Source organism: Berghia stephanieae, chromosome 3 (assembly GCF_034508935.2).
Source record: "Berghia stephanieae isolate SIO BIC M18660-M18661 chromosome 3, UCSD_Bste_1.3, whole genome shotgun sequence".
NCBI classification, from domain to species: domain Eukaryota; kingdom Metazoa; phylum Mollusca; class Gastropoda; order Nudibranchia; family Aeolidiidae; genus Berghia; species Berghia stephanieae.
In genome coordinates, this window is record NC_088362.1 from 57,026,279 (window position 1) to 57,098,367 (window position 72,089).

General features: G+C 34.9%; 5 protein-coding genes across 6 annotated transcripts in view; 2 read left to right on the forward strand and 3 right to left on the reverse strand.

The window, feature by feature from the left end:
• Positions 1 to 1,538, reverse strand: part of LOC144968054 (uncharacterized) — a 6,758-nt gene extending 5,220 nt beyond the window's left edge. Inside the window, exon 1 of the mRNA XM_078906024.1 lies at positions 1,419 to 1,538. The gene's annotated coding sequence lies outside the window, so the exon portion shown is untranslated. The remainder of the gene's footprint in view (positions 1 to 1,418) is intronic.
• A 3,183-nt stretch (positions 1,539 to 4,721) lies between these two features.
• Positions 4,722 to 13,954, reverse strand: LOC144968056 (zinc finger C4H2 domain-containing protein-like). The gene is made up of 5 exons (XM_078906025.1): positions 13,844 to 13,954; positions 9,047 to 9,218; positions 7,968 to 8,140; positions 6,606 to 6,786; positions 4,722 to 4,984 (listed from the first exon to the last, which is right to left on the reverse strand). The coding sequence occupies exons 1-5, from the start codon at positions 13,900 to 13,902 to the stop codon at positions 4,871 to 4,873; spliced, it is 699 nt and encodes a 232-aa protein (XP_078762151.1). The 5' UTR covers positions 13,903 to 13,954; the 3' UTR covers positions 4,722 to 4,870.
• A 1,039-nt stretch (positions 13,955 to 14,993) lies between these two features.
• LOC144968057 (cleavage stimulation factor subunit 3-like) lies at positions 14,994 to 44,866 on the forward strand. The gene is made up of 20 exons (XM_078906026.1): positions 14,994 to 15,193; positions 15,685 to 15,789; positions 19,216 to 19,311; positions 29,811 to 29,843; positions 30,949 to 31,046; positions 31,428 to 31,529; positions 31,909 to 32,035; positions 32,548 to 32,706; positions 33,373 to 33,454; positions 33,778 to 33,887; positions 34,626 to 34,742; positions 35,870 to 35,944; positions 36,887 to 37,030; positions 37,699 to 37,801; positions 38,153 to 38,222; positions 38,923 to 39,019; positions 39,492 to 39,596; positions 40,377 to 40,533; positions 41,460 to 41,615; positions 42,912 to 44,866. The coding sequence occupies exons 1-20, from the start codon at positions 15,122 to 15,124 to the stop codon at positions 43,106 to 43,108; spliced, it is 2,205 nt and encodes a 734-aa protein (XP_078762152.1). The 5' UTR covers positions 14,994 to 15,121; the 3' UTR covers positions 43,109 to 44,866.
• A 3,537-nt stretch (positions 44,867 to 48,403) lies between these two features.
• Positions 48,404 to 53,656, forward strand: LOC144968059 (transcription initiation factor TFIID subunit 13-like). The gene is made up of 4 exons (XM_078906027.1): positions 48,404 to 48,564; positions 49,456 to 49,522; positions 51,399 to 51,496; positions 52,937 to 53,656. The coding sequence occupies exons 1-4, from the start codon at positions 48,529 to 48,531 to the stop codon at positions 53,111 to 53,113; spliced, it is 378 nt and encodes a 125-aa protein (XP_078762153.1). The 5' UTR covers positions 48,404 to 48,528; the 3' UTR covers positions 53,114 to 53,656.
• A 3,643-nt stretch (positions 53,657 to 57,299) lies between these two features.
• On the reverse strand, positions 57,300 to 67,340 carry LOC144968060 (spermatogenesis-associated serine-rich protein 1-like). Of its 2 annotated transcripts, XM_078906028.1 has the most exons (7): positions 67,195 to 67,340; positions 64,884 to 65,034; positions 63,625 to 63,737; positions 63,158 to 63,307; positions 62,322 to 62,445; positions 61,550 to 61,630; positions 57,300 to 59,138 (listed from the first exon to the last, which is right to left on the reverse strand). In XM_078906028.1, exons 1-7 carry the CDS (start codon positions 67,235 to 67,237, stop codon positions 58,997 to 58,999), a joined length of 804 nt encoding a protein of 267 aa, XP_078762154.1. In that variant the 5' UTR covers positions 67,238 to 67,340; the 3' UTR covers positions 57,300 to 58,996. The 2 variants fall into 2 exon arrangements, with proteins under 2 accessions (XP_078762154.1, XP_078762155.1); XM_078906029.1 differs by lacking the exon at positions 61,550 to 61,630.
• Between the last annotated feature and the right edge of the window lie 4,749 nt (positions 67,341 to 72,089).

A 72,089-nucleotide genomic window follows, 5' to 3' on the forward strand; every position in this document is an offset into this window, starting at 1 on the left:
ACCACACATATGATTTCATTACCCGGAGTTTTGTTGCCATCTCAATGTTGTGGTTGTTCATGATTTGCTTTAATTGATTATATGTGTTCTTTGCTAAAGCAATTCTTCTTTTAATTTCATGGGTGGATCTACCATCAGATGTATTAATGTATCCCAAATATGTAAAACTTTCAACTCTCCTGATGATAAATTAATAGGACACAATAAAAGTCAGTTCAGGTAAACATCAACATTATCATAGGTAGGTCAATTTGACATTGGGACCTCCGAATGGGTCAGCGTCGCCCAGCGGTACGGTCTTTGCTTCATACCCACAAGGTACAGAGTTCGAATGCCCTCTGCTCTGTATGGCCTTGAGCAAGCCACCTCACCCTAATTCAGTTTGCGGCGCTGCACTGCGACTGGTGCCTGGGTCATTCCAGTCTTCTTTAGGAATAGACGCTAGAGACAAATTTCCCCTATGGATTGAATAAAGGGCATTTGGACTGGGATGGCCCTGGATTTACTTAACCACACGTATCTTTCCTGATTCAGTGCCATGGACATTTTTATTTAAACAGCAGTCAATGTGGCAGATCAGAGAAAAGCAAACAATAATAATAATAATAATAATAATAATAATAATAGATCTTTATTGTCCATAAATATGGCAATTTGTCATTTTGTTACACTTGTCATAACGTTATATGATAACTATAACATTGAACAGACACCTCACTCCTACCCATTCTCTCTCTCTCTCTCTCTCTCTCTCTCTCTCTCTCTCTCTCTCTCTCTCTCTTCTCTCTCTCTCTCTCTTTCTTCAGCATGCGACATACACAACATTAACATTTTCATTTCATTTTCAATTCGTTACATTCTTGGCAATTCAACACCAAATATTATCATCATTATCAATTGGTCACTTTCTAACATTAAACAAATTAATCAGTCAATCAGTCAACGCATCAATCCTTGGTTTTGCTGTACCATATGAAATATTCAACATTTTTATTGCTGATGGAACGAACGTTGATTTATACTTGTTAGTTCCACATTTAATCTGACAAAAACTTCTCCAGATGGCAAAAGATCAAATTCATGGTATAAAATATGTTTTTTTATTGTTGGTAATTGAGAATGCTTTCCTTTCTATTGCTTTTCCATGAATTCTTTCTACTTCATCAACAGGATGATTTATTATTTTTGATGCCTCTTTGTAATTCTAAATCATCATACAACGCTTTATATAATATTAAGCGAAGGATAGGTCTTCAATCAACAAATCGCGAAATAAGATAAAATTAGTGGTGCACTTTTGTGTCGGAAGTAAACAAGGCCGCCGCCATTTCGATTTCCTTGAGACAAAAACATTGATACGAACGATTTTTCCGAGGATTTGAAGCAGAACTCTAAACGTTAAAGTTTGAAGTACATACCATTCATTAATACGAACAATCATACAACGTTTAATACGTAAATGAGTGAAATGTTGTCATGAAACAAATAAATATCAAAAGAATTCATCACATAGGTGTAACTGTGCGTCGCTATTCAGCGCCGCCATTTTGAAAAAAAAAAAAAAAAAAAAAAATGGGAACATTCAAAGCGTATCTTAAAACATTCTTATTCGAAAAATATTTTTTAATCATGTAATAAAATATGTGTCGCGCTTATTAAGCTGTGTTTTACTTTATAATTTTATTCAATGAATTATATTTATTATTGTAAAGCGCTTTGAGATGCAATCGTATATAAAGCGCTATAAATGCACTTTATTATTATTTTCATCATCATCATTTTATTATTATCATTATGGTTACGTAGTAAAATGTTCCTTGTTAACAGTAGGAAAGAAAAGTCATGGGGTGAATCGATGTGTACATATATGCAGGTCTGACATCCGAACCCACTTATGGGCCTAGTTTAACATTGTTGTAATGGGCAATGTTTTGCGTCATTTTAAATTATTTTTTTTTTGGGGGGGGGGGGGGATTTCAATTACAACAATGAGCCCATAAGGAATTGGGTAATCAGAGCTGCAAATAAGTGCACGTCGGATGTAGTGCATCCTGCCTCTTTAACTGTAACAACCTAAATATTATAATTATAACTTTTTAAAATTCAAATCTTGCACTACGAGACTTAACCTACTCACTATTAAAAAATGAGTAGTTTTTTTTATAGGGCAATATCCACTTGAAGTCTCAGAGCGCTTGAGGACTCCCGGGTACTTAACATGTAGTACGAGACAATGACGCCCGTTAGGTGATATTACATTTTTTTTTAAAAACAGAACAACGCTGTTAACAGCCTGGTACTCATTTTACACACGAGTACTGTGACAGAATGTGAGTGAAGAACCTTTTCCAAGGACTCAACTATGCGCCGAGCGAGGCTCGATACAAGGACCTTCCGATCCGAAAGCGAGTGTCATAACAATGGATCACATAGCCGCACATTTAAAAATCTGCAATTGTGGTTGAAGTAAAGATTTTTTAAAACGTAGGTTTGAGTTATTCTACAATAAAATAAACCTCCAGAAAACATCCAATGCATGTGTTGACCCACATCTGCAGATTAACAAACATATCACTTGTGCTTAAAACTGCGCAAGTGAATCACAGCCGGGAGGTGCACACATAAATAACCACGCATCCATTGGCAGTTGAACAGATGGATATATGTATGCAACAATTATGATTACTTATCGTGAAGTGTTCCCTGATGCCAAATTGACAACTCTGTACAACGGATTCATTGGCTTTATAGATAGAAGCTGTTTTTATGTTTTTAAGGGTTTAAAGTCGCTTAAGACACATATGGGTCTTTTCAGCGCCAGAAAATAGGAAGAAAATGGGATAGTCAGAAATTTTAGATGAATATTCCAAGAGCAAACTATTAGTGTACTTAGTTTGAGACCACTTAAACGGCTCATCAAGACATAAGCACAGGATCCCACAAGGAGGAATAGACTCAAATGTTTACAAACCATTAATATATTCAAGACAAAAAAAAAAAAACAACATAACAATACATAATAGATTTGAAAGGCAAAAAATATCATCTCCTAAAACTAAACTAATACTATACATCTATTTCCCTCTCACTCAGCCAAAGACTCCAGCTAGGGTCAGGACAAAACCAAGGGATCCCATTCCTAAACAAAGACAGCAAGAAACTCAGAAAACAGATAAAGGGGGAGAGAAGAGACACAGCAAGCGACCCCCTGTCCACAATGGGAGGTCAAAAGACCCCACCCAGCATTATAGAAAGGGGCAACAGATATGTGAGATATGGAGATAAAGAAGACCCCATCAGTAGGTAGCCCCAATACTCATCCACAGGGATAGAGGAGACAACAAGAATTCACGGGAAGACAACATGTTTTTAAAAATAAAAAATATTCTTTTATTTCTGGTCACATAAAATTGTAAATTATCAGTAAATGTTAAAGGTAAAAATATATATACATATATAAAGAGACAATACAATCACTCAATAAACAAATGCTGATTAATAAAAGAAACAAATCTTGAAACAAACGTTAATTTTTTTTTCCTTTGTGGCTTGTCCTATTGTAAAAATAAAAGAAGAAAAAATATGGATGATGACTAATGGCTTTAGCGGAGGTAACATCGTTTAGGTGCCTGAGAGCACGACCTTCTAAATTACCAAAGATATTTTAAAAAATAAAAATTAACATGGCATGTGAGATTCGGCAAATCTGTCCATCTGTTACCAGTTAATGTTTACATCAGGGAAAAGTGACATGAGGAATGTCAACAATGCAAAGTGCAACATAGCTTGTGAAGATTGATATATCACAGACAGATTGGAGTTGAAAACATGGACCTTGTGTGTGTGTGTGTGTGTGTTTTTGTTTTTACTACGCATTAATTCTATGAATTCACGTCAGTGTTTACTATAGTTCTTTTTATTTACATGTGGGAATATCAACCCTTTTTATTCCCTATGTATGATTAGGGGGAAGCACCTTAAAACATAATGACAAAAAAAAATAATGATAATAATAATAATAACAACAAACAACAACAACAACAACAACAACAACAACAACAACAACAACAACAACAACAATAATAATAATAATAATAATAATAATAATAATAATAATAATAATAATAATAATAATAATAATAATAATAATAATAATAATAATAATAATAATAATTATAATAATAATAATCAGTGGACCTCAGATCCAACGAGGAAAATTTAAAACCTTATTTTATATTGTCACCTTGCATTCAACGAAGTCTCTGTTATAAACTGAAAATGTACCCACAATTCCACTGACCTTGTTGTATCCGAGATACATTTCATTGCATTTTAAAAGCACCAGTCAAATCAGAAGTAATGAGAAACATATTTAAGGAGGATGACAATGTTTCCTCTCAAACCCAATATTCAAATATGTGAAGCACGAGAGTTTAATTACTTATAAAAGTACAATAGAGGTTCTGTTTTACAAAAACTCCGGAAATTGGTATATAAAACAAAGAAAACTAGAAAACTATGTTCTCTATCTTGCCTTTGGCAACTACTTTCATGTCAATATTTCTCTCAAAGTAATAGCCAGAGATCAGAGACTATACTATAAAATTGATAAATAATAAATAAGCAATTTAAAAAAACTTTAAACCAAAATTCTTCTCACATTCACATTAAAAAAAAAAAAAGAAAAAAAAAAGAAAAATTTTCACAGTTATGTATGACTAGTCTACGTTGATGGATATAAGAAGGTCTATCTACAATATATGTATTCAAATGAGAATAGGATATGATGGATTGAAGAAAATGAATTTCAAGGGACTTCACTTGAAAATACCATGGAATGCAAATTAAAAAGGGTGATTTAAAAAATTCTTCATTCATCAGCCTTGCGCTTGGGTCGTTTTGGATTCCTTGATCTACTTTTGGCCTTGCAAAGAGGGCAGATTGGAGCATTGCGATGGATTTGTTGATGACAAGATAGACAGGCCTGGAAGAAAAAACAATATAGGTATATAAAACCTAATTTAATAAAATAAATACGCTATTATTCTGTCAAGCCTAGAGCTTTTACTACATGTTATATAGACTTAAAATTGTGTATAGAGATTTGTTTCACTGTATTCCTTTTGTATTGTGAACAATATAACGAGAAAAAATAAAATGATACAAATTTGTCTTTTTTTAAATGTTATTTCTATCATAAAAATGGCATAAGCCTCGATATTGTGAATCAGCACTTTTGTTATGGAAGGAATGTCAATTCGTAATTTTAAAGGTTCATATCTATAAATGTATTTAATCTATGAAGAATATGTATCTAAAATAAAAATTTGATTTCAGAAAAACCTTATCTAATATTGTTTTATTGCTGACAAATCTGTTATTTGAATTTAACCGCAATATGCAAGTACGGAGCTTTCTATATAAATATCTGGCAATAGTTAGAATGTGAAGGTGGAAATAGGCTTCGAACTTCAAACCACTGCGAAATCACAAAGGTCACTGTCTTGTACCCTATATATCCAGAAACTGATTGGTTTCACACATTTTCTATTAGAATTACCTATTTCGCGAAACCGGAAATCCAGCATAAACCAGGGAATTGGACCCATGCGAAGTATGGGCATTTTACTTGTAAATAAATTAAAATCATATCATTGATAAGCACAAAATTACAAGGCGAGGGGGGGGGGGGAGGAGTGAAGAGGGAAAAGAAAAAAAAAAAAAAAAGAGAGAGAGAGAGAGAGAGAGAGAGAGAGAGAGAGAGAGAGAGAGAGAGAGAGAGAGAGAGAGAGAGAGAGAGAGATAGAGAGAGAGAGAGAGAGAGAGAGAGAGAGATAAAGCACCCAAACGAAAGATTTTCGTACTACTCAAAAGCAGAAATATAACCATAAACCTGTAAATTCTAGGTTAATGGATTTAAAAAGCCAGAAGGAATTTCTTGAATTCAACAATTTAAGGACCATAGTGATGACAAGATTTTTTTTTTTTTAATGCACCAAAACACGATTCAAATACAAATAGGATAATTTTTAAAGATATAATCACAAAGAGTCTATTAACAAAGAAGTTTATCAATGAGAAGAATCATATACATTGGATAACTTAACATTAAAAATCAAGCGCCTGATAGGACATAAATATAGATGCTACTACACCGCCAAGTGATAACAGTGAAAAAGATTGGCAAAATTACTGTGAAATTTGCAGTACCCTCTCATCCACAAAAAGCTGAAGAAAGAGCAATTCAACTATACCAATAAATTCTTAATAGAAAGAGAAGAAGATCGAGGTGAAAGAAAAAAGGACTAACAAAACGCTTCTGGAAATGCATAAAATCAAAACAAAGAGACCACACGAGAACGAGTCTTTTTCAAAACCTTGATGGTAAACAAACTGACAATGTCATGGAAAAATCAAAGCTTTCAAACAAACAATATGAAAATGTGTTAACCAAAGAGGATCTAAATTTGTCAACTTTCGATGGCAATGACTTATCGACAGCACGGAGAATTATCACAACAAGAGAATCATTCTTAACTTAACCGAAGATTGATGTTTGAAGTCTCGATTTCAATAATAAAAAGAATATCAAAGGTGACAAATACCTTCATAGGAGGTGGCTGTTGACGAAAAGGTTGGCGTTCATTCTTGTTGGGAATGTTGGGAGCATTGGTGCGTGGCACTTGTATTTGGTGAGCAGCAGCTGCAGCAGCCACCAACGTCTGTGGAATGGGAGGCTCTTGGGGCTCAGGGTTCCATTCAGCAGTTGATGGTTTATCAAAATAGCTGTTTGATGGAACCAATAGGATTAAAAAATTGTGAAATATTTCCAATCAACAATGATTCTCAGAACAACAAAACTGGAAGGTCTAAGAAGGATACAGTACAGACCATTACAACAATATCTTCTCTACAGCAACATGGTCTCCAACTCCCGATTTTATCCTTACATAATATCAATAATAAAAATATTGTCATATTGACGTAAAATTGAGCTTTTATATAGCACAATATCCACTAAACATGCTCAAAGCGCTTTACAAGGGGTCCTTGGCTAACAGCAACACTTAACATGTAGGACAAGACATGATGCCTATTAGCGATATTACATTTTCTTCGGACAGAGACAATGTTGTTAACAGCCAGGTACTCATTTTACACCTGAGTACGGTGAGAGAATGTGCGTGAAGAGTCTTTTCCAAGGACTCAACTATGCGCTGAGCAAGGCTCGAAACCAGCACCTTCCGATCCAAAAGCGAGTGTCTTACCACAAGGCCACATAGCCGCACCAAGACGTACATTTTAATAAAAACAGTGTATAGTAACATCCATATGGCAATAAAAGGAGCTACAAATCAATAGTCAAAATTCCTGGTTCAGGGAAATCATTTGCTTTCTGACCAATGAAACCCAGTACTCGTAGCCAATGAAAACATTTTTCAAGTCAACTAACCCTAGGCCTGCAGTCGGATCATCAAGAATTGAGAGAAAATTGAATAGTATGGGTTTGAATCATGGAGGAAAAAAACAGGGACTGCCAACAAATGCTGATGTTGATACAACATTCTGATGTAGCTCAAGTAGAGTCGAGTGCAACGCACCAACATTGTACCAGGTCATTTTCATTATAAAGTAGGGGAAAATAATTATAGACGGTCTTTGCTTCGTACCCAAAAGCTACAGAGTTATTAAAATGTCTGTACTGTGTGGCCTTGAGCAAGTCACCTCTCCCTAGCTCAGTTTGAGGCTGATGCCTGGGTTATTCCAGTCTTCCCTTGGAATAGACCCGAAAGACGAATTTTCCCAAAGGGGTGAATAATGGGAATTTTATTTTTAATTTTATTTTAACAACATGCAATCAATCTTGAACTTTAAATTCTTATATTTACAAGAGGACCATAGCAATGAAATTTTGCAGTTTTGTAAAGGAAAAGTGGACAATAACTCCAGGTACAGTCGTTACTTACTCCAATTTGAGTCTTTCTGCCTCTTCTGTAAATTCTGGCTGTAAATGAAGACCTGCTCTCATCCTCATAATATTTATCTCGTCTTTGATCGGTCTGCAGTCCTCATAGAGACGCTTGGCATTCTCATGTGCCTTTTGCCTGTCTTCTTCTGCTTGTTTTATGGTGGTCTCCATCTTGTAGAAAAAAAAAGAAGATACACATATATAAGCCGTAGAAGCATAGAAATCACATTATGTATGTGGTGTTATTGTTAAGCAGTATGGTATCATAATATGAAACTAAATCAAGCAACATTGAATATGAAAAGATACTGAATGAGTGACAATGATGACAAACTTCTGGTCCCTCAAGTGTATCACAGGGCAATGCATTACAACACAGATTACTCACTGAGATGTGATGAGCATCTGATTATAAGCATTAGTGCTAGTAGAGAAATAATGCCAAACGCGTAATTAGAATTATTATGAAAAATTTGGTTCTGAGATGACCTGCTGAGGGAATACAGTTATACCAGTCTACCGAGGAAAGCGTATTCTATGGCCCTAAAAAGTGTATTTTTAAGCAAAAAAGTGTAGTTTGTCCACCTGAATGACAAAAAAATAATTATACATATGTACATTACAAACATTTCTTTTCCTATTATCTCTTTTGAGCACATTTACCCAAATAAGCACACCCCCTCCCCTACAGGCGAAGTGAGCATGATATAATTTCAAATGCGCTATACAAGTGTCATCTTAATAATATTATTATAGTACAGACGAGATGATGCAACATTTGTATTGTTTGTAAAAACTCAGCATAGGGTCTCCCAAGTATGACCCATTAATAAAATATGTATACATCACCTGATGCCATTTGATGTACACCAAAGTTATTATCAGATGTGCATTGTACCCTTCCGTTTATTTTCTTTAAACTCCCCTCTCCAGGTTGTTTATAGGGTCAAGGCCATAGGCTTGACTCAGTTCATCGACCACATTTCTTTAGTCATTCTACTTTTATGAATTATATTTCTATCATATGTTCTTGGATACACAATTGACACACCATATTCTTTCATAAATAACACTTACTAAATTGATGTCTGCATGGATAAGCCGAAGTTCTTCCACATGAGCCATTTTTTCTTGGAGCAAAAGCTCCATTTCTCTCTTGTATTCTTCCAAGCATTTTTCTTCTGTTTCTGTGACCTCAATTTCTTGTCGCAAGCGTGACCGAAGTTTTTCAAGAGATAAAGACTTCTGTCTGAAAGTAAAATGGGGGAATTAAGTCTTATTTTTTCTAAAAATAAAAAGTTATTTTTAAAAAAAGCATAGTCTTGTCTTATAGTATAAAAAAAAACTTATAAAAAATCAGAGCTCAGCTTAAACATTCTGAATGCGACAAGCACAATTCAATTCATCTTCAATTCTTACAAATCTGTCAAAGGTGATAATTCTCCCTCTCACTTTATGGCTAGTTTGTCGAACAATTATTTCATTTTTCAATCATTATTCTGACCCAATCTCGAACCTTGTGTTCCAAGAAAGAGAAAAAAAATCCTATAAAAGCCTGCTTGAGAACCAGTTACATACTTAAAATAATTGAGCATCTTTCCATTTTTGAAAGATTGTTTCGCAAGCCCAAATGGGATTGAATCAAAAAGCAAAACCCACATTCCCACCCACATGACATGTTACAAACACTTCCAGCTGTACTGAACATTTCTCTCATATCTGCCAACCCACCATATCAATAACAGCCATCAGAATCATAATTGTGTACATTTTATGGGCTATGAACAAAGCAAATCTATACCTGTTTTTTTTAACAAATAAATTGTAATAAAGTAATATTTTGACAGAAAACAGCAGCTAATTTCCCCAAGAGTAGTAATGGAGGCAAATTTCCCTAACAGCAGAGATATCCTTAGGGCTCCAAATAAAAAAAAAAAAATAACATGTTTAATTTTAAATATTGCAAATGATGGAATTGTCAAAAATAATGTTTGAGAATTTCAAAATTACAATTTGTAGAGTAAGGACATAAACTAAAATAACGATTGAAATGACAACGTGTGAGAAAACAAAATTTGGAATGGTAGACATTGGATTTCAGACATATCAGACGAAATGGTAAGACAGACACGCTGTGATGTTGAATGACACAATAGTGCCGTGATACTGATTGGTGGAATAAAAACAATAGATGAAAAGAACATGAAGGTGAGGTAGAATGGTTTAATAAATAGTCTTTACACATTTCATTTGAACTGGAGAGATGCAAAAAGTGGTGAATGTCCCCCGACTTTAACCACCACGGTGACGTTGAGTACATTTTTATTTTCTAATAAGACAATGTAGGGCCAAGAAATAAGATTTCAGTATCTCTTATTTGTTGAATCAATCCGAAATGAAGAAAATGGTAAACATCCGATTGGCACTCCAACAGTGAACTGATAAATGGCCAAGGCCTAGCTAGGCACTTTGATAACTCCAGTCCAGGGTCGCCAATAGGCTCATTGTCTGTAAGGTGAAAGTGAAGCTCATTTTGTTTTAAAACTTTATTTTTGGTCTTGTACTTTTTCTGCTCTGGTCACTATAGTGTTATTTTGGTAGCATTTTAAAGGACACATAACAAACTTTCTAATGATATATTTCATTCTTAATTCCTAACCGTATTTCTCAGAAGCAAATGAAGTAAAAATTAATCATCTTTTAAATTATAAGAACTTTTAAAACTACGGATACATTTTAATCATACTCTTGATCCACAGGTGGAGATTTAATTGAAAAATATCTCTGCCAAATTTAATCAATATTGATTAAAGCGCACACTATTTTAGTTTACCCACCATCAACCTTACTTTTCAGGACAAAAACATAACATTAAAAAATTTTTTCGTTTAACCCTAATTTTTTACATACTTACCAACATAAAATTTATTTCTATGAAAATAAGGCTTATTTTCTGACCTTTAAAATGAAACCCACCCTTGCCATTTATTTTTTTATTGAAACAAAAGTGCTGAATAAAATCAGTGGGCCAATTCTACTGCAAAACCAAAAGTTTCCTGATCGACATGAGATTCTGGTTTTGAGGTAGATTCTCTCTGTAAAAGAAAAATATCAATCACTCTGGAATTGTTTGTCGTAGCGAAACGAATCAAATTAAACGTTATTTCATGTCTCATCCATCTGATTGGGTCAAATTAAAATATTTTTAGTTTGGAAATTTTATCAAAGTACCTAGCCTGACTTTGACACTATTTATTAGGACATTGGCTGCGGCTATACAGACTTGATTCTGAATAGTCTCCTCTGGCTATTCAGACTAAAACCTCAATGCGCATGTGCAATCAACAAGTTTTTCGGACTAGAGTCTGAATATCTCCCGTGACAGCAGGATAGTTTTAAAAATTTCCATTGTTGTTAATTTCAATTTATTTTAATTATTGACAATTAGATAAAATTGATGCAATTGAAAATAACAATAATGGTATAGTAACTGAACAGATAGTCTAAACCTGCTGCTTTATTTGATGAGAAAGACAAAATCATTGATCGTTTGGAAGTCCAGTTAGATATTAAGAGTTAAAACCAATTCAAAAGGAACATAGGTCAGTCAAAAGCTTTTCCTACAACTTTACACAATGTCCAAATAAAATCAGGACAAAATAATACATCCCTATTCTGATACTGATAGTGTTAGACTTAGACAGGCAACAATCCTACAGTCCGAAGAGGAGGTATCAGTATTGGAATAGTCAATTATCAAGGAGTGAGTCCTTAGTAGTTGACGGGTCATCAATTATCAAAGAGTCAAATTGGAACTCTTCAAGTGCACGTGTCATGTGGTGATTTCAATTGAACATCGATTTGCGTGCAAAAGGATCCTGAATCTCGTCGGCATTTGTTCTAAATCTTTATAAGTCTTTTCATGAATTCCAAGACCAGTTAAAATTTCTTTCTGAACTCTCCTTGTGCTTCTAGCATTCTAGCAGTGTCAGTGGTGGCAGTTCAAGTTCAATTCTCTGCACGCACTGTGTTCCCACTGTGCTTGGGCACACACATTGGATGGAATTTGGGTCCGAATAGACACGGGTGACTATTCAGACAAGTCCGATTTGCCACTTTTGTGAGTGTGAGTGAGGAGTTTAAGAAATATATTATGAAGTGAAGCTGCAACTATCTTAGATTTGGCTGTCATTATTCGTTATTGGCAGACCCTGTCTGGGAATAACCGATTTTTGTAATTGGCAGACACATGTAACAAGTTGGCAGAAAGATTTTATGCAAAATGCCAAACTAGGCGTGAAAGATACCAAATATTCTGAAAAAAATGCCAGTGGTTATTTGTGTCTCAAAACAGTTAATATCGAGTGATATTTAACACAAGATGAAAGTAAATGGTGATCAAATGTCAAATCTAGTTTTTTTGAGTTTTTTTTTGGATCAATGAAATCACTGGCAATTTTTTCCCTCTATGTGATCATTTGGTCGCTTGCTGAATATTTCTGTTTGTTTGCTTTTTAATTATTTATTCTTTTTAGAATATAACTTTTGAGATCGGAGTGGGGACGAATATAACAATTTGCTAGAAAGGAACTAAAAGAGAAAGAGAGAGAAATCTTTTTTTAAAAAAGATATGGGGGAAGGGATGGGACATTTATAATTTGCAACGCTCTGTAAAAAAAAAAAAAAGTGGCGGTATCAGGATTCGAACCCACAACGTTGATTCTGACAAGCCTCCCATTCGGCCATGAACCCACATGGAAGTCGACGCATATTGTGCATATGTAGTAACGTATTATCCATCAACTGATTTATTGTTGGTTAATTTTATATTTTTATTGATATTTTATTAACTTTACTTATTTCTATGTGCATTTCGAAACATTCCATATTCTGGAATGTGGATAATTGTTTAAAAGAGCGGAGTTTAAAAAACAGTGTCTGGATACCTGGATACCTCTTCTTCGGGTTGAAGGCTATGCCTGTCCTCGCTTTAATTACATCTTCTGGAAGGCTGTTCTAGTTATCTGTCTGGGTCCAAGTCCAAAGGAGCATTTTCTTACATTTAATCTAGCCTGTCTTTTTAAAATTTTATCACAATGTTCTCTCGTTCTATTAAATGTGCTCGCTGGTGGTAGTATTTGCTCTCTATCTAACTCCATCTTTCTCGTTTATTATCTTATATACTTGTGTCACGTCTCCTCTTTGTCTCCTTTAGTACAGTGATGGTAGGTTGAGATGCCTCAGTCTATCTTCATATGGTAGATGCTTCAAGTCTGAACAAAGCTTCGTCGCTCTCCTTTGTACTTGTACCCTTTCAATTTTATCAATATCATCGACATGCTGTGATATCCTCAGTGCATTACCATATTCAGGTGTTGGTCGTACCAGAGCAGTGTAGAGCCGCCTAATAATCTCATTATTTCTGGGAATAAGAAAATTTCGTATTCCCAGACAGGTGTCTGGGAACAACCAATTTTCGTTATTGGCAGACCCTGTCTGGGAATAATCACCACAGTCACAGCGTTTTGATTTTGGGGATTGGATTGGTGGAAATCCATCCATAAACAAAAAAAAATCTCTCCTTTTTATCTGAGACTCCTAACTCGAAAGTCCCAATAATAGGGCCAGAGTCATTGGGGCATTGATCCGCTCATTGCTGGAATGCCAAATGGACGTTTACACCAAAGTATCAAGCCGGCACGGCAAGGGATGTTTTTTCTTTGTTTTAGTTTTGGCTTTGGCCTAGTCAGATTTCCATCATTCTGTGAAAATAAACCACCCAACCAATTGGTCACATTTCTCAAAGTACAATCGAGCCGAAAAAAGGAACAATTGAAAAAAATACAGACCGGTTCACATTAAATAACGGTTTACCTAATTTCTTTTATTTTCTCAAGCCGACTAAGAACAATAGTCTGATTTTCGTCAGCCATTCTGCTAAAACTACGTGGAACTCTGTATCTTTCGAGTAGCCCTAATCTATAAATCAAGTCATTAAATAATCTTGTTTTATCAAAAGTTTCCTCTTACTGAAAATATAGTAAATAATTTGAAAGAATTTTAACCGTAATCTAGTGACATTGAAATATAAATTTTAATTAATGAGAATTATTTTAAGAGATATATTTAAATTAAATAGTCAAATCGATCACTAGACATTTCTCTATTGACTACTATATTATATCTTTAGTTTGCATCATTTCAAATCAGTAGATTACCAGATTGGCTCAAAAGTTAGAGATCATACATAAATGAGCCAGTAAAGTGGAGAAAATAAAATAAAGCGAGTAAATGTGACTCGTATAAAAATGACAAGACAAAACAAACAACGTTTCAGCCTTTGGTCTTTGTTAGGAGACAAACAGGACATATTTTGAGTCTTGTATTTCACCTGACGAAGGTCAAAGGCCGAAACGTTATTTTTTTTGTGTTGTCCCCTTTCAGACGCATCACATTTACTCACTTTATTTTTCCATCCAAAAACCCAAAGCCTACCACAGCAAATATTTATCTGATCACTGTGATGTGTAGCCCTACAAATCACAGAGTTCTACTATTATAGTGTTACGGTAGACTTCTGTGGTACAAATACAAAGCAGCGTGCGAGAGATCAATGGTACAAAGTCATCACTTTGGAGGACTAGAATCCCCCCCCCCCCAACAAAAACAAAAAAGAAGAATGATAACCACCCAAAACCAGTAACGACGCGTAGTGAATAAATGTAAAAGATAATAAACATGGAATTAAAAAAAAAAAATTATTCATCTTTCTCAATTCTCCCAACTCGACGTGTACATAGAATGTAGGTCTGACATCGAACCCACTTATGGGCTGAGTCATTGTGCAATTGACAATATCTTGTGTCATTTTTTGAGATTTCCATTACAACAATAAGCCCATAAGTAATTAAATTACAAGACCTGCAAATAAATGCACGTCGTCCCAACTGTATAAAAATTTCATTTACTCAAATTTTGTCTATTACTATTAGAATATTGTCTAATGTAATTTTTTAAAATATCTGGCCACAATGATCTTCGCGACTTCACCTCTCCATCTGTGACTGGACGCCATTATTACTGATTTTCCTTTTCTTTTCTTAGTTAAATGTTGACTTTTACCACGAAGTCGTTGGACTTTTAGAATAAAAAATGAGTAAACTGAATATTGGCTCGGACAAAAGCATTACGACGTCCGCGAATTCTAAAATATTGGGCCCGGAGGTAAGTCAAAATCAACTAAAACTTAAATCTTAGGACTTAGGATTAGGAATCATAGGAAGTCCTGCCCCTGCTGACCGGACACCCCCTCATTTGTTTAATATAAGCCAGTCAGAATTATGAACTTGAACTACACAGCCTTCACTTTAAATATAAATATTGTTTTCAAAGTCATACCTCTATTTCAATTGCTTACATGCTCTGGTACTTTGGCATTGTTGGAGTAAAGGTAAAAGAGCGAGGTCCCTGCATCAGCCATGTTCATCATGTTGCTTCGACTTTGTTTTGTTATTGTTAACTTCTTTTACACTTTGCAGTACAGTACTGGCATTGGCCGGACTTGTAAACAACAACCGACTCAGCAAATTGCTTTAGAATCTAGAACAATCACAACACGTTTAAAAACTTATATTAAATAGTAATATTTATTGGTCATTGCATTGCAACGAATTAAGAAGTTTAATTTTTTAAAAAATAATTCATGTTTTTCACAGGAAAAGGGAGGTTATATTCCAGACAAGACTGTGAAAGCTGAGAAGAGGATAGTAGCTTATCCCTATGACACCGAGGCTTGGAGTATTTTGATTCGTGATGCACAGGTAGGAATAAGATGAATTTATCCCAACGCCGGTTTTTCATATCTTTTGCCTCACTGACTAGCTCAAGGATATGACCTCATATCATTTTATTTTTTATTTTTTTAAAAGTGAAAGAAATTTTTGAGGACTGCTACTGCAGTTCTCATTTTAAGATTTAAGTTCTATCGGAGTAAATATTAGTCTTTTTATGTTAAAGATTCAAGGGTCTTGGCTATGAATTTTGGGGAGGCATTCCGAAAGCTCATACATCCCCCAGTATTCTTGTTTTTTATAATTATAATGTTCAGGGGGTTTGGGAGGGGGGAAACTTTTTTTTTTTTTTTTATAAAGTCTCCCCCCTCCCAAACCCCCTACTAGAACAAGAATACTGGGGATGTAGGAGCCTTCGGAAGGCCTCCCGAATGTTGCTTTAGATATACAGTGCAGCAGGGTGCCAACTCTGAAATCTGAAGCAAACTGGACATTCACTTGAGCTTTGGTAGTATAATTCTTTTGTCTAATGTTTGTACCAAGAACAAAGACGCAAGGGAAGTAAATGAGTTGTAGGGCAGGGTGTATGTAATGTCAAATGCAAATTTATTTGTTGTTTTTTTTTTTCTTTTCTAATTTTAAGCCATGTGGGTCAATTATGAGAAAAGTTAAAAAATATTTTTAAGCCTCTCTTCACACGTGAAAAGTATGTAATGCATATATTGAGTTTGTGCATTTTAGAGACAATCTCAGCAAAATAGATGGAAGTTTGCAGCTCATAATATCACTATTTGCTGGGTCGAATATATTATATCAGTTTAATTTACTTTTCAATATGATGTGTAATTAATCTCCAATTAGGCTATGGAAATAAGACAAACTTTAGCTATGAACTTTTATCCATGGTTCCAATGCTTGACATCCAAGATAGACATGTTTCTTATTTGCCATTTGATAGCTTGGCTTACCTGAAAGGCACCAAGCAAGTTACCTCACCTGAGCTCGAATTTGCGGTGCTGACCCTAAAGACAAATTTTCTCACTGGGCTGAATAAAGGGGATTTAAAAAATTTTTAAATTCTAGATCAATAGAATTTTTATTTCTATCATCTTTCTTTCCTCTGATGCAGCCAGACTTTTGTTGTAGCTGATTTTAGAAATTAAATTTTTTTTAATGGAATTTCTAGCCAGAAGTGATACCTGGATACCTGGATACCTCTGTATAGAGCTTTTAGACTTGGTGTAGTCTCCTTCGCTCCTCCTCATCTATTAATGATTGGACCAATTTTTATAATTGAACTTGTTTCCTAGGGTGTTGCTTATCTCCAACTCTGCTTTGAATTTATTCAAATTTTTTGCTGATACTGTGGTTTCTTGTAGTTTATTCCAGTTATTTACAATTCTAGATGAAAAAAAGTTCCTTCTTTCATTTGTTTAAAACGTTCTTTTTTCAGTTTCTTGCTGTTTCCTCGTGTCTGAATGTTCTTGTTTGGTTTAAGGAATCCTGCCTCTACCCTGTCTATTCCCTTTACTATTTTATATGTTTGGATCATATCTCCCCTTCTTCTCCTGTAATCTAAGGTCGGGAGATTTAATTCTTTCAATCTCTCACAGTATGTTTTGTCTTTCAGGTGTGTGATAAGTTTTGTTGCTCTCCTTTGCACTCTTTCCAAACAGTCTTTGTCTCCCTCAAACTTCGGATACCATATGCAGTTAGCATATTCCAGCTTTGATCTAACCATAGTCTTGTAGATGGTAGTCATGTGTTTTGTTTTCAGATTCTTGAAATTTCTTTTCACTATTCCGAGTGTTTTACTAGCCTTAGATTGAACATCTTTAATTTGCTTCTTGAAGTTTAGCTTCCTATCAATAAATACTCCTAGGTCTTTTTCCCATTGGATTTCTGCAGGGGTTTTTCTTTCATTATATAGTTTGCTTCTCTGTTGTTTTTTCCTAGGTGAAGAACTGCACATTTATCTACATTGAACTCCATCTGCCATATTTCGGACCATTCTTCAAGCTTTTTCAAATCTTGTTGTAAGGTGTTTCTTTCTTCTTCTGTATTAGCTACTCCATAGAGCTTAGTATCATCGGCAAAGATTTTACATTTAGATGATAGATTGTCTGGCAAGTCATTGATATAAATCAGGAAGAGAACTGGTCCCAGTACACTTCCTTGTGGAACTCCACTTGTTACCAGTCTCTCTGTTGATGCTGTTCCATTCACTATCACTTTTTGTCTTCTATCTTTGAGGAAATCTCGGACCCATTTGACTGTCTGATCATTAATTTGATACTGTTCCAATTTCCTGATTAGGCGCCAGTGTGGAACTTTGTCAAATGCCTTTCTGAAGTCGAGGTATATGACATCTAAATTGTTGCCTAATTCCAGGTCTCTCGTCCAGTCATCCATTGTTTCAAGTAGGTTTGTTACTGTAGACCTTCCCGCCATGAAACCATGTTGATCTTTGCTGAATAGTTTGTTCTTGGTCATATGATCAACCATTTCTTCTCTAATCAGCTGTTCCATGAGCTTGCAGACGACAGATGTCAGGCTCACTGGTCTGTAGTTTTCTGGATTTTTTCTGTCTCCCTTCTTGAATATGGCTGTGATGTTAGCTTCTTTCCATTCCCTTGGTAGTCTTCCTTCTTTCATCGACTGGTTAAATATCTTGGTTAGGGGTTCTACTAGCTGCTCTGCTAAGTTTTTTAGGATGTAAGGATGAAGTTTGTCAGGTCCAGGTGATTTACTCTCCTTTAGGTTTTGTAGTCTCTTCATTACTCTCTCTTCAGTAATCGGCCATTGTGTAGTATCTATATTACTTGTTTTAGCAATATCTGGCAAGTTTTTCTGGTTCTCCACTGTAAAGACACTTGCAAAGAAGAGATTTAGCACCTCTGCCTTGTCTTCATCTTCAGATGCCCAAGTGCCATCTTCTTTTTTTATGTCACAGGTTCCCTGTCTTGTCTTCATTTTACTGTTTACATAACTCCAGAATACTTTAGGATTTTCTTTCGTTTCCTCTGCTATCTTGTTCTCATACTTTTGATGCGCTTGTCGGACTATTTTAGTAGTTGCGTTTCTCACTCTTTTGTATTTGTCCCAATCCTCTTCCTTTTTGCTTCTAGAGTATCTTCTATTTACTGCCATATTTCGGACCATTCTTCAAGCTTTTTAGTAAAAGATAGTAAATATTGCAAACACTTAACCTTGTTATAAATGCATTTTCCCATTTTGTTTTCTTTTTTTCTTTTTTTGACCATATGACATCTATTCAACCATTCACAATGTGAGTTACGTAATTAACTTCTCACATTATCCCTCACACAAAGAATAATAATCCTGATAATATTTAGTTTAAATGTTGCCATAGTGATATCTGTCCTCTCCCTCTGTTTGTAATTTATTTTGTGTCATTTTCAAATTATAAAATGATCTATTTTATTTCTTCACCAGGTAAAGCTAATTGACACTGCCAGACAGACCTATGAGAGATTGGTGGAACAGTTTCCGACTGCTGGGAAGTACTGGAAGATCTATATCGAACATGAGGTTTACCACATTATTTATAGCTTTTTGTCTTATTTAAAAAAATGGAGCTGACATGCCAAGTATATATGATATACCAGTTCTGACTTTCCTGTTGGAAGGTGATAATGCGATTACATTCCAGTCTTATCTTGGATGTAGGATACACGCCATATGTTATATCCTGCTTCTAACGTATGACATTTGTTCCAAAACCATTGCTTGACAATCTGGTTCACAAATGTATCTTTAGAGCACAGTTATTGATGTTTACACGTTATTGGCAGATCTTGATTTAATAACAGAACAGATCCATCCAGAAAAGATGACAAACGTTCAATCTTTTTCAGGCTGAAAAGCTTTCTCGACAAGGTAAGGTGTACATGAGAAATATTGACACGTTTATTGAATACCATAGAGGTTTGTTGTTTTCTTTTTTTTTTTTGGTCCATTTTAGTCCCTTTAAATTGGTCATAGTCATTGATTTGAAATGAATATACTTGGTGTGCAGTGAAGTTTTTAAAAAAACATGTTTTGTTTAGCAATGATTTTTATAATATATTCATAGTGTATTTTTCTCTAAACTTTGTATATCCATAAAAGGTTATACACCAAACAAATAGCGTGTGTTGGACTTTTTTGATGGGGGGACTGTGTTTGAGTTGATTTATTTCTTACCTCCACAAATCCTCTGTCATGAAATCATATCAAAATTGAGTTTTTAATTTAATTTAAAGTATTTTTCAAAACGAGCTAATGGACCTGTTAGATATATTTATGATTTACAGACCTGCCATGTCTCCCGATTTTGTTGGGAAATTCTCAATGTGTGTTCTCTTTCTCATTCTGAATTCCTCTATATTCCTGATTTTGATTGTATCATCATTATCATCAACAACAACTTATAACAAGATCATCATTATTCACATCTTCATTTAAGTCCCAGTTGTGCCCAAAAATTTTTCTCCGAAAAGTTGGCAAGTCTGAATTTATTCCTATTTTCACACTATAAGAGCAGAAGGTGTGTGTGTGTATAACACTAAAAAAAAAAGCATGAATGAAACTTGGCAGGTGATAGGAAAAAGGGCATTATGACTTTTCATAGGTTTACCGATACAATCACAAGAAATTATTGTGCTTTATATTTCAAAGATGCAATATAGTGATGGGGATTCATCTTTACCTTTGACGAGTTTATGATTGTCTAAACCTCTTTTATAATTTGAAAATTGAAATTTAATTATATTCCTTTTGGCAGGTACGTAAATTTTAAAAGTGCCCGAATATTTTATTTGCTAGTGGGGTTTCAAAATTTGAATGATTTGCCTTGGGATGTGGCCAGCTTTCTATTTGTTTTTGATTTATAAAAATAAATATCATCATCCAGTAGAATTGTGTTGTGCATTTGTATCGCAAGATATGTGTTATTTTTAGGAGGGTGTCATGAGTTTGAGCAGCTCGATTCGGTTTGCTGTCACGACACAAAATAAAGCAATGAGACCTGTCTTGTTTATTGTATGCATGCAAGTTAGCACAGGGAACCAATTCTCAAACCATTTGGCAATCAGAAAAAGGGGGAACAGCAATGCTGAATGCTGAGTTAAAAAAAAAAGAAGAAGAATACTATTTAACCTTTCCGGGACAAAATTCGATCTTATTCTGATTTAACACCATATCTTAGTGTGTTCATCAAAATACAACAACAGCAATGAGATTATAGCTTGATTGAAGCCCGGTGGTGATAATTTTACTGCTCTTTTTTTTTTTTTGTAGAAACGGTTCATTCTGGATTAAAAATAATATAAAGGGATACTTTAATCTGAAGACAAAATCTGTGCTGTGGTTAACGGGTTGAAATCGCTGCATGAGACACCCATATATACTGTATCATCAAGCGATCTTCGTTTCTTTCATTTTCCTCGGGGCGCCCTCTCATTGAGGTGTTTGACATAATATCATCCCTTACCCCCCTCCCTTCTCATGGTAAAACAAAAGCTTTCTGCTTGGTTTGTAAATTTGTTTCTAACTAGGCTATTCAATTCAAACCAAGACATTGGGTAGTGCAAAACGCTATATGGGGAATAAACAAAAAAGTGAGTGCTTGATGCAAAGCGGTCCATGGCAAATGGCACAGTGTCATAAATTTGTGTCTATTGAGTGTTAGTGTTATGCTAGTATAATAAATGAAACTTTAAGCAAAGCAAGCGTTTTGACTGTTTAAAGGTTTATTGACTTTTAAAATTGTTTCCTATTGGATTTGTATAGGCTTCAAAGTGATACATTAGATTCAATACCTGATGTCTTGGTTTCAAAACTGTGCATCTCAAACAGTGAGGTGTTCCAGAGTCGGAATACGAATCTTTCACCCAGAAGGGAATATATTTGGTTTCTTTTTTCAACACCCCTTTTTTTTTATCTGTACTGTAACTGCATTTATTTGTTCTTTGAAGCTTTTGACATGAAATGGGGATAATGCTTTTTATCCTCCTCTTTCATGATAAACTCCTATACTAACTTAAAGGAGAGAAAAATTTTTAAAATTTAATTAAATATACTAGGTTTTGAGAAAAAAATAACCATCTTACAAACATTGTCCCATGCACATATTTATGTTTCTAGATGTTTATTTTCTCAACTCTTTCCTTCTCCATCTGCTGAAACTCTTTCATATTTTATTAAATAAATGATTTGCTATTTTCGCAATCAAATGAATGAAATGTTTTTAAAAATATTACTAATGATTTTCATTCTTTCAGGGTTTAACATTATTTCTATACTATTAAAATTTTTATTGATGCTGAGAAATTGGCAAAAATTCTCACCAATGCGTTTTTGCTTTGGATGATGAATTAAATTTTTAAATTTCAAATTCCATAATCTTGATTGTGTTATTTTTTTGTATTGGTGATATTTCCTGGTTGTTTTTAGTTTGGCATGGATCGTTGTCGTTACTTTGAGAGTTGTGTGTCTCCAATATCATTTGGTTGATTCAAATTAAATAGCTTTTTATTTTTTAAAAGATATTGCAGCATTTGTTCCTTTTGTATCAAATTTTCTGCCCGTCATGAATTTGTGGAAGCTGCCTTTGGTTTCCTCATCTTTATGTCAAGCACAGCTGCTATATGCTATGGCATCATTGAAATTATGAATTGAGTCAACCATTCTTTTACATTTAAGGAGAGACATAGCTTTCAGACTCATTAATATTTGGAATGAAAGTTGAGATATCTCTGCTGGTTGCACCATTGCCTGTGTCATCGGCATGAAATATTCATCTCGGGATACTCTCCTCTGATTGTTGTCTATTTAAGTGATAGTACATAAATTTGAGGGAGCAGTATTCTGTATCTTTATGTATGTCTTAAATTGTCTTTAGCAAGACGCAAAGGGAAATTATTGGGTGAGATCAATTCTACTCTTTCTTTGATCTAGTTGCCTTTGTACTGCTTTTTCTCATGTGCTTGTGACCTAATAGCGTTGCAAGTGCTGAAGATTCTAATTCTTAACGGGTGTATGTGAATTATCTTCCTTTTCCCAGGCACTGGCATGCCTATAAGGCGCCATTAAACTTTTAAATACAATTAAATTGGAACAAGAGGCTCGTGTTCTTTTACAAAACTCAGGATGACTTGAGAACAAATTATTAATTTCAGCATTCACAACGTTCAGTTGCTGAAATCAAGGGGCGTGGAGCATAGCAGTGTTTTTAGTTTTATTTATTTTTTTTATTTGAAAGGAGCATCGACTTGTTAAGAGATAATTTTGAGGAACTGCAGATTAGATTACATTGGTTGATGATCTACTGCTATCTGTTTGTTGCAACAACAATCAAAGGAATCAAAATTGCTAGTTCCTCGTCTTTTCTACTTTTAATACATAGTAAATGGAATGGATATAAATATAAAGACCGAATGATGGTTTAGTTCTGTATTACTCATCCAATCAAACACACAAATTTCTTGTGCCCTTGAACTGGGATTCGCAAAAAGAAATATTTTTAAAAAGTGAAGGGGTTTGGGGGGGGGGATTGGGGGATGGGGAAGGCAAAATCATTGCTTAAACAAGGGATTGAATACTGAGTGAAAATGTGAGTAGTAAGCAATGAGTTGTGATGATACTGCAACCTTTTTACTGTGATATTGATAGACTGATAATGATAACTCAAATGATAGTGTACTTAGCTCTTAAAGCAAATGAAGAGCACAGGTGAAAAAACGGCAGTCACATTTTAATTTTTAAAAAATTAAATTATAAAATTTGAAGATATGAACACTCGTGATGTTTTACAAAATATATAACTTCTATTATTCAAATTGTGACTGTGCCACTTTTCTCCAGCTTCATGGGCCTTACGGCTTTTTAGGACTATAATATTATGGCTAGTGTATGATTTTTAAAAATCTATTATTATATTATTGAATAAAATATGCAATTATGAGATTTCTTGTTGCATTTCTATTTTAGTTCTGGTCTTTACTCGTTAAAATTGACAGTTGACACTACGAAAGTCCCTGAATTTGAAACATTGAAATTTATAAGTACGGCTTTTATTGTTTATAGGTATGTACAAAGGCAATTTGGAGACGCAAGTGAAAAATGTCATAACTTTTTAACAAATCAATATTTTAAAGTATGTAAACCGTGTGCAAAAGCTTATTGAATGCGCAATCTCTGCATCGTGTGTCAGCTTTGCCACTGAATGATTATAGAGCCAAACGAAGATGAAAATTGATCAAAGATGGAGGTCAGAGGAGTGGTAAGACTTCTTCAAGCAAATGTGAAAAATCAAACTGAAATTTATATAGATATTTATGCCACTTTATGGAGACGATGCTATGAGCAAAAAGCAAGGTATACCATTGGTGTTGCTTGTTTAAAGGAGGCTGCCTTGAAGACCAACTAAGGTCCAACAGACTGTCTGCTGTCCATGATGAAAACATTGGTCATTGATGACCTGATACTGATAAGCATGGAAAGACTCGTTAAAATAAAGAAAATTGCTTTCATCCTAGATATTTCACCAACCACTGCATGATAATGATATTGGCCACTCTAAGCTTGGATTTCAAAAGTTTTCTGCACAATGGGTTCCCAAACAGCTCACCGAAGATCACAAGTTGAAGCAATTAATTGTCTCTCAAACGCTTTTTAAACATCATGAACAAAATGCAGTGACTCGCGTGGTAGGGCCTAAGAGAGAATCCAAGAGACATGATAATAATATGCCCAACCATTTTGATAACTGGGGGTGAGACAGCAGTACACCACACAACCCCTGAATCTATGTGAGAGTCCTTGGTTTGGAAGCATCCATCCTCACTGCCTGTGAAAAAGTAAAAAGTGCAACAAACAGCAAAAAAAATTAATAGCCACCATGTTTTTGGGATTCCGAAGGGTTCTTTTAGATTTTGTGCCCCCTCCACCCATATTGCAGGTATGACAAGAAACGGGTTTATGTTATGGTTGGAAAATATTATACTTTCCACATCATAATCCTGATCTCACTCAATCATCTTTTCGGTCCTCAAAAATACTACTTTCGACGTCATGAAAGATTTGAATGACTGGATGGCTAAGCTTGACAAAACTTTCTTCAGGGAGGGCATACATTCATTAGCACACCGTTGGTGCATTAATCTTTAAGGTGACCACCTTTAAAAATAGACAATGTATGGAACTTTTGTGAAGTTTGAATGATTTGCAATCAAAATGGTTCAAGAATCGCATTAGTTTTCAAATTGCCCTTGTACAATTCAGATCAAAGCAAAGTGTGATACAGAAAGAATGGCACCTGGTGTATCATTTGTGTTACAATAAAAATATGTTGGTTATCTTATATGTAAACTTATACGATACTAAAGGTTGGAACTCTGCAGTTTCAGTGAAATGTATCAATATCAAGACACTAATCCAATTATGCCAGATGTTTTAGATTTGGAGACTGAATGTGGAGCGTCCTCACATGAATGTTGAAATAAAATGGATGAATTTCAAGATTAATAAAGAATATTTAATCAATTTAATATTGTGACATTTTAACTACCAATGAGAATGTTCTCATACCAGAGATCATCCTGCTTCAAAAGTCTGCGATCACTTATCATAAATCACGTGTCATGATCAATAGATGCAATCTTGCTAAAAAAAAAAGCTATTTTTCAATTGTTTTTGTAAAGTATATCTCTAAATCGGACAAAAAAAATAATTCTAGTCTTGGTATTGGGAGAATCCAAGGGACATGACAGTAGTTTCCTCAACCATTTGATAACTAGGGATGAGACACAACATGAGTATACCCATTTTCAGTTGCTGATGATGTGCTCAAAGTAACTCTTTATAGTTTCATCATCATCCATCGTGGCTTGTGCTCTTGAGCACGTTCCAGTCAGATGTCTCCACGAATCACGATCCTCTTAGGTGCGCATGAAATCTGTGTTGCTTTTTAAGTCACATTTGGCCATTCTTAGGTTATTTAGATAAGTCATTCTTTGTCTTCCTCTAGCTCTCTTTCTTTCGATCATCCCAGATGTTACCAACTTTTCTATTCCGTCTCTTCTCCTCACATGTCCCAGAAACCGTAACTGCCTCTTTCTGATGGTATCGATCAGTATTCTTCCCTTTCTCACCTTCTCCAGCACTTCCTCGTTCGTATACCGGTCTGTCCATGATAGCCTCAACATTCTTCCATACACCCACATCTCAAATGCCTCTAACCTCCTCGTACATTCTTTGTCAAGCATCCACATTTCACAACCATATAAAAGGGTACTTATAACACATGTTTCTACTACTTTCATTCTGGTCTTCAACTTTAGGTTGTTTGACACAACTGGTCGCATTTTATGGAACACGTTTTTTGCTATTGCTATACTTTGTTTTATATCCTCTATGTCACGTGAGTCATGGGTAATGATAGTGCCTAAATATTTCAATTTCTTTACTTGTTTGATGGTCTGTGATTTGCTTGACAAGTGGAAGATCTTGTTGTTGTCATTCTTCAGTGATGCCAAAACTCTGGTTTCACCGGAAAAAATTCCGGGTTCCGGGCAACTTCCGTCAAATTCCGGTGAGGTCAATTTGTTCCAAGGATACCCCCCCTTCCAACCACCACATCATCATCACTGCCACTAGTATTACATTCATCATCACTACCACTACTACTGCAACCACCACCACATCATCATTACTACAACTACAACCACCACCACCACATCACCATCAGTACCACATCTACTACTGCAACCACCACATCATCATCACTGCAACTACCACATCATCATCAATACCACTACTACTACAACCAGCATCACATCATCACTACCACTACTACTACAACCACCACTACCACATCATCATCATGACCTCTACTACTACAATCACCACCACATCATCATCACTACCACTACTACAACAACCACCACCACTACATCGTCATTACCACTACTACTACAACTACCACCAACACATCATCACTACCATTACTACTACAACCACCACTACCACATCATCATCACTACCACTATTACTACAACCACCACCACCACATCATCACTACTACAACCACCACTACCACCACATCATCATTACCACTACTACTACAACCACCACCACATCATTACCACTACTACTACAACCACCACCACATCATCACTACCACTACTACTACAACCACCACTATCACATCATCATCACTACCATTTGTACTACAACCACCATCACCACCACATCATAATCACTACCACCACCACATCATCACTACTACTACAAGCACCACCACCACCTCATCTTCATCACTACCACCCCTACTACTTCTACAACCACCACGACCACATCGTCATCATTACATCCACTACTGCAACCACCATCATCATCACTACAACAACTACTACTACTACTACTACAACCACCACTACATCATCATCATCACTACCACTACTACTACAACCACCACCACCACATCATCATCACTACCAGCACTACTACAACCACCACCACATCATCATCACTACCACCACTACTACAACCTCCACCACATCATCATCACTACCACTACCACTACTACTACAACCACCACCACATCATCATCACTACCACTACTACTACAACCACCACCACATCATCATCACTACCACTACTGCTACAACCACCACTACCACATCATCACTACCATTTGTACTACAACCACCATCACCACCACGTCAACGTCACTACTACCACTACTACAACCACCACCACATCATTATCATCACAACTACTACAACCACTATCATCATTACAACTACTACTTCAACCGCCACCAACACCATATCACCACTACCACTACTACTACAACCACCACCACCACCATATCATCACTACCACTACTACTACAACAACAACCACTGTCACATCTTCATCATCACTACCACTATTACTACAACCACCAACACCACATCATCCTCACTACCACCAGTACTACAATCTCTACCATTAGCTTTTGGCGCTTTACTTCATTTGAAATAAGGAAATTTTAGGATTGTATTTGGCAATGTGTTTATGTATCATAATATAATTCAGTTATCTATTTAGAACTATACAATATGTGTACACAATGCCAAATACCATTCCAATTCCTTTTTCTTGTGTGCGGAAATTCCTCTTTCGGCATTGAAATTCCTACGAGTGGTGTCTGAAACTCCTGTGAGCCAAATTTTAAATGGCGTCTCTGCATTCTTTGAGACCACCATGCATTCGGCTTTCTTAACATTTAGTTTCAGGCCCATCTCTTCATTTTTGCACACCAGTATATCTAAAACTGCACATGTTCTGTAGAGTATGCCATCAGAGGACCATCGTCTGCGTATCTTATGCTATTCATATTCTGCCCTCCAACGACAACGCCTTTCATTATCTTCAATTCCTTTGAATATTATTTCACTATATGTGTTAAAAAAGTTGGATGTTTCACTATCCAGTTTGACACACGCTGTTTGATTCCAGTATAAGTTCTTCACAAGTCGAAGGTCTTTACTGTCTACACCGATCTTTTCTAAGATTTTGAATAGCGTTTCATGCTGCACTGAATCAAAAGCTTTGGAATAATCAATGAAGCATAGATAAAGTGATTTTTGGTTTTCGATTGACCGTTCATTAATGTTTTCAATGTAAAGATTGCATTTACCATACCCTTTTCTTTAACAAAACCAAGCTGCTCGTCACTTATCTCTAGAGAGATCTTGCTCCTCATTCTTTTCATAAGTATTCTTAATATAATTTTTGTGGACTGGCTCATTATGCTGATTGTTCTGTGTTGGTCACAGTCAATAGTTCCTTGTTTTTTGGGTATGGTAATGAATACCGATTGTCTTAAGACATTAGGCAATTCACCCTTTTCGTATATGACATTAAAGGCTTTTGTCAGAATGTCTATTCTCAGATCGTCGAGGGCGTCAATCAATTCTTTCTAGTTTATGTTGGTGCAATTTTCATGTTGTTTGGTAACAAGGGACGAGATCTTGTTAAATCTTGATAAAATTGTGTACTGCGTTCTTGAAAACATTACTGTAATTTGCTCAATTTGTGGTTTAAAATTTTCATGAGCTTAACTATTTCTTGCTCATGCAAATGCCCAATCTTATCTGATGTTTCAAAAATGACAAGTTTTGTTCTTTCCATGACTCTCAGTATTTTAATGAGTGTCAGGCCATGTCAATAACCGAATTCAAGATACTCTACACAAATTTATTTTTTGATCATCAGGTCCAATTTGTGCTTAGACTATAGTTGTAGTACCACACAGATTATTTACTGAGTATTGTCTGTGGCAGGTGATGTGTTGTTGGTCTCTTTAGATCAGCAAAGGGAGGTTGAAAAAAGCTACCTTGGAATACTGATAAAGCCAACACTTTCGGATCAGAAAGATTGGTTGACTTTATCCATTATCAATGAAACACTTAAGTAAAGAACAAACAATTTCGTGATGACTTTAAGCAGAGACTGATTTTAAGAGTGTTGACTATGCAGATTCCACTGCAGTAGATGATTCATATTATTTGAAGAATGAGCTTTACACAAAATGAAACTTGTGGATAGGAATGTTTTATTTCAAGTTTACTGAATAAGATTGATGGGTTGCAGCACTTCATCTAAATATCAAGCTGACTCAACTGACAGCTCAAAAAGCAAGAAAGGTTGTTCGGGGGTTGTTCCTTTATATGAGAATGGATCCAGAGGATTTTGAAGTCAGTGAGAGTGTTAATAGACTGGAATTGATTGTCATTCAAAACAACGTTATCATAATTAAAGATATTTTCAAGAGTAGAGATAATCTGTTCATTGGGTCATCCATCATCATCCATTTTTGTTGAAATGTCAAATAAATTCTTACAACACGTTTGATCAGTTTGTCCAGATTTAATTTATCGAATTTGTACCACATCAAGTTTAATGATCTTTGTTTCAGAGGAGCATCAAAGATCGCGAATTGCTTCTTCATAAGAATTTATTATGTATGTTAACGTGTTTTCTGATGCATTTTGTTTCAGCTTAAACTAAAGAACTTTGAGAGAGTTGAAAAGGTCAGTGAATGTGTTTTGTTATCCTTATTAAATAAATTTCAATATTAAAAATGATTTCTACAAGTTGTTGAACCTTAAGTAATTTTTATATGTCATGTCTGAAAGATTTGTTTTGTTGTTGTAACGTCTTAGTCTTCGTCTCGATTCCCTTTACCCATCAATCCCTCCTACGAAGCTGTCAAAGTTTTCAAATTGAAGATTGAAAAAAAAAAATAAGAGTTCAAATTTTAAACAATTATTAGTGTCCATTTGATGGAAGGAGAAGCTTAGTGAGGTGATGGAACTTTCAGACAGAACCAGAGCGAATAGTTACATTTACATTGAGAACTCTAGCCCATTTTGCCAAAATAAAGAGCTTTTAATTTAATAGGGATGCTATTGATAATTGATATTGACCAGACCAAAACGATTTGTTGCTTGGTCTCTTGAGAGTTCCCTCTTGTTGCTTATTCCAATTAAGTAACGGTGTTATGTGAGAATGAAATGTTGTGACATATCATTTTGTTCTATTTTGAATCATCTGTCTTCATCATCACGACCATTTTTCAAATCATTTTCATGAAAAGAAATTATCACATCGTAATTGAATTACCTTTCTTTTGTCATGTCATACTGTTAAAGATATACTGTGCCATCATGTGTATATTTTGTGTGTGTGTTTTTTATACCGTTTAGATTGTTCAATTTGTTAACAAATGATTTATCAAATAAAATTATGAAGAAATATGAATCGAGTGTTGGTTCAAATATTTAAAAGATGTTGAAGTTTTGTGGGAAATGATCTCGTCATTATTTTAAAAATTATATTCGAAAAACTAAAAATATTATGAAATTTGATTTATGACCCAAATGCAATAAAGTAAGTGTGCTAAACTTACTATGTGTCTTTGAATTCCATTTTTTTTTTCTGATTTTATTATTGGATGATTTATGATTCATATTTTCACAAATTTAATCACCAAATGAAATGGAGAAATTTTCGTTTTATTCATCAATGAGTATGTTTGTTTTGTTTTGATTTGACATCAAATAATTGACATCATCTTCAATGGACTTGTCATCATGCAACTCTTGACAATGACAAAACTCCTTCTCGGATGCACAGCTTTTCCAGCGCTGCCTCATCAAGGTGCTCAACATCGAACTGTGGAGACTCTATCTCAACTACATTAAGGAAACTAAAGGAAGCTTGCCATCTTATCGGTAACACTTTATAAATCTCTGAATAATTGATTATGCATGAGATGTAATTTGTTGCTTTGCTTGCTTTACTTTTAAATTGTCAGAATCTGATAATTGTCATTTTATATTTATATATAAAACATTCGGCTAAGTAGCCCTATTGAGAATTTTATATAATGTTAATCTTAGATGCCGATGCTTTATATGTTTATGTCAGAATTTGATTGGAATAATGTTCAACAAAGGATTGAATAAACAACCTTAGTTTTATGTGTTGTCACCACATGTAATTTTGGTTTTGATCGCTCAATTACTATGATTTATGATTATGATTATAAAAAATGATTGGTTATTTTTATGTTTAGTTTCTTTAATTTTTATTTTTTTTCTCACTCTGTATAGAGAAAAAATGGCCCAGGCTTATGATTTTGCTCTGGAGAAGATAGGCATGGATATTATGTCCTTTCAAATATGGTCAGAATACATCCATTTTCTAAAATCTGTGTAAGTATCTCATTTGATATTAATTTTTTTGTGAACTTTATTTGTACCGTATGAATGAGACAGATCTACAACGACCTGCCATGACTAAATATATTTTTACATTCACTTGAGTCAAAAGAGGTGCCCATATGTTTACTTTTTTTTTTCTGATCCAGTCACCTTTAGGATGTTGATACTTAAAAGGTTCTTACACTTGTTGGTTCCCACAATTTTTTTTTTCTTTTAAAAATAGAATAATTTTTACAAGTGGCATATTCGCTTAGGCAGTACATCTCTTGGAAATGATAGTTGGTGTGGTTAAATTGTGTTGAACAAATTATGTCTAATTTTTTTTTTTTTTTTTTTTTTTGTTCTTCTTTCTCTCAACTCATTGAAACAGGGAAGCTGTTGGATCATATGCAGAAAATCAGCGAATCACTGCTGTGAGGAAAGTTTACCAGAGAGGGGTCACCAACCCAATGATCAATATTGAGGTCCTTTGGAAAGACTACACAGCCTATGAAAATGTAAGTTGAATCACCCGACATACAGTTACAATTTATTATGAGGATGTACCAATATGATTTTAAAAGTTTTTAAAAAAATGATTATGGAGCCCACTTGCTGTTGTCTTTAATGTTTCTTGTGCTTTCATTAATGTACCTTTATTAATATTAATAATCTTTGAAAAACAGTTGGAGAAGCCCTGCCAAGCCTAGACACTTTATAAACTTTTCACTGATGATTCAAACCTAACATTTTCAAATTTTACAGGAGTCGTGCTCTAAAGGCTGTTTTATTAAATGATGACTGATATTCTGATTTTTCAGAATCAGAAATGAACTAACTTGGGTTAGTTAAAGCAATTATTGGAGTTCTTAAGAAATTCAATTAGCAGTCCTAGTTTAGTACCTTTCAGTTTCATTCGTCATTCGTCTCCCAATTATTGCTTTTTAACTTATGAAAAAGGAAAGGGAAAGAATTTTGATATTGATTAATACTTTAATAATTTTTATGTCTGGTATGTTGTTCTCCCTAGAGCATCAATCAATTGATAGCCAAGAAAATGATTGACGATCGCAGCAGAGAGTACATGAGTGCCAGGAGAGTTTCTAAAGAGTATGAGGTCGCCACAAGGGGTCTGGATAAGAATTCTCCCTCCGTTCCACCCCAAAACACTTACCACGAGCTTAAACAGGTTATTATCTATGATTACATATAAATATATTTGTTATTAATTGATACCGTGTGTCACAATCATGGTTCAGAATAATGAGTTCTTATCTCAATAAAAGAGATATGAAATAGAGTATTTAAAAAAAAATTAAGCAACAAAAATACATACATCTGTATTTGAGGATGTCATTTTATTACATTAGATGACGTCTCTTCTTTTGCAATCACATTTGATGAATTTGGTATGAAGGATGCCCTTTCTCCAGATAATTTTTTTTTTTCATACCGATCTTGGTCAATGTTGGTGAGTTGTAGTTTTTTGGGTTTTTTAAGATGAAAGTATTGGTTGTTAACAGTAACAGGTAAGGGGCAGCGAGATTGATATGTATCCTGTTCTATGATTTAAGGGTGATACCATTTGTTAAAAAGAAGCTTTGTACAAAGTGTTTTCATCTATGGTCTTAACAAGAAAAATTGCCAGGCCTTTCTGATTTTAGCAAAGAACATACCTGTGGTATTCTTTGTCCAACTGCCTCATATCAAAATAGGAAAGAAGAGTTGTATTTATGTACTAATTTCATGTCTCATATATGGCAGTTTCTAACACCAATTTAAGCATTATGTCATGCCAACTTTGATTATAATTATAGGCTTTTATTCATGGTTTATACTCAATTTTCTTATTCAGGTTGAATTATGGAAGAAATATATCTCATGGGAAAAGAAGAATCCACTGAGGACAGAAGAACAAGCCATCGTTACTAAGAGAGGTTTGTAACTTTTAATTTTATTATCTTAAGTATAGTTTTGGTTTTAGATTGTTCTCAGTTTTTTTTTGTTGTTTTATTTAATTTTTTTTTTTTTTTTTGGGGGGGGGGGGGGGGTGATATTAATAGCTCAATTGCTAAAGTGCTAGTCATAGACCAATAGACTGGTGTGGAATCTTTCTTTTTTTTTTCTCTTTTATTTTTTTAGTTTATTCATGCGACTCCCCTTGGGTTTTATTTTTAAATTGTCACAACAATACATAATCTCTATTATGATTTAAGTAGTGTGGACAAAGTCACCAACTGATCATTTTTCTCACCTCCAGTAATGTTTGCATATGAGCAGTGCTTGCTTTGTCTGGGTCACCATCCTGATATCTGGTTTGAGGCTGCTTCTTACTTAGACCAGTCCAGTAAAATCCTCATAGAAAAGGGGGTAAGTGAATTTTGCGATGTTTCAGGAAAGAGATTTCAGGAATATTGGCTTGTATTGATACTATAATAAACTCATACCATCCGCCAGCTGGATATAACATACAAACACACAAAACTATGTGTAAACGTTTATAGTCTGATTGATACATTTGAGTGAAAACAGCTCATAAAAATGGCTGGCTAAAAACAATAACAAAGAGCTGAGTGACGTCAGTTTCATTCTTTCTATTCATTACCTTTTGTTAATGCTAGTAGGCTGCTAAATATGTCATTAGAATGTTTTTCGGACCCACTTGTCTACCAAGCATTGACTTTGTGAATTCTGATTTCTCAGAGATTGTTTAGTTATACAGCTATATCGCCGTGACTGGAGACTAACATACAAAAATCTCTTTCAGTCAAGAAACTTGTGTTGACTTTTTATAAATCATTTTCATACCTCTAAGTACTAACTTTATTTTTACCATAATTCTCATGATAGTCTAATTTGCTTGGTGCTTCCCACTGAAATTCTGAGACCTATGAGCTTTTGTTTTCTTCTTTTGTATATATAATCAAAGTATAACAAATGGCGTTTTCTACATTTTTAGTTAATATAATAGTTATGATCTGTGTCTAAAGCTAATACTAATATTACTTATATTAAAATATATCTTAATCGTTATCTCTTTGATCTTTTACCTATTATTTTGTTATATTTAATTTTTTTTTAAATTTTCTTTGACTCCACATCCCATAGGACCAAGCAGCAGGGAAAATCTTTGCCGATGAAGCAGCAGCCATTTATGAAAGAGCTATCAACTCCCTTATGAAGAAAAACATGCTTATCTATTTTGCATATGCTGATTTTGAGGAGGTAGGTCCCTTCTTGATTTATAACTTTTCTCTATGCATACTCTCTCTCTCTCCTCTCATCTCTCTCTCTCTCTCTACTCTCTCTCTACCTCTCTTCTTACTCTCTCTCTCTCTCTCTCGTCTCTCTCCTCTCTCTATCTCTCTCTCTCTCTCTCTCTCTCTCTCTCTCTCTCTCCTCTCTCTCTCTTCTTCTCTCTCTCTCCTCTCTCTCATGCTTCACCAGAATATCTTTCCGTCTGCATTAAGCAGTACAGATCTTTTTCTCTACTGAAATATCTCCTATACACTCCCTTATATTGTAACATTGTCTCCTTATGATCTTTTGCATACTGCTGATCTCTTTCTCTCTTGTCCCTTCTTGATTTATAACTTTTCTCTATGCATACTCTCTCTCTCTCTCTCTCTCTCTCTCTCTCTCTCTCTCTCTCTCTCTCTCTCTCTCTCTCTCTCTCTCTCTCTCTCTCTCTCTCTCTCTCTCTCTCTCTCTCTCTCTCTCTCTCTCTCTCTCTCTCTCTCTCTCTCTCTCTCTCTCTCTCTCTCTCTCTCTCTCTCTCTCTCTCTCTCTCTCTTTTTTAATAATAGTCGTTCACAGTTCTGCTTATGCGAAGTAAATGAATACTTTTTCTTCTTCACTGAAAATATCTAAGCACGTTATTGAACACTCCAAATTATATTTGTTATACAGTTGTCTCCTGTATGAGAGTCTTTGATGCCCAAACAAATGCGAAGTGAATAAAACTCTCTTCTTCTTCTTTGTTATGTAGAAACCTCAAGTATAAGCACTGAACTATATATCATTTTAATCTAGATTAGAAAACAAAATTGAAATTAATGAAAGATTGTTGAGCAAGTCATATAATGAATTTTTGGTGTTTGAGGATGTTACTAAATACACAGTGAGACCAAAGGATATAAAAAAATCAGGGCTGTCATATTCCACTGCATCAGATAACAGACAATTTCAAAGTCTAATAGAAGACGGGTAGACAGATTTGAGGTGGGCATTTGATCTTGATAGAGGAAACTGTTTGATATGCATGTCCTCTAGTCAGTCTGGAGCCGGTCTCCAACTAACAAAATGAATTGTTTTCAATGTTATTAATATTATATTTGGACTCTTCACAACAGGGGAGAATGAAATTCGACAAGGTTCATCAAATCTACAAGAAGTTCCTAGAAGTAGAGGACATTAATCCAACTTTGGTAAGTTCTCTATTAGATCAGCATTGTTAATGAAGGCATGATCTAGTGCTGTTATTATTTTAAAATTTTGATATTAAAAAACAGGTTTGATTTGGAGGTGAAAAGTTGATCACTCAAATTTATGTATGTGTCATTTTCTTTTATTTATCATTTTTTGGTTCTCTTATTGTATTTGTAAGCCGGAAATTCTGAATACAGAAATTGTTGACTCTGGACTTGAACACCTGGTAAAATATAGAGATTTGGCTCCCATAGTTCTCATCCCGAAACCATTCACTTTCATCCAACAGTGAACCTTAATGCAATGGCTGGTTGGCCAACTTAATGTCCAATGAAAAGACCAACACTTACAATCACTATCTAACGGTTGTGCAATATGTCTGTATTGCAGACAGTGATCAAAACATTTGAGTGTATTCCTCTTAGTGGGGGCCTGTGCTTGTGCCAGGATGAGACTTTTAGGTGATCTCAGACTAAGTACACTGATAGTGTGCTCTTGGAATCTACATTTGTTCCCTATTCAAACCAGTCCTCTTTGTCTTACTTTTTCTTGTGTGCTTTTAATTGTAATTCTCATCTCCTGAAATGATCTAAATGTGTCGCAAGTGCCGTAAAACCGTTAAAAACAAATAAACTAATTCACAGAAATTGGATTAAACTCTGGATTCATTGGCCGTATGATTGCTTTTATGCTAATCTCCTGTTCAGACTTGGACAAAATGTGTTTTAGGCAGGCTTTTGAGTAGTAACTTTTGCTTTTTGTGTTACCCATTGTCTTTGTATGTGTAGTGGCTTACAGTAGTGATTTGTGGATTATGCCCTCTGTATTATTGCATATTATATAATGACATTACATTATAACAAATGTAAGGCAGGGAGCACGTTGAATAAAAAAAAAATGTTCTCATATTTATCATGTAATGTTTTCACTTTTACTTCCAGGCTTACATACAGTATATGAAATTTGCAAGACGAGCAGAAGGCATCAAATCAGCCCGATTAGTTTTCAAATCTGCCAGAGAGGACAAAAGATCAGATTACCACGTGTTTGTGGCTGCATCCTTGATGGAATACTATTGTAGCAAGGTGAGTTAGATATGAGGTTCCAGCTCAAATCGTAGATTCCAACCACTATCCCTTCCTTCTTCTATGCATCCTTTAAACCCTCATTCATGATTAACACTCACCCACTTCATTTATTTTTATTATCATGCTTAATAGTATTGCATTGTGTTTGAAATTAGTAGATTACAGACAGAGATAGAGTGAGGATGACCAAAAATGTTGAAAATATTCGAACAAACCATAAAATAACATGTTAAAAACAGTATTAAACCAATAATTTAAATTTTAAAGACAAATGCATTCAAAACATGTTATTTCTTAATAATTTCTGCATTCTTTATAGCATTAAATTAATTCTGTCATGGTTTCAAATCACATATATTCAAACATGTAAACCTCCAACTGATTGTCTAGGCCTTGACGTGTTCATTTTTAAAAAAAATGTCATTTCATTTCATATGTATAATCAGAGGCAATCAAATTTTTGGTTATGGTTTTAGAGAATCTAACCATTCCACAATCAAAAGATAACCTCGTAAACGTAAAATAAGATATGATTTAACTTAAATGAAGTTTAAAATTGTCTCATCCCTGATGTTGATTTCATGACCAAACTGTTAGAGAGTTTGATTTTATTCCTACATTTTTAATGATCAAACCTTAACACTCTTCTTTTTTTAATTCTCTAGGAAAAGAACATTGCACTGAAAATCTTTGAATTGGGTTTGAAGAAGTTCGGTGACAGTCCCGAGTATGCAGCCTGCTACATTGATTTTATGTCACACATGAACGGTAAGACTTTTTGCTAGTTTTCTCATTAGCCATTTACTTTCCATCAATTAATCTCTCAAAACAAATAAACAAAAACGGTTTGGTGCTACCTAAGATCCTTGTAACTTTTTTCGTAGAATTAAAAATTAAGTGAGAGTAGTTGTGGCTTGGAAAAACGAGTCGCCTATCATTTTGCTTGCTTTCATTTGGTTTTTCCCTTCTGTTGCTGTTCCTCCCAAAAACAGCTTCCTCATCATTTTCTGATCAAATTATGATTTTTAAAGTGTCATTTGTTTCTTTAACAGTAGTGATTGTAATACCAGATTAATGATCTTCATAAACCTAATTATCCAATGTTTTATTTTTCACCAGAGGACAACAACACAAGAGTTTTATTTGAGAGAGTATTATCATCTGACCAGCTTCTGCCAGAGAAATCTACGTAAGTATTAGATATTCTTTATAGCACACTATATATGTAAGTGATTGTTGATAGAAAGTAGTCATGCAACTCGAAGTGATTTTGTATTCAACACCGTAATTTTGCAATTTTTCAAAATTTGTTCCAAGACAACAAAACATTTAGAGCATTTATATACGTGTGAGGGTTCTCAATAGCTCAGTTGGTAGACATTTGATACACATGTGTTTGTCTTAGTGACAGAATGTGACTTATGCCATGATATTATAATCGAAACTTTCACACTGGAAGTGAAAACTGTAATTGCTTTGAGAAAATTCAATATCTCATGTGGGATTTGCTTTTTTTTTTTAAATTTCCAAACAGCAGGTATTAGAAGTAGCTCATGATTAAATTAGCATATAATGGCTAGCACTTTGGTGAAATGCCACATTCCTGAATATTGAAAGCCAGGATTAAGGCCAGACAGTAAGTTGTGTAATGTGAACATCTTTATTGCACATTGACACAAAGACTTATGAACCTTACACTTGTCCATGCAATGGGAAATATGTGTATCTTTTACGCGGAATCTGAAGTTCTCAGTCATTTCTAATAAACACAACTCTTTGTACCATTTGTAGTATGGAAAGAAGACAACATTCCCAGTCACTATAACATTTTACAAGGTGCTTATAAAGCTAAATAACAAAATTCTTTGATTTTCTTGCTCTTTTTCCAGTGAGATCTGGAGCAAGTTTCTGTCTTTTGAATCTCAAGTGGGTGACCTGGCAAGTATAATCAAAGTCGAAAAGCGACGATCAACAACAATTGACAAGGTGAACTTTGATTTCATGAAAGTTCTTTTTGTAATGGTTTAATTTGTGCCCAAGAGTTATGCTTTAAAATTAATTATGGTACACGAGAAACCCATTAGTTTATACAACTTCTAATTGAAATTGTTATGATAGTCAATAAGGTTTTTCTGTGATTTTCTTAATTGACAAGGACACAGATGTCTCTTAAGCTGTAAAGTAAAATCACTAGGTTGGATACATTTCATTCTTGAGGCTATTTTAATGATAAATCGCTGTTTTGTTTCCAAAAGTGGTTACCTTGGACAAGTTTAATGGCTGTTTTGCTCCAAGATTTAATATTTACTTGGCAAATGATTGTCTTGTTTTGAGGATAAAATGGCTGCTAGAAAAGTGTTTACCTAAGCAAGTGCGGCCACTTTATCAAGGTGTTTCCCATACTGTTCAATCATGTAGTGCAATAGTTAAAATTTCATTTATTTTCACTCACTTTCAGATACAAGATTTTTATGAGAAAGAAACAGCCTTGCTGATAGACAGATACAAATACCTTGGTTTGCTCCCTTGCTCTGACAATGAACTTCGGGCTATTGGCTATTGGGTAAGCATAAACTATTATTTTTCAATGCTATTTTATTAAAGGGGAAAATGGTATTTCATGGAGTGTTAAACATAATCAATTTTATCTGGCTAAATAGTTGTTGTTGCTTTTTCCCTTTTAATATTCTATTTATGTTTCAAACATGTGTTTCCCATGATTAAATCAGCGATTGTTTAGTAATCACTTAGTTTCATCCTTTAATAAGTTTACTAAATGCAGACTACATAAAGTCATCGTCCCTATTAATTGCTTATATATATACATACACACACACACGACCTGAATAGAAGTAGGAACAGAATAAAACAACAATTAGAAGCTGAAAAAATTAGCACTCTGGTCACACAGCTGAAAATCTCCATGAAAAATCAAAAATCTTAGAAATATACACTTAACATTGAATCTGCCATTTCATTGCTATCGATTTGATAAGTTATTGATTAATTATAGAAATGGTCTAGATTTAAGGAGTTTTTGTCTGGGCTAAATAAAAAGAAATGGCCAAAAATCTGAAAAAGTATGGATAAAGTTATTAGTTTGTCTACTCTATTTTAACGCCTTTAGAGGTCATTCCAGTTTGAGACCCTCGGTTTTTGGTTATTTTTTTTTTTCATTATTCAATCCAGAGAAACTGATGACAATTAAATTCCAACAAGGGGCCCAGATTAACATGATGGTTGTGTAAATTGATAATTTTAAAATTGTTTTCTTTCTTTCCAATGGCTTGGCTGTGCTCTGATTCATGTTAAACCCTTTTTTGTCCTCATCATTTTCACCCAGGACCTTGTAAAGCATCACGTACTACAGTTGCCGACTGTCAGTGCAAAGCAGGTTTTGCTGACAGCCAACACTGAGGATGAGAAACAGTCAAGTAGGCCCACCTACCCCAAACCAGATGTAGACCAAATGATTCCTTTCAAGCCAAGGGTATTTGTCCGTAAGTCTACATATAAATAAGTCATTATTCAATTGACCTTTCATTCTTACTGGTCATGTGACCTCTTCCTGTGATGCGTGTCAAGCTAGTGACATGGAAACCTTTTTTACTTAATCTCATAGTACAAGTCCTGGGTTAATTAATCTATATACATAGCATAGAATTTTGAAAATTACGTCAAGGTCATTGTATAATTTGTCGAAACTAGTCTGATAAACATTTCAATCGTTCCACTTTTGACTCGATAATTTTTAAAATATTGCTTCTGTGTGTGTTTTCGGTCTCTGTCATCGACCGATAACTGTGAACCAATGCTCGTGTGAAATTTACGATTATGAGCAATGCCCAAATGGTCAATTTGCTGATCAAGTTTTTTTACTCTCACTATATAAGAAACTACTTGCCAGGTTATGCCAAAAGGTTGTTTTTGTGATGTCCGCCACAAAGATACTCCAATGAAAAGTTATTTTGAAAAATTAAGGAAAAAATTCGTTTTAATCAGTTTCTAATCAGTTAGTTAAATAATGTAAAATAAACCAAAAACTGACACTCTGGCTCCAATAGAATAGCAGAAATAGTTTCTCAAAGTTTCAAATAGTGGGGACAGAGTATCAACTTTGTCAAAGTTTTTACTTTTTAAAAAGCTATTGCTATTATAATTTTGATGCTAGATCGTCAGTTTTTGGTTTATTTTTCATTATTTAGCCCAGATAAACTGATGATAGCGAATCTTTTCTTTAGTTTTTCCAAGTAACATAGTATTGGATTATTTTTACGGCTGACGTCACAAAAACGATTATTTGGCATTGCCTCATATACAAGACCAATTCCTGGGTTCATGTTTTTTTCAAATATTTCATTTTCATATCTCACAAAGACTTCATTAAATATTAATTGCTTCCTATTCCTCGTTTTCTTCATTTCAGCACCAGGTTCCCATCCTGTTCCAGGAGGAGTTTTTCCCCCACCACCTGCTGTAGCCTCCCTCATGTTAATGATACCCCCACCCAACTGTTTCCATGGTCCTCATGTCATCACCGATAAACTCATGGACTTTTTCCACAACGTCGTCTTACCAGATGGTAAATCATTTTTTAGTAGTAATATTATAAAGAGTATGGGATGTGGCCGAGTGGCATTGCACTGTGATCTGGAAGGTCCCGAGTTCGAGCCCCGCTTCAGGCACTTTCGTTTTTTTTTCTTGGGCAAGATTATTAACCCCCAATTTGCTCACTTGTACAACATGGGCAATTCCTGTTGACATCAGACTTTTTGTTTGATGGATTATCTATATTCCTTCATGGAATACCTTGGCGACGGTATCTTATGATGCTGTGTCAGAAGGGCGTAATTTTTTTTTAATGGGATGAAAAAAAAATTGTTGGTGTGTTGAGTATAACCCATGGAACTTCAGGACTCGCATTATACAAATTATATATCTATAGCACTTGCTTTGTGCACCTCTTCATTCGCTGAGGTTCTGGAAGATTCATAGACATGTGTACATTCTGAGGTCAAGCAAGCTTTTCAGCTGGAACCATTGTCTAATGCCAGTTGTACAAAAAAGGGACTGTGAGGATTGGCAGCCAAGACAGGATCAACCTCTATCATTCAATGAATAATACCTTACATGCCAACCAGTATTTTAAGCAAGAGGACTCCAAACAACACAAATTTTAGAAAATTTACAGGGTAATGTAAATGTTGCTGCTCGAAGCTTGAAGGAATAAATAACAATGTGAAATTGAATGTAAGCTTCAATTTAATATACGAAAACAGATAAAATGGATGTTTCGGGTTTCCCCTTTTTCAACATAACAGGATGAATGAAACACTACGGACGAATGAGATAATGTGGTAGAGGCGTTCAATTATCTCATTCATCTGTACTGTTTCATTCATCCTGTTTTGTTGATAAAGGGGAATTCTGAAATGTCCATTTTATCTGTTTCCGTATATTAAATTGAAGCTTACATTCAATTTCACATTGTTATTTATAGAAAATTTACATGAAATTGAGCAGAGAGTGATATTAGTTTATGAAATTGTTAGAGTCTCTTGTATTTTAACACATTCATGTAGAATAATGTATTTTGTAGCAGGACAGATTTTGAGTTGCAAATAATATTCAGATCCTCCTGCCCTCTGTTAGCTTGATGCATTCTTCAATTTATGACGTTTTTGTTAAATGATGTTTTTCGTTGTATTTTGTTTTTTTATTATTTCTCTCAAAAGGAACATTTTAGGTTGTATTGGTGAACTTATAAGATTTCATTGTTTCTGGATTTAAAAAAACAAAATGACTAAAAAGGTCACCAATTCTTTAACTCTTTGTTGGCAAGTTTGTGATCTTGTTGTTTCATTCAAATGTTTCACAGGTCCTGTCGGCATTCAGAATGGTAAAAATGGAGACGTCCGGCTGGATCCAGGCACGCGGCATTCCATCGAGTTGGCCAGTGGAATGAGAAAGAGAAAGCAAGAGGCAAACAGTGATGAGGAGGATGAAAACAACACCCCTATGGCCCCCATCAACGACATATATAGAGCGAGACAACAGAAGAAAGTGGCCAAATGAAATATGGAGAGATACCTGGAGTGTGTGACTGTATTATGCAAGTGTTTTGGGAGTTTTTGGGTTGTTTGGATGATACAAAGAGTGGCAATTTATCAAATGGCATTTACATTTACTCTGATTCTGATTGGTTGGGTATTTTTATTCTTCAAATGAACCTACTGAATCGATATATACTTATTTTCAGGTCTGATAACCCCAAACTGTTATGGCCTCAATGTTGTCATGGAAATACTCTGATCGATGCACAATTTTGTCTATTACAACAATATTAAAAATCAATCCCATAATTTTGTTCGGTTATCAGACCTGCATGTATGGACACATTTTATTGAGCCATTAAACTGAGTATGACTGGCAATGCACATGAGTAGGGGGGGGGGGGGGGGGCGTTTTTGTCAGAGGGTAACTTAAAATTTTTTTAAATATATAATATCATCAATCAAAAATTACTTTTGTTTCATGTTTATAACGACTTGTTTTGTAGGGTTTTTAAAACTTTATTCTGTGGACTGAATTTGTAGCACATTTCACTTTTAATTGTCATTTTGTAGACACAAAATCAGGAGGTTATTAATTTTTAATTATTTTTTTTACTCCTATGATTGATACATTTTACTTGAATGGATAATAATAATAACTTAAAATATTAATTCTGTAGTTAACTCAAAAAATGTTTGTGCTTGTTTGTGTGTTTATATGGATGTATGCTTATTTTAGTGAGTAATAAAGTTAAAAATGTTTTGACCCATTAAAAACTGATTTAGTCAGTAAAATACTCTTGAGGCTGGGCTGATTTACCAGTCATTGGTAATTTCCCACTATGCCCATTATTTTTATTTTTTTCTTCCATTAATCATTTATAAATGCAGCATCATGAATTGCATTGAGTATGGTGAAATTGTAGATATGCCCAATGTGCATATGAAATGAATTGGTATCGTAAGAAAAATAGAGTGTGTGTGTGTGTGTGTGTGTGAGAGAGAGAGAGAGAGAGAGAGAGAGAGAGAGAGAGAGAGAGAGAGAGAGAGAGAGAAAGGGAGTTTTGCTTTTATACACATGTTATTGATACAGACATAAATCGTGAATCCTATGTAAAGTTGTTAAAATTGGCAGGAGTGAAATATAAATGCTCAATTAGATGAATAAAAGGGTGTTTTCGATACCTCAGTTGGTAGAGCACTTGCTTAACACACATAGGGACTGAGATCGATCCCGGATGAAGTTGAGTTTTCTTTTCTGACCCCTCTGTCCACCAGCAGTGATTGGGTAGCTTGGCCTGTTATATCTGGTGGAAAATACTTTGCGATAGACTGACGTCCTATGTAAGAGTAGCAATTAATTGTTTTTCCCCTTTTCACATTATAGAAACCAGGATAGACTTCCTGCTCTATGGGCTTAATGGCTCCGGAGGACTATTAGCTGAATAAAAGGGATACATAGACTTTTTAAAAATAGTTTTTTTTGAGTATTTTGTTACCTTTTTTACTTTTTAGTGGTTTTGAAATTGTTTGTTATCAACTTTAAAATAGCTGAAACATGTTTTATTTACCAAAATTGATTTATCATCAAACAAAGGTTCTTTCACTCAGTTGTTTTTAAAAAAAATTAATGTAACATATTTCATTGCCACATAGAGAAAGGGGTGTCATTGTATGCCAGAGTCGTTCTTCCTTCCAGTTGTTTTTAAATTTGAATTGAATGTTCTTTCAGCTTCATGTCAATCTACCTGCAATAAAATATCATTACCATTTACCAATATATTCAATTTGTTGTTTGTTTTTGTAAAGCACTTTGAGCATGTTTAGTGGATATTGCGCTATATATAAATGCTCAATTAAAAAAAAAAATTTCTTTATCAAACTAATTTTTTTTTTAAAGTTTTAAAATGCTTGTAACACTGTCATATTGGTCATATATGTGTCGGTAATCAATATAGTCTACACGACATAGCTTTCAAGACCATTCTTCTTTTTGATAAAAATTGATTTTATCAATAGTTATAACTTCTTGGCCACTGGATGGGGTCTGCCCTCCGATGGTGGACAGGAGGTCATGCTTTGTCTTCTATCCCCTGTATCTATTTTCCGAGTTGCTTTCTGTCTTTGCCTTGGAATGGGAATACTTAGTTTTGTCATCCTGACCTCCCATAGTGGGCAGGGGGGTACATACTGTGTCTTCTATCCCCTTATAACTGTTTTCCAACATGCTTTCTGTCTTGGAATGAGGTTACTTGGTTTTGTCCAGGCCCTAGCTGGGAGGGAAACGGTCAAATGCATAGTTATTGTTTTGGGAGATGATATTTTTTTCCTTGTAAATCATCTCTCTGTTATGTATTATTATATTTGTTATATTCAATGTATACTGTAAGCATTTGAGTGTATTCCTCTTTGTTGGCTTTTGTGCTTGTGTCTGGATGAGACTTATAGGTGATCTCAAACTAAGTACATTGGTGGTATCCTCTTGGAATCTACATCTGATCCCTATTTGTTCCCAGTTCCCCTATGTCTTACTTTTTCTTGGGTGCTTTAATTGTAATTCTAGAACTTTTTACTATCCCATTTTCTTCCTTTTTATTGGCGCTGATATAACCTAAATGTGTTGCAAGCGCCGTAAAACCCTTAAAAACAAACAAAAACATAGTTTTGTCATCGCCCTGGCCGGAGTCAAAAGCATAGTTATAGTTTTGGGACATTTTTTTTTCCATTTAAATCATCTCTCTGTTATACACTGTGTTATTTTTTATTTTTAAAAAATATATAATGCTTTGTAAACATTTGAGTGTATTCCTCTTAGTCGGGACCTGTGCTCGTGTCTGGATGAGACTTTTAGGGAGTCTCAAAATAAGTAAACTGATAGTGTGCTCTTGGAATTTACATTTGTATATTTAAACCCTTCCCTTTTGTCTTACTTTTTCTTGTGTGCTTTTAATTGTAAATCTATAACTTTTTTGATTACCCCATTTTCTTCCTTTTACTGCCGCTGAATTGACCAAAATGTGTTGCAAGCGACGTAAAACCCTTAAAAACAAACAAAAACAAATTCTTGGCTAGAGGACTGAGGAAGGAATTGATTTTCATTTTCTATGTTTTACCCTTTTATTTTTATTTTTATTTTAAACCAAAAATGTGTATCTCTGCGAAAAATCCTCATAAAAGTGTTTACTACAGTTTGGAAGCATATTTTTGGTTTTTATTAAGATCACAGACTTAAAATATTCTTCTGACTCTCCTTTGACCTATGATGGGCAGGCGGTCGCGCTGTGTCTTCTTTCCCCTTATATCTGTATTCCAAGTTGCTTTTTGTCTGTCTTGGAATGGGATTACGGTTTTGTCCCAACCCAGGCCGACTGGGTGGGGTTCCTGACCTCCCATAGTGGGCAGGGAGGTACTTACTGTGTCTTCTGTCCCCCTATATCTGTTTTCCAACTTGCTTTCTGTCTTTGTCTTGGAATGAGATTACTTGGTTTTGTCCTGGTCCTAGCCGGATGACCTGGCTGAGAGGGAAACAGTCAAATGTATAGTTTTGGGAGATGATATTTTTTTCCTTGTAAATCTGTTATGCACTGTATTATGTTTTCTTTATATTATATATGATTTGTAAAACATTTGAGTGTATTCCTCTTAGTGGGGACCTGTGCTTGTGTCTGGATGAGACGTTTAGGTGATCTCAAACTAAGTACTTTGATAGTTTGCTCTTGGAATCTACACCTTTTTCTTATTTGAACCAATTCCCCTTTGTCTTACCTTTTCTTGGGTGCTTTAATTGTAATTCTAGAACTTTTACTATCTCATTTTCTTCCTTTATACTGACGCTGATATGACCGTTATGTGTTGCAAGTGCCGTAAAACCCTTAAAAACAAACAAACAAAACCAACCCTGGCCGGAGTACTTGACTGGGAGAGAAACAGTCAAATGTATAGTTATAGTTTTGGGAGATGATAATTCTTTCCTTGTAAATCATCTCTCTGTTATGTATTCTATAAATATTTATTCCTCTTCGTGAGGTCATGCGCTGGTGCCTGGATGTGACTTACTAAGTATATTAATAGTTTGCTCTTGGAATCTACATCTGTGCCCTATTTGAACCAGTTCCCCTTTGTCTTACTTTTTCTTGAGTGTGTGATTGTAAATGTAGAATATTTTGACTATTCCGTTGTCTTCTTTTTACTGGCGCTGACATGACCTAAATGTGTTGCAAACGCCGTAAAACCCTTAAAAACAAACAAACAAACAATTCTTCTGACTCCTCATCCTTTTTATCATAGGGGGAACTGTCTGTTCCATAATATCCTGATCTGTAAATGCTGCTGTTGCTGAAATCTGAACCTCCGCATTTGATTTAGACATGATTCCTCCATCAAATCTGTTCTTTTAAGTTCTCAAACGAATTGTCTAGAGTCATTGAATTCTGGTTATTTGTCATTTCACTGTCTCACTCACTCATTCCCATGACAGGATGGTTGTTAGGGGGATTTGCGGGATGTAACTCCACAAACAATCTGGCACCACACATCTCGGCCATTGGTCTTCTCTATCAACTCGTACAACGTCAATCCTGCTTGATGTTTTCCTGCCAGATTTCCTTTGTCTTCCTGTTCTCCGCTGATCTTTGATACTTCAATCATAAACAAACAAAAAAAGTCTTGGATTGGATTTACCTGGTTTTGTCCTGGCCCTTGCTGGAGTCCTTGGGTAAAAGGGAAACGGTCAAATATATAAGTTAGTTTTGGGATTTAATTTTTTTTTCATTGTAAATCATCTCTCTGTTTTGTACTGATTGTTATATTTTTGTTTTGAACACATCTTGTAAACATTTGGGTGTATTCCTCCGAGTGGGATCATCTGCTGGGCCAATGTGAGACTTTTAGGTGATCTCAGACTGAGAACACTGATAGTGCAATCTTGGAGTCTACATCTGTTCCCTATATGAACCATTCCCTTTTTAAATACTTATTTCTTTTTCATTTCCAAAACAAAACTGCTCAAATATGCGACTTCGCAAGTTCCAAGTTTGAAAGTTTTTGCCAAGTGGAAGTGGAATGATGGAGAACGACGACGATGATGATGGTAGTACGATGATGATGTTGATGATGATAGTGGTGGCAATGGCGGTGGACATGATGGTGATGGCACTGGTGGTGATTGGTGGTGATGACGATGACGATAACAGATTGAAGATTGGTTCTCTCAGAAATCAAAGTAGGGTTAGCACTGCGTTATATTTCGATTTTATATGCGAGTGGAATCACTTGATTTGCTTGCTGCTTGCTAAAAATAAAAATTGTGAAGATTTTTACGAAACCCGAAGCCAAATCGACAATAAAAGGGAAAGTTTAGTAAAGTAGGTTCTGTGCGACGAGAAATCTCACTAATATTTTGAAGGACATTTTGTATTTATAAATTATACAAATATTGTCAATATGGCAGAAAGTGCAGACAAGGATAGTGCGACAGAGGTACGTTTAATAAATTTAATGGTAGAGGCTAGGGAGACACTTCCAAATTTAATTTTAATACCGAAGTCGAGTTAATGAATGGACGCTCCACGAAGGCAACTCTCTACAACTCTAGAGAAATAAACCTTTTATCAATATTGTTTATAATTGGTCCCGTCCGTGGCCTATAGTGCGACGTGTACTTATTTGGAGGTCTGATAATCAATCGAAATTGCTATGGCACTATGGGGTCGTAATAATTGTTAAGTGTTAAGTCAAACTCAAACTCAACCCCATAGCCCATAGCCATATTGTGTTCGGACCTGCCAAATATGTGCACATCGGTATACTAGGCACTTTGATAAAAATTTCAATCTCAAAACATCTTAATTTGACCCAGTAAGGTGGATGGGACATGAAATTACATTTGCTATGATAATGATACCTTATTTGTAATTTTTTTTCTCGACGACAAACGATTTCAGAGTTTTTGATATTTTTCTGTTTAAAATTTTAGTCAATGTTACAAAGAGAATCTATGATCTCACTGCTGCCTCAAAAACAGAATTTCGCGACGATTGGGAAAGTTCAGGTTTTGCAGTGGTTTGGCCCACCTGTTGTTTCAATTAAAAAATAAATGGCAAATGTTTTGTCCCAACCCAGGCCGACTGGGTGGGGTTCCTGACCTCCCATAGTGGGCAGGGAGGTACTAACTTTGTCTTCTGTCCCCATATATCTGTTTTCCAACTTGCTTTCTGTCTTTGTCTTGGAATGAGATTACTTTAAAGACATTGGACACCCAATTCTGTGCAGATTCAATTCATTATATCTTGTCAAGGTTTACAATAAATGCTACTATTTTGAATTTGTCCATTGAATTTACTTTGTTGTTATTTTTATTTTCATCAACAGTTTGAAGATGAAGACATTGAAGAAGACGTCCCATTGGAAAAAAGGAAAAAGATATTTTCCAAAGAGTGTAAGTTAAGTCATATCAATGCTCATAGTCATAGTCATAGTCACTCAGTGGATGTTTTTCTTAAGGGCATTATCACAATTTTAACCACGGTAAAACCTCATAATGCTACAATGTTTAGGACATTGGCCAAACTGGCACTGTTGTGAGTTGGTGATATAATATAATGAGAAAGAAAAGTGCTACAAAGTATTTGTAAGATCTGTTTTAGAGTGTTGCAGCAGCATATGGGATCTGATTACATCAACAACGATCAATAAGAAGATAGAAATTATATAAAGAAGGGCCTGTTGATTTGTCTGTAATGACTGCAACAGACAACACAGTGTAAAAGACATGATGGAGCATTTAAACTGGACCCCACTTATTGAAAGAAGAAAGACGCAAAAGCTGAATATGTTGTTCAAGGGCCGACAGGGAACCACCACCACCATCCCTATTAACACACTGAAAAACCATGGAAGAAAAGAAAATGCATATGCACTGCCATATTCCTGAATCAATGTGCATAAACAGTAGTTCTTCCCCAGTACTATCCGCGCATGGAACAGCATCCCTGTTTATGATGATGCCGTTATTTTCATAAGGTTATAAGACAAGTGCTCCAGCAACTGAGCTATAAGGGCCTCCTTTATATTTTAATCAGTGAGAAAATTAGTCCTATTATTTACAGGTTTGAATTTTCCACAATATAATGGTTTCTTGTTAGAATGAAATCAGGTCCTACTGAAAGCCTGCTATTTTCCAATTTCGTACCATGAAATTTTGAGACAGATTGATTGCTATCACCAACTCGCCACGATTATGACTTTCACAACTGCCACATTATCATCTTTGTCACCACCACTGCCACATCCACATAATCATCATCATCATCATATCATCATCACATCTTCATCGTCATTAACATCCGCAATCACAACCAGTACAGTAGAACGCGGAAATAGCGAGTTCGACGGGTCCACTCCTGATTACTCGCTATTTCCGAGTTCTCGCTATTCCCGAGTTGCCAGGAAAGGTTATAATAATATTGCTGGTTATTCCCCTCAGTGTGTAATTCGAGTAAAAGCCGTCGCCCCTATTTCAATTTCTTCACAGAAGTGGCAGAATGCTTGGTTTTTGTATTTTTTTCGTTTTTTTTTTCAAGTAAAATCATGACTAGAAAAAAACAAGAACATAGAAGTGTGTGTGTGTGTGTGTGTGCGTGTGCGCGCGAGTGTTTGTATGCACTCGGCATGTTTGATGAGGTAAGCAAGCGCATCACTCAATCACTGACCCATTGAAATAATGGTTCCACACTCCCCTCTCTCGCTGATCGTGTCGTTCGTTAACGATGCTACTCGCTGACCGATGCTGCGAAGTGAGGCATGTTGACATGTGCTTACCTCGCGCGTCGCGTGGCACCACATTAGGTGAATAATTGACCCCCACCCCCAATACACACACACGCACACAAACCCAACCCCCACCCAAATTTGTGTCGCCTATTATGTACTACTACAGACTAGGCTACTATGTAATATTACTCGTAACGAAAAATAAGAAAAGAAAAGAGGCTAGGCTAAAAATATTTAAATTGCCATTGTCTCTTGTTTTGCTTTACTTCGTCGCAGTCCTAGGCTGGGGCAGGAAATGCTCGTTATTTCCGAGTTGACCTCTTTTTCATACTCGCTGCTTTCATGCTAATTTTATTGACTCAAATAAGGGAAAAAAACGGGGATTTAGATTTTACTCGCTATTTCCGAGTACGTTACTTTCATGTTCTACTGTATATCATTATCATCATCATTATGCCTAATAAATTACAAACATGAAATAGTTGATATTATGATAGCAATAATTCCCTTGTCCATGTCCTTTTAATTTATTTTTTCCTCAGTGCGATGTATGATGTACGGATTTGGAGATGACCAGAACCCGTACACTGAGTCTGTTGATTTGCTGGAGGATTTAGTCATTGAGTACATCACAGAGATGGTGAGTCATTATTATCATAGAAGGTCTTGAAATTGTCTCAAATGCAAACGTTACTGCTTGAAGCTTGAAGAAATAAATAAATAGTCAAATGGAATGGAAGCTTCAATTTGATTAACAAAGATGTGGACGTTTCAGATTTCCCCTTCATCAGCAAGATTTTAAAAATATCCTTTTCCCAAATCATAGTTATAAGTTTAGAAGGGGATGGGTAACTAGTTCGCTTGTGGTATGACACCCAATTTCGGATTGGAAGGTACTGGGTTCGAGCCTAGCTCTGCGCATAGTTGAGTCTCTGGAAATGGCTCTTTACTCACATTCTTTCATCGTACTCAGATGTAAAATGAGTACCTGGCCGTTAACAGCGTTGTCTCTGTCAAAAAAATTGTAATATCGCCTAACAGGCGTCATGTCTCGTTCTAGATGTTGCTGTTGGCTAGGGACCCCTTGTAAAGCACTTTGAGCATGTTTAGTGGGTATTGCTCTATATAAAAATTAAAGCTCAATTTTTTCTCTTCAGATTTATGCCCAAAATGAAGGCAAATGGTGATGCTTTTACTGTTTAGACTATATGTAGCCGGAATAAGGTTGAACAGGGGTGGTCACACTATTCAGGTTATATGTTGCCCGAATAAAGTCTCAGGGATGTGGTTATACTGTTTGGGATATGGAGACTGAATAAAGTCACCCTAATAAATTTGACGAGAAAGCAAAATAAAATGAAACAGTTTTGTTAATTTTAGGAAAGAAAGTCTAATAGGTTGTCTTATTATTTATAACCGCCCCCCCCCCCCCTTCCCCAGTTTTTTTTCTTTTTATTAATAATGAATCCTTTTAGATAGGATGTCGATTAGATTTAAGAGATTCATTTACCCAATTACTGGTGGTTGGACAGAGGGGCCAGAAACAAAATGAATCCAGAATAAATGCTGTTTTCTTTATTTATGAGTTGAGTGCCTCACCAACGGATCTATTTGAAATCCCTGACATTCATGTGCTGTTAAATTCCTGTTAAATTCCATTAACCAAAAACATATTTTCTTTTTTTTTTTTCAATCATATTAGGAAAAGTAGTAAAAGAAGTAGTTTTCAGAGTCACTAGGCCCATGGAGGTGGAACTGTAAAATGGACAATAGAAATTGCTTGCTATCCTTTGGAAAAGATTCTAGTCTATCGAAAAATACTTTCCACCTGCTAAAATATCCAACTACCCAATCACTGCTGGGTGGAGGGGGTTCAGAAAAAAATATAGACTGCACCCAGGATCCCTTGGTCCCTTTGTTTGTGAAGCAAGCTTTCTACCAACCGAGCTATTGGGACACCCTGAGTTATGGTGACCCCAAATATTAGGAAAAGATTTTAAGTTCAATCTCTCCCAATCGAGATCATAAAAGAATTCCCATAAAAGATTATCATTTGTTCTTTTTGTTGTTGTTATTTCAGACTAAGAAAGCCATGGAAATCGGCAAAGTTGGACGCATTATTGTAGAGGACATCATCTTTCTAATACGTAAAGATCCCAAGAAATACTCTAGGGTGAAAGAACTGCTTCTAATGAGTGAGGAACTTCGAAAAGCAAGGAAAGCATTTGATGAAATCAAATATGCTGCTGCAAAATGACCATTGGTGTTCTCATGTTGTTTGATTGTAAATACTGTAACATGTCACAAACTACCTGCGTGATTTGTCTGTTGTCTGACGAAGGCCAAAGGCCAAAACGTCATATTTTCTTGACATTTTCACAAATTGCCACCTCTAAATATTCACCATGCATCTCGATGCTTTCATAAGAGAGTGAAAATGAAATTGCAGCATTTCCTATGCTTGAGACATCTTATGGTGATTTTCTGAAATTGTCACTATATATAGGTTTTGCTGCTGTTCTTTAGGTTTAGAGGTTTCTACTAAATCAACATTGAATTATGTCCTTTGATGCACAAGATCAGATCATGATGTCAATTTACAGTTAATTTTTATTGTTAAAGTTTAAAAGCTGTTAATTTTCAAGAATTCCTTATTGAGTTATTAGAATTCTTTAGAAGAAAAAAATGACTTGGTAAACTTTTTGAAATCGACATTTTGGATTGTACTTATCTAATGAAATTCTGATTAAAGAAATTGTTTATAAGATGATTTATTGTAATAAAATATTGATAAAATTTATGCCAGTTGAGTTTATTGTTTTTGCTTTATCTGAGTGAGAGGTTTTGTTTGCATCATCTACCGGTATAAGTCTTTACATTCTTTAATCTTTCATTGCCTATTGTTCCTTTTCCATTTGACTTTGTGGATGTGGTCTTAGACTTCCTTACGGGCAGGGGAGGTTATTTGCTGTGTCCTCTATACCTCTGTACTTATTTTCTTCTTCTTCTCTACCCTTGTTCTTGAATGAGTTGACTAAGTTTTACTCTGGTCAGGGAACAGCCAATTTTTTTTTCTTCTTTTGGTGGTGTGGTGGCCTCGGGGAAGAGGGGATGGTAGGAGAAGTAGTCCTTCAGAACCATTCGGTCCATGGAGCCGGAGTTTATCCCAGTTTCTATAGCATGAAACCTGGGCAGGATCCTTTGATCTCCCATGGTGGGCAGGAGGTCATGATGTATCTCCTATCCCCTTATATGTGTTTTCCGAGTTGCTTTCTGTCTTTGTCTTGGAATGTAATTACTTAGTTTTGTCACAGCCCTGGCTGGAATCCTTGACTGGGAGGGAAACAGTCAAATGTATAGTTGTAGTTTTGGGAGATGATTTTTTTTCCTTGTAAATCATCTCTCAGTTATGTATTCTGTAAATATTTGAGTGTGTTCCTCTAAGTGGGATCCTATGCTGGTGTCTGGATGAAACTTTAAGGTGGTCTCAAAGTACATTGGTGGTATGCTCTTGGACTCTACATCTGTTCCCTATTTGAACCAATTTACATACACTATTCCTAGTTGCACAGATATAATAATTTCACAGGACTGTAACTTTTAACAGTATAATTATAATTAATATTATATAGTTAATTAGTGATCATGAGCATCAGTTAAAAGTGCTATTCAAGTTTTACTCTATTTAATAATAAATTTAGTTTCATTATTTAATATAATAATTGTTGATAATGGAGTGAATCTGAGGCCCATGCCCCTGACAATGGAAACATATTATCTATCCCTTTGGTTCCTCTATCACCCGATATGTGCAACAATGGAATCAGTCTAGCTTTGCTATAGCAAGCATCCCCGATTCATATCTACAACTTTCCTCATTTTTCCTCTTTTTACTGGTACTGAAATGACCTAGTAGTGTCGCAAATGCCGTAAAACCCCTTAAAAAAAACAAACAAACAAGATCAAATAAATACAGTAATAGCCAGTATATGATTGTCAAAGACTAAGTGCCTTTGAAAGAAATGAAACCCACGAAAAGTTATGGATACACAAGTTTATTGTGTAAAATGTTTAGAAAATGAAAAAAAAAAGATACTCTTATACATGGAAAGAGAATACTGGGGTGGATTTTAAATGTCATGGAAAAGTGCAAATAATAAAATATAATATATAAATATGTTCTTAGAGTTGTAAACGCATGGATTGAATAAAAATCAAATGTATAGGGTTTTTATTATCATTATTATTACACATATCTTATTATTATCTGTTATGATGATGATTATTATTATTATTATTATTATTATTATTATTATTATTATTATCACTATTAGTATAAATATTATAGTAGTAGTAGTAGTAGTACTAGTAGTAGTATTCTAAAAAATTAGAGAATTACGTGATTCCTTGTGTAAAAAAACAAAAAACAAAAACAAACAAATATTTCTATATCAACAAAATGTTTAAGATTTCATTTTTTTTTTAAATTGGGGAACTATAATAAAATAAACACCATTCAAGTTATTTGAAAAGGCAAAGGCAATAATTGGCAAGGAACTCAAGGTGTGAGGAAATAAAAAAAGAAGGGGGGAAAAACCTCAAAAATAAAATAATATCAATTTTTTCAATGCTACTCTATAATCTTACCCATATAATGCAATCAACTTCATATCGTGATGTAAAATGAAACAAGCTCTATACAAGGACTAGTGATATAGTATCCAAACAAAAATTTAAAAAGAGAAAAAGAAGATATCCAATAACATTTTTACAAGGTTTTTTTTAAGCCTTTGCAAATTTATATCTACACTAAGTCATGATACCATATAGAACACTTAATGATGAAATCGTACTTATTGTAGGAAAAGCTATGAGATATGTCAAAATTGAATTTAAAAAGTATCACAATTTTCAATTGAGGAAGACAAAATGATAAACAAACTTAAGAAATAATTATGTATAGAGGTTTATATAATGGGTGAACAAAAAACGAGCCGAACTTTGATATAGTGTAATTCTTTGGTCATTTTGGTTAAGATAAAATTGTTTTGAAATTAAGATAAATAACAGATTTTTAAAAGATTTGTAGCAAAATATGATGGAGATTTATTTACAAATGTCAAGTGAAAAACTATTTTTTGTGATAAATGTAAAAAGAAAGGAAATATCGAAGAATTAACCAAAATTGCACATATTTCGCTTTTTGTGTTTGATTTATCAAAGGACACAAGCCTTCCCTTTTGTTGGTTCACAAACCACTCAAAGTTATTTATTTCACGAAAAAAGGATTTACTAATTCATCTAAGGATAATTCTTATGGAGACTGAATTTCAATTATTCTCTATTGTTGTTTGATCTTCAGTAACAGACTATGATTCCCTAAGCATAACCCTTCTACATGTCATCCTAACGGTCAAGTCAGGGGGTTATTAATTTTATTCGTCATACATTTAACTTGAGACAAAACGTTTATTGTAAATATGGTGTGATTGGTGGATGAGATACGCACTAATTGCCCAGCAACTTACAGAAATAAAAACCAGAATATGAATCCATGCTTGAATAAAAATAAAGGTAATTTTAATCGTCTACAATGAAGCTTTCGTCTTATCTTCATTGCCAATTTTCTTCAAGTGGACTCAAGAAAGACCATACATTAGTATTTTAAATAATACTACACATCTTGTGTCTTGTTTTTTTTTTTGTATTGTTATGATATTCCTTTTTAAATGTGCCTTTAAAAAGATGGTTTTTATGTTATCATTATTCTACATTTTCAGATAAGTTATATTTCAGACAGACAATGAGTTTGGTTCTTTCAAGATTTCAAAGTTTGGAACCTTTTTTGCTCACCCGAAACATTCTCTTCCCCCCCCCCCCCCCCCCCCTCCCTCCTCTCTCCTCTCTCTCCTCTCTCCTCTCTCTCTCTCTCTCCTACTCCCTCCTATATTTTATATATATATATATATATATATATATATATATATATATATATATAATATATATATATATATATATATATATATATATATATATATATATATATATATAATATATATATATAATATATATATATATATATATATATATATATAATATATAATAAAATATATATATATATTATATATTGATCGTGTTTGATACAAATATGGTACGAAAAGTGCTCGACATGTAGTAATGGAGCGAATTATTATTTAAAATATTTACCACAATGTTTGGGGCAGTCTACATCAATGTTTCAGGCTTAATTTGCCATCTTCAGGACTGAGTTGTTTTGTTGACTCAACAAAACAACTCAGTCCTGAAGATGGCAAATTAAGCCTGAAACATTGATGTAGACTGCCCCAAACATTGTGGTAAATATTTTAAATAATATAAATATATATATATATATATATATATATATATATATATATATATATATATATATATATATATATATATATATATATTAAAATGATCTCTCTTTCATAATTTGTTCCTTTTCGGGTGGAAAGAAAATATAAATAAAGCCGCAATATATGCAAGACAATATATATGTATACATAAATTATAATATCATTAAATAAAAAGAAATGAAAGATAATACTGCACCATCACCCAAAAAGGGAGACACGTTTTTATCCAAATAGATAATACTACTCATGGAACGAACTGATAGGCAAGAGAATAAAATATGATTAAATAATCACAGAGCAAGAATAAAAATTAAAATATACTTATTTTGGCTAGTATACATTGAGACAGAATAAGTGGTAGTGTAAGATTTCTGCTTGATAAAATATCACAATATGCTGTTTTGCAATAAGTATTCAACACATAAACATTCGCAGGCATTGGATTTATTAGTCATTTTATCAGATTACACCATCTTTATAATGTAAAGCCCAAGTAGGTATTCATGGAAAGACAAATGAAATAATATTGTCAAAGAAAAAAAAAATTCGGACAAATTTTTAAAATCATAATACGGAATGTACATATTTCCTCCTCATTATTTATTTCTACATTTAATACTGGAGGGTCTTACTCATGTCCCCTTTGGTGTAACTGAAAAAAAAAAAAACAACTTAAAAGGCAACACTGTTGTAATATTTAAAAGGGTTATTACCATTCAGCTATTTGCTTTTAAATGCAATACTTTGGGTATAACAGCAGATGGACCACAACATTAATATAGCGGCTTTTAAAATAATTTTAAAAATTAAAGATTAAACACTGAAAAGTAAAAATATGGTTGTTGAGCAAATTTTAAAATAATGATTATGCACGTATAATTTTGCGACATGTTGCAATCATTTTTATCCTCTCTGTTGAAGATTTTAACATGTTATCTCATAATTATCAATGAACGATTTGTCATCAAATTATACATTAGGTTGACTCTGCGTTCTTTGACCAATACTGGAGCAATACTGATAATACTAAAAAAGATATTGAAAATATTAATCACAAAGAAATAACTACGCCATGTAGCTGGAACTAAAGCGACAGCGTGAACTACTGATTTAATGTCAAGAGTTGTCGAAGTACATTGTTATCAATCATCATTGTAAAATAATTTGAAGGGCACCATTTTTCTAAGCAGTGTACCAGGACATAGATTAGCAATAGGCTATGGAGAAGTGCCAGATGAAAACAGAATAAAAAGTCACTGGGTCAGTGCCAAACTCAGGATCCAATTGACACGACACTAGCTCAGTTGGTTGTGCGGCAGTGTGCTGTCCTTCTCTCCTGGCCAGGTTGAGGGTGTCGTGTCAATTGGATCCTGAGTTTGGCTCTGCCCCTGTGACTTTTTATTCTCTGTTTTCATCTGCCACTTCTCCAAATCCTATTTTTCTCATCATTATTGATACAAGGGCCTGCTCCACACCTTTTCTGAAGATTAGCAATAGCTAATTGGTGATTTCCTGTACGATTAAGTTGGAAAGTTAACATGTGGAGTCTACTTGATCAAGTTACATTGTACATTTCTCAAAATATTATTTTTTTTCGTAGTGCAATGAGTTATTGAATCAATCTTGTTATCAAATAAATATGGTAAATATCGACATTTCACATCTACGTCGTAAATCAAATATTTTAAGTGCATTTAATTTCATTAAGTCTATGACTAACTCCTCATTCAAAAACCTTATCATCAATATCTCTTCATGTCTGCGGGATCTAAAACTGGTATTGTACTGGAGATTGGCTTAGCAGGTTGCCATACTTCAAGCTTCTTCACTTCATCTATGTCATTTTGCCTCTGCTTGCTCTCGTGTGTCTTTCGATAAGGTTCTCTGTTGATGACATACATTTTAAAAAACATGGAACCGTAAGTTTGATTTCATGGTCATAAGCTGAGGTTGAGTTTTTAAAGATATTATTGTTCTACTTCTTTTATCTGATACTGAATCATGACTACACCAAGGTTAAGAATTTTCATAGTTAATACTGTGCAGCTAGAGTTTTAATATGAATACAGGAAACAAATTATTGGAAGAAAAGATCGTAAAAAATTAATCAAAATTTTATTTACAATATATCAGATGATGAGCTTTATTTATCTTTTTAATGGTGGTGTTGTTGAAGAGTGTTCCATTGGTGAAGTAATGTTGTGCGACTATGTGGTCTTGTGGTATGACACTCACTTTTGGATCGGAAGGTCCTGGGTTTGAGCCTCGCTCGGTGCATAGTTGAGTCCTTGGAAAAGGCTCTTTACTCACATTCTCTCACCATATTTAGGTATAAAATTAGTACCTGGCCGTTAACAGCGTTATCTTGTCTGAAAAAAATTGTACTATCGCCTAACAGGTATCATGTGCCATCCTAAATATCAAGTGTTGTTGTTGGCCAGGGAGAGGAGCCATGATTTACTTGAGTATTTTTGGTATTATAGAAGACCAGTCATACTTTATATCATATTATTTTGATTATATATTTAACTGATCATTGTTTACACAGTGCAAAAGGGATACAGCAAAGTCGCCTGAGGTGATCAGATTTAGTTGAAACTGCACTTTCGTTGAATGCAGGGCACCGTTAATAGCCCAGCCATTATCAATGCTTGTGAGGCTATATGGTCTTGTGGTATGACACTCACTTTTGGATTGGAAGGTCCTGGGTTAGAGACTCGCTTGGCGCATTGTTGAGTCCTTGGAAAAGACTCTTTACTTACATTTTTTCACCATACTCAGATGTAAAATAAATACTTGGCAGTTAACAGCATTGCCTCTGATAAATTGTAATATCGCCTAACAGGCTTCATGTCTTATTCTATATGTTACGTGTTGCTGTTGGTCAGGGACCTTTTGTAAAGCACTTTGAGCATGTCACTATATAAAAGCTGAAGTTTGTTTTATTTACTAGTATTAAATTTTCATGTCTGCTTGATTGGAGTCTTTCTTGGATATGCTTGTCCGTTTTATGATCATTTTGGCTCGAAAACGTGAAAATGGACATGAGGTCATAACATCCAATTTTGTGCCATTTTTTGTCTTTGATTGAAGATGTTGTATTGATTCAAAAAATTGGGTTATAAGATTATTCACTTCTGAAAACAAAAATCTAATTGCAGGCCTATATCTATGATTAAGGTCAAGCATGTGTTCATCATTCCATAGAAATAGTTGAAATAGAAATCCAGAAAACATGTAGTATGTGAAGTACATAGAATATATTATAGCTATATCTAAAATAATGGATTACTGAGTTTAATACAAGAGATCCACAAGAACAAGTGTAGTATTAAAACGATGAATTCATATGAAATTCCATTATCATGAAAATGGTATATGATATGCTGCCAGACAATGGTAAAACATCAAAGTGACAAATAAGAGAGCATGCACTGGTATACGATAAAAATCTGAAATAGGCTGCTTTTTTTTGGGATGCTTTGTTTCTTATATTTTTCTATCTGCTTTATCTGGCACTGTTTCATACTGACTTTTTATGATCTTTAATGATAAAACACCTTTTCATTTGTTATGAAAACTGTAATTCACTCAATTTCCCTCTTTCTACTTGCTGTTTACTCTCGCAAGAGATTTTTGATACTTTCAAAAATTGAAAATAAAATACATAATATATGCTGGGTTACTCAAATCTAAAAGGAAACTGGCATGTACATAATTTTATTCAAGTACAAATATCATTTAAGAATTTTTAAAAGTAGCTTTAATAATATGCATATAATTTATCTCAGAAAAAAAATGTATGTTATAATTTGGTAAAAGTAACAAAATACAATAGCGAGATAGTTGGGTTTAAGATTGAGTGAGTCAACTTAATTCATTGAGAGATTGAGATAACACCAAATGAAGACTATTGGACAAATTTGGGATCATCTTAATCTATTGATATATAAAGTGAAAGCCTTTTGCCTATCATGAAAAGAAGATATTTTTATCATGCTCGTCAAAGTGATACTAGGCTGCGAGAAGCTGTGGACTGTAAAAAGTAATAAACACAAATTAATATAACAGCTTCAAAAAAGAACAAAATACCAAACACGTCTATCTGTACTTTAGTAATGTATTTATGTCTTTATTTTTTTTGATGTTGGCTGAAGAAGGGTTTTGAGCCCGAAACGTTCCGTGTTTTGTATTTTGTTCTTTTTTAAAGCTGTTATATTTAGTTTTTGTTTATTACTTGATATAATGCTGTAGTACACTGAGTCATTCTTATATTTGTCAAATATAGAATTTACCTCTTTATCTCAGGCAAGGGAACCAGAGGTATGAAGGTGTCGGCCTTCATCTTGGGTTCAATAAAAGGTGAGCTGGACATACTGAAAGGAATAAGGGTGAATGTGTGTGTGCGCACATGCAAATTCAGTGACAACAAACAGGGTGCAAATCATACAAACGTGCATTACATAAGTGTTAATTTTAAGTATGTTGATAATCACAGCAACACAATCACATAAGGTAAAAGGTGACAATTGGGAAACACATTTGAGCTGATAGAGGGAATGTGTTTGACATTCAATCGATTTTCTCTCTCTCTCTCTCTCTCTCTCTCTCTCTCTCTCTCTCTCTCTCTCTCTCTCTCTCTCTCTCTCTCTCTCTCTCTCTCTCTCTCACGCACATATATAGATAATAACCACTGTGATGATGATTACTTATGATTTTTAAACAATGTTACACAGAACTCTGAACAAAATCTACACTATACACCTCGTATGGAATCTAAACCAGAATAATGGAAAGTTTCTCTCATCATGAATTTGAATCAATTTGTCTATTTCTCTGTCCAAATTCGTGACACTGAGACAAGAAGCAAAACATATCCCCTGTAAATTTTGATGATAATTAAATGATAAGTGTTAGATAACATTTAAAAGAAAAAAAACTTTTTAAGTGAATCTAATACTATTAAACATGTTAACTTCTTTGAGATGTTTGCTTATCACCTCTTGTATTATGCAAACAAACAAGGTGCAAGAACAACCAGTGCCTGTCAAAACAATTCAGACTTACGAATATTTTTGTTGAGGTGAGTTATCATCTTTTTTATGAAAACTCGGTGAATATTCTGGTACTTGGTAGCTTTTATCTCCCGGAGATGCTTCGGTTAACTCATTTCGTCCATCTATGTCAGATTCTGTTGGAGAGATTAAATAAATTTCAAGATTGTCTGCTGTTACCAAGTACTGTCCTTATTGAGTTTCTGACTGAAAATTTGAGAAAAATCAAACAATTATAAACGTGAACTAACAGGATTGAAAATTCGATTCGTTCAAAGTGCCTATCAGCCAAGAATTTAAAAAATCATTATCCAACTATAACTTCTCTGTTGATAAATATTTGACCGTTGATAATAATTAATTATGTCAGAATACTTTTATACATATAACGCTCAAATTATAAATGACTTGTGCAGCAGAAAACCAAAGAATGATTCTTCATGGTCTATATGGAAACTAAATGCAACGTTGAGAAGCAAACAAATTGAAAATATGTATTAATATTATATATATCTAACCATTTATTAAGGCATCAAACTATACCCCCCCCCCCTACCTTACCTTTTATAATGCATTTAGAAAAATGACAGCAACTACTTTTTCATTTGTAACTATTTTTCCCAGCCTTATCTTTATTATTTCCAGTTGGTAGAAATCCTGACTCACGACCAGAGCCCCTATTCATTCAAATTCGTTTGTTGTCTGAAGTATTATTTAATTTGATTTATTTGAATTATTACGGTCTGTTTCAAACTACAAAAACTGGGATAAATTCCATGACTATGGACCAGGCAGCTTTAAAGTAGTCACTTGAACTATGATAAATCTCCACTAATTTGAGCTACTCACGATTCCTTCCTTTCCCATAGAGCATCTGATGAGTAATCTCTGCATCTGATATATCTGTTGCTTTGTGCACACCATCAAAAATACATCGAAGTCCAACCTTGGTAAGACCCGGGTCAAGTAACCACTCATCTTTTGACCTTCTGTAGGTAACTGTGGAGAACAAGATTTTGTAGTAAACAGAAATACTGCCAATGATCTTAACCAGTTAAGTGGCGTACTCTGGAGACCTGGATTTAAAAATGTGGCCAGAAAACTCGTCCTCCAAATATCAATGGATTGAAAAGAACTCTCATCTTTTCAAAAACTCTCAATCCTGGGACCTTGCAAAGGCAAAGGCAGAAGCCAATTGAAGCTGTCTAGGTTTGGGGCAGTGTATTTCTGAGTACTAGTGAGCGTTTAAAAATAAAGACTAAAGATATGATACTTGAAAGCGAGACTCCATACTTATTCAAACAAATCATACTTACATGGGTAAGGCCTCATGCTACGCCAATTATTGGGCCAGATCTCTGCGGCTGGGTATTCTGGATTCTCTGGATGGGGAATGTATTTCAACCTTGAACTCCAGTCTGGGCCGGCTCTGTGAAAGAGGAAAAAATTGCAACAAAACAAAATTAGGAACTAAACCTACGGATTATTTATTTTATATTTGTTGGCATTCATTATAAAAATAACTAACGTTTACATTGTCATTATTTAGCATTGCTATATGTGTCAGTGCATGACATAACCAGTCGGAAGGTAAAAATTTTGGAATGCATTTTTTTTCATTTTCTGAAAGAATAACGCTCCCCAGAGCATTTTAATCTTTATTTGAAGTAAATCGGGTGATTTTTCATGATGTGAAAGGTATCCAACCACTTTTCTCAAATTTCATACTTTTTCAACTTGATTAGCTGTAAAAAATATTTAGAAAAGAAATTAAGTTTTGATATTCCCGAAGATGTACTAAAAGGGTTGATCATTTATGACAAGAACTCATTCATGATCAAAATTGACCTTCTAACTAAACTTGGCAATAACTCACCATCCGACTGATTATGTCATTCACTGTAACATATAATTACAATTACCATCAAAATTGCCTAATCACCATCATCATTGATTTGACTGTTATAGTATAATCGCACGGTTTTATTTACTATTACAGAAGACAACTTTGAGAATGGTTGGTGACTAAATAGTGATGATGTTCGCTAAAACTCTGGTCTAAGCTAACCCTTAAATGTAAAAAACCTTACATATATAAGAGCACCGTCAGACTAAATGACTAATTACTTCGTATATCATACCTACAATTTTCTTTTTTTTAAAAGAAAAAAAAAACAAAAAAGAAAATGTCGACTCAGTTTCAAATATTGAGAATCATTGTCATTATGGTACATTTGGTCAGCCATCACAAAACCCCTATTGTGCACTGAGGATCTTGTTATTTTCTTTTGATATCAAACCCACTGACTTTGAGTTGTTTTATAACAATATATTCACACAATTCTGGATCTGGAGATTTTAGTTATCAAAAATACTCGATACTGCAACTTTACAAATAGGCATGGTATGGAAAAGTCACACGATTAATGCTTTGTTTTTAGTATGGAAAAAGACATAGTTTAGATTGTTTTGTGAAAATAATGTTTAGCCTTATGGGCTGAGCTGATCATGTAGTGACTGATACACAAATATTTTCAGCTATGCAAATACAAGGCTAATGGTTTTGATAACTCACTCTGTGTATTCCACACCAATGCTCTGGTTGTGAGGCACCCATTCATCCTCTTTACCTCTATTGTGTGGAAGGTAGCGACGACCCCTGGGTTTGAAGGGAGGGATCTCTCCTGGTTGATTGTGGGCATCAGGAAAATGGCGCCGCTCTCGCTCTATATGATAAAAAAAAAATATATTTAAAGAGTTATATCCTCCTTCATAAAAACTGCCAATGCAGTGATCTCTCTCAAATTTCAGACATTGTCCAATGAGTTTAATTCATTTATAATAATATAGATAAATGACATTTCATCAATACTAAAAAAAACCTTAAATCTTAAATCCAGAAAACTACAGACCAGTGAGCCTGACATCTGTCATCTGCAAGCTCGTGGAACAGCTGATTAGAGAAGAAATGGTTGATCATATGACCAAGAACAAACTATTCAGCAAAGAACAACATGGTTTCATGGCGGGAAGGTCTACGCTAACAAACCTACTTGAAACCATGGATGACTGGATGAGAGACCTGGAATTAGGCAACAATTTAGATGTCATATACCTCGACTTCAGAAAGGCATTTGACAATGTTCCACACCGGCGCCTGATCAGGAAATTGGAACAGTATCACATTAATGATCATACAGTCAAATGGGTCCAAAATTTCCTCAAGGATAGAAGACAAAAATGGTAGTGAATGGAACAGCATCAGTGGAAAGACTGGTAACAAGTGGAGTTCCACAAGGAAGTGTACTGGAACCAGTTCTCTTCCTGATTTATATCAAAGACTTGCCAGACTATCTATCATCTAAATGTAAAATCTTTGCCGATGATACAAAGCTCTACAGAGTAACTAATACAGAAGAGGAAAGAAACACCTTGCAGCAAGATATGAAAAGCTTGAAGAATGGTCCGAAACATGGCAGATGGAGTTCAATGTAGACAAATGTGCAGTTCTTCACCTAGGAAAAAACAACAGAGTAGCAAACTATATAATGAAAGAAAAACCCCTGCAGAAATCCAATATGGAAAAAGACCTAGGAGTATTTATTGACAGGAAGCTAAACTTCAAGAAACAAATTCAAGATGTTCAATCTAAGGCTGGTAGAACATTCAGAACGGTGAAGAGAAATTTCAAGAATCTGAAACCAAAACACATGACTTACTACCATCTACAAGACTATGATTAGATCAAAGCTGGAATATGCCAACTGTCTATGGTATCCGAAGTTTGAGGGAGGCAGAGACTGTTTGGAAAGAGTGCGAAGGAGAGCAACAAAACTTATCACACAGCTGAAAGACAAAATCTACTGTAAGAGACTGAAAGAATTGAATCTCCCGACCTTAGATTACAGGAGAAGAAGAGGAGATATCATTCAAACATATAAAATAGTAAGGGGAAGAGACAGGGTAGAGGTAGGATTTCTTAAACCAAACAAGAACAATCAGACACATGGAAACAGCAAGAAACTGGAAAGAGAACGTTTTAAGACAAATGAAAGAAGGAACTTTTTTTTCAGCTAGGATTGTCAATAACAGGAATAAACTGCAAGAAACCACAGTATCAGCAAAAAAAAAAAAAATGAATAAAATCAAAGCAAAGTTGGAAATAAGTAACATCCTAGGAAACAAGTACAGTTATAAGAATTGGTCCAATTACTAATAGATGAGGAGGAGCGAAGGAGACTACACCAAGTCTAAAAGCTCTATACAGAGGTATCCAGGCATTCATTAGTCTGAAATCATCCTGACACGTTATGGTAAAACTCTGATATTGCTTGTACTATATGAGACAAACAACTCTATAGAATGTTTCTCAAAGACTGAAAAAAACCCCTAGAAAACCGATTTTTTTTCAAACTCACATCTACACCAGATTATTTATCACAGTAATCTTTTATTTTAGAGGAAGACACTTTTTTCATAATCAAATCCATTTGCCCCATTTAGGATTTAATAAAGTTAACATTTAATAAAGCAATATTTTACACGGGCTTGACCTCAGGGTTAAGTTAACTTCATGTGAAGAACTTCTCAAATAAGTCAAATTAATATTAAAATTAAAAGGTGAAGTCATTATCATTATTACTAATAACATTTTTATTATCTGTAAATTACTGTATATATACATATAAGACCTTATATGCGAGCATATAATATGTACAAAAATTGAATACTCAAAACAAAGAGCAATTGTCTACAATGTTTATATTTGGGAAATGTAAACAAACTTTTGATGAGTTGAGTAAGAGTAAGAGAGTTAAAAAAAAAAAGGCAAGGAACCACCCTTTCACTTGCGTTTCATTTACAAATAGACATCTCAAAGCATTTACCTTTACGACCAGGTTTCCCTATTTCTGTTGTTACGTGCAGCATTTTGTACTGTCTTTTATTCGCAAATCTTAAATCTACCTCTTGACAAAGTTAACAAATTTCTAGTTTCACTCTTCGAAGTTTTGGTGCGCCGCCATTTTCAAACCCTTCTGGTAGCCATGGTTGCGAAGGGGAGTAATTAGAAATTTCCATCACCGAAAGGGAGTTTATCCCACAATTTTTATTTTGAATTGGATTATTTCTTTTTATCTCCCTTACATTAAAGAACGCTGACTGCACTTGCATTGATAGTGATAGCCAAATAAAAATAAGAAGATGGCGTTGGCTGGGTCATGTGGCCAGAATGGAAAAAGGGTCACTTCCCAAGACAGCCTTGTACTGGACAGCAGATGGGAAGAGAAAGCGGGGAAGACCCAAAGAAACCTGGCGAAGGACCATGGAGAAAGAATTAAAGGAAGCAGGCCTGTCCTGGAATACAGCCACCGCAAAAGCAACCGATCGCAAAAAATGGAGATGTCTGGTGGGCTGGTGGGTGCCCTATGTGCCTCAAGGCCAGAAGAGGATTAAGTAAGTAAGTAAGTACATAATTTGGAACCGTGAGACGAACGGGTACCTATGTTGATAATACCAGGAAATGAAGTGAGTAGAAAAGTGTCAGAAAGACAATAGAGAGTAAAAACTTTGCGGCGATGAGGATTCGAACCCACAACCCGACAGTGGTTACTTTTCCTCCATCCAATATCAACAGTCATCTTGCCCTCATGTAGGAATAACCTACCTGCTAGTATCAAGTCGCAGAGCAATACTGAGGTATTGAACGATTAGATAACACGTCGCAACAATAGGCAGAGCTAGTCAGACTGAGTTAGTGAGCCTGTTCATTTGAAATAGGAGTAATAGTAGTGGTAGTAGTAGTAGTAGTAGTAGTAGTAGTAGTAGTAGTAGTAGTAGTAGTAGTAGCAGTAGTAGTAATAGTAGTAGTCACGTTGGACAGACAATTAAACTACGTACCGCAAACATCTTGAAGGAAACGCAAACAAGATCTCAAAAAGAAACTGTATCCTGAGGAAACTGGCAAGTATTAATTGGGGAGCCTCACAACAAGTACTTAGAACATCTGCTTTGGCACTTTGTTATAGCGTGGGAGAATAAATACTGCGCTCCAGTCTGGGTGAGGAGCCCACATGCCAAACTGATTGATGTCAAGCTAAGAGAATCAATGAGGATCATAACAGGATGCCTCAAGTCAACTCCAACCCAATGGCTCCCAACACAAAGTGGCATAGCACCGCCTGATATCAGAAGACAAGAATTAAACCAAAGAATGCATGCCAAAATTGAGGATTGTCACTGACAGGGTCCCATTGAAGGAGGTCCTAGAAGAAGCCCCAACAACGTCAAGACTGAAATCAAGGAAACCTTTTAAAACTTCAAGACAACATTTCAACGTGAAAGAGGAATGGATGTCGATGTGGAACCAAGACAGCCCCAGGGGAGGCGACATCATACCCGACCCAACAGAAAGAACACCTGGCTTTCTCTGCAATAGCCGAAAATGCTGGGTCACCTCCAACCGCATTTTGACAGGACATGGTAGAACAGCAGCTAACATGCATAGATGGAATCTGAGAGGATCAGATGCATGCCGTCATTGCCAAGGAGGCCCTGAGGCAATGGACCACATCGTCATCCACTGCCCAGTGACAAGCCTATCAGGAGGCTACGAGACAGCCTATGAGGCAGGAAAAGAATTTGAAGAATGGATTAAAAGATTTAAAATAGAGGTGTAGCCATTTGATAATAATAATAATAATAATAATAATAATAATAATAATAATAATAATAATAATAATAATAATAATAATAATAATAATAATAATAATAATAATAGTAGTAGTAGTAGTAGTAGTAGTAGTAGTAGTAGTAGTAGTGGTGGTGGTGTAGTAGTAGTATAGTAGTAGTATAGTAGTAGTAGTAGTAGTAGTAGTAGTAGTAGTAGTGGTGGTGGTGGTAGTAGTAGTAGTAGTAGTAGTAGTAGTAGTAGTAGTAGTAGTAGTAGTAGTAGTAGTAGTAGTAGTTACAAGGTGTCCCTGGCCAACAACAACATTTACCATTTAGTACGGGACATAACACCTGTTAGGCGATGTTACACTTTTTTTTCTGACAGAGACAACGCTGTTAACGGCCAGGTATTCATTTTACACCTGAGTACGTGAGAGAATGTGAGTAAAAAGCCTTCTCCAATGACTCAACTATGCGCCGAGCTAGGCTCGAACTCAGGGCCTTCCGATCGAAAGCGAGTGTCATACCACTAGATCAGTGGTAGTATGTAGTAGTAGTAGTAGTAGTCGTAGTAGTAGTAGTAGTAGTAGTAGTAGTAGTAGTAGTAGTAGTAGTAGTAGTGTAGTAGTGTAGTAGTAGTATAGTAGGTAGTAGTAGTAGTATAGTAGTAGTAGTAGTATAGTAGTTAGTAGTAGTAGTAGTAGTAGTAGTAGTAGTAGTAGTAGTAGTAGTAGTAGTAGTAGTAGTAGTAGTAGTAGTAGTAGTAGTAGTAGTAGAGTAGTAATAGTGTAGTAGTAGTAGTAGTAGTAGTAGTAGTAGTAGTAGTAGTAGTAGTAGTAGTAGTAGTAGTAGTAGTATAGTAGTAGTTAGTAGTAGTAGTTAGTAAGTAGTAGTAGTAGTAGTAGTGAGTAGTAGTAGGTAGTAAAGTATAAGTTGTTGTTGTTGTAATAGCAGTAGTAGTAGCAAGTGGGGGGGGGGGGGCAGAAAGAAAGAAGAGAGAGAGAGAGAGAGAGAGAGAGAGGAGAGAGAGCGAGGAGAGAGAGAGAGAGAGAGAGAGAGAGAGAGAGAGAGAGAGAGAGAGAGAGAGAGAGAGAGAGAGAGAGATTATTTCCCATTTTGGTGATAAGATGCTTATTCCCCCCCCCCCCCCCCCCACACACACACATACACACACATACGTGTCTCGGACACATTAAGAGGACTCTCACCAAATCCTACATTGTATGGACGTATCATAGCTCAACAACCAATAATACAAACAGGCTGATTTTTTTAATGTATCACCTAGACATGAAAAGATTGGTGTATGCCAAATTTCAGCCCTCTGCTTCAATTTTCATATCAACATTATTTTACTCATACATTATTGGGACGTATCACTAAGTGGACATCGCATGACCTTTGAACCTCAAGCATGTTACACAAAAACATGAAAAACAAACATTAAACAGACTTTGTAGAAATGTACTCCGGGCATCTAGATTCTTAATCTATGTGCATTGGAATATTGTATTTTTATGTTCTCATTGGTTCCATTCTGGAATCGAACCTAAACAATATGATTTGCCTATTAATGTCAGGACAAAATGATGGTACATCGTTATTTCGTGACTACGTCATTAAGTATGAGGTTTGTAGTATTGACAATAATACAAGTCTCATAGCCTTTGGACTGAAAAGATAGCTATCTTTAAACTTCATTCTGAAATGAATTCACCATTATTTTCCTTATGGGTTGCATTATTTTACATACATTATCATAGTGGTACGTTTGAAAAATAAATGTTTCCGCTATATGACGCCATTGTTTTCTTGTTTTGTTTTTGATTGTTTGTTTGTTGTTGTTTGATTGTCTTTGTTTATTTTGTTTGTTGTTTTAAGATTAACATAGCAATAGCAGAGATTAGAAATAGCTTATGTTTCATAGCAATGATAATCATAAAGGAAACTAACATATAATTCAACATTTTATTCAACCATGCTTCAACCTATCACACTGCCAAATTCGGCATAAACTGCATTAAAACCAAAAGATAGAAAGTCACAGTCATTCAACAATTATCTCGATCCGTGATAAGACTCTACACTACAAAGTTCTTTTTCAAAAGGGCTAAGCTCTTTAAGAACGTCATCATTGTGCTTGTCGGTATTTATTCCCTGGGTGTAGTCAGACAATTTCATCTTTGAAGCCTCCCTTTGCCTTCTTCTGTTGAATAATATTATTCGTACTAGCGTAATCACACCGAGTCTTTCCCATTTTTCCTTGACAATGCATTTTGGCGCCAACATTTCCATGGTCAACTTTTCAGTTTCACTAGTGAGGTACTTCGAAAGCTTTGACACATCATCTGTGAGTGGAATAGTCTTTGTGGTATTTTTCTTTTTTTTTCATGTAGGTTTCTTGCGGCATTGCAAGTTATTTCCTGATTCCACATAATTGTGTGAAGCTGATAATATGCATCTGTTCTCTCTGTCATAACTGTATCTCCAGTCTCAATAGCTTTAGCTTTCAACAGAATGCAGCAGTGTGCCAAACTATGTCCTAGTTTTAGAGCAAGGGATGGTATTCCATATGGATTTGTGTCTTTTGAGTAGGCTGCCACCTCTCTTACAGCTGAGACAACATCTTTGAATCTTTCAGATTGAAGGAAGTCTGATAGTCCCAACGATTCGCAGTTAGGTGCACTCCTAAGCTTAATCAAAAGGCGGGCCAATTCTCTTAATTTATTTCGAATATGCCCGTGCCTATATTTGTCATGTCCGTTCTTTGTCGTCTCTCTGAGGCCAAGAAGTTTTATAGTTTCATCGCTCTTGGCCACGATTGAAATAGGGCCATTCCGTAAAAACATCATTATTTCATTATACAGATCGTTGTCAGATACCTGTGGTAAAAGCAACTTTCCTTGTTTAACCAATTGCTTCCGGGGTACACTTTCAGCTTTGTTTACACATTTATGCCTCCAAAGATCTTTCTTAGAGACCCAACCCATACATCTCAAACATGGCACAAAGTTGCTTACTTGAGTTAATGTTTTTTTCCCTTCTTTTGACCACCACCATGCCTGTTCCTTGCTTCAGCGTATTGATATTGTGTGCATGGTTACCAGCATTG

Bases quoted from the DNA above. Each gene is read 5' to 3' on its own strand.
- LOC144968056 (XM_078906025.1), bottom strand. From the start codon at position 13,902: ATGGCTGACGAAAATCAGACTATTGTTCTTAGTCGGCTTGAGAAAATA. The intron at 6,787-7,967 runs GTAAGTAACGAC...TCCATCAAACAG, and splicing joins GCAGAAAGACTCAAATTGGA to CTATTTTGATAAACCATCAA. The intron at 4,985-6,605 runs GTATTTGTCACC...TTTTTCTTCCAG, and splicing joins AACAGCCACCTCCTATGAAG to GCCTGTCTATCTTGTCATCA.
- LOC144968060 (XM_078906028.1), bottom strand. From the start codon at position 67,237: ATGCTGCACGTAACAACAGAAATAGGGAAACCTGGTCGTAAAG. The intron at 61,631-62,321 runs GTAAGTCTGAAT...TATTCCTTTCAG, and splicing joins TCACCTCAACAAAAATATTC to TATGTCCAGCTCACCTTTTA. The intron at 59,139-61,549 runs GTAAATTCTATA...TGTCATCAACAG, and splicing joins CCCTTGCCTGAGATAAAGAG to AGAACCTTATCGAAAGACAC.
- LOC144968057 (XM_078906026.1), top strand. From the start codon at position 15,122: ATGAGTAAACTGAATATTGGCTCGGACAAAAGCATTACGACGTCCGCG. The intron at 37,031-37,698 runs GTGAGTTAGATA...TTAATTCTCTAG, and splicing joins TGGAATACTATTGTAGCAAG to GAAAAGAACATTGCACTGAA. The intron at 37,802-38,152 runs GTAAGACTTTTT...ATTTTTCACCAG, and splicing joins TTTTATGTCACACATGAACG to AGGACAACAACACAAGAGTT.
- LOC144968059 (XM_078906027.1), top strand. From the start codon at position 48,529: ATGGCAGAAAGTGCAGACAAGGATAGTGCGACAGAG. The intron at 48,565-49,455 runs GTACGTTTAATA...TTTCATCAACAG, and splicing joins ACAAGGATAGTGCGACAGAG to TTTGAAGATGAAGACATTGA. The intron at 51,497-52,936 runs GTGAGTCATTAT...TTGTTATTTCAG, and splicing joins TTGAGTACATCACAGAGATG to ACTAAGAAAGCCATGGAAAT.